The sequence below is a fragment of the Dama dama genome, chromosome 5, assembly GCF_033118175.1.
Source record: "Dama dama isolate Ldn47 chromosome 5, ASM3311817v1, whole genome shotgun sequence".
NCBI classification, from domain to species: Eukaryota; Metazoa; Chordata; class Mammalia; order Artiodactyla; family Cervidae; genus Dama; species Dama dama.
Window position 1 is genome coordinate 13,896,457 of NC_083685.1, and position 72,089 is coordinate 13,968,545.

A 72,089-nucleotide genomic window follows, 5' to 3' on the forward strand; every position below is an offset into this window, starting at 1 on the left:
GTGCCAAGCCAAGAAAAGGCCACCCAGCCCTGGACAGTAACAGCCCGAGGCGCCTGCTGGATGTCATGAGGGTGACTTCGATGGGCTCTGAATCCACTGCCACTTGAGGTGCTATCAGGGTGGCACCAGGCAAGTCGTGAGCTACAGATGAGAAGCCTCTGACCAGCAAAGGTGCAGCAAGGTGGCAGAGGGCGAACTGAGGCTTCTCTCCAAACAGAGGAGGGACAGATGTTTGCTGCTGGCTTTTCCCATCATTTTATGCGGAAGTGTCCTGTTCCAGTCATAGGGACCTGGAGCGTGTGAGGGTCCCCGTCAGCACCACCGAAAAGAAAAATAACACAAGACCCGTTTGTAATTTTCAATATTCTAGTAGCCACATTCAAAGGGAGGGAGCCTGGGAATGTTCATTTTATCAAGCATCTCTTCCCAGATGATTAAGATGCAAGTGGAGAAAAGATGCAAATCCCTCCCAACTTCATCAGGGATTAAGATGCTGTGTTGTTTGTTTTTTTTAACAGTGGTCTAAGGTAGCCCTTGCCCAATAGGAAGCCAATAGATTCTTCATTCATGCTAAAGACAGGCGGGGTCGTCCGTGACTTTCAATGTTCATGAATGCATAAGTGGCCTTGGCCACTAAGGTAAGAGGACGACCTCCACTTTTAACTGCAGGGGCTTCTGTTTCTTTTTTTTTTTTTTTCTTTCACAATGAGTATGAATTTACTTTTTAATAATTCCTTGATGTCCCTGGCCTTGATCATAAGCAAAACTCACCCGCGTCAAGCTCTTTCTGTGGCTCAAACACTAAACGAAGCACTTTTCATGCATTAGCTCACCTAATATTCACTCTCACCCTATATGGTGGGTACTACGGTGATGACCATTATATAGATGGGGAGGCTGAGGCTGGCAAAGGCTAATAAGCAGTTGTTAGAGGTCACAGAGCTAATAAACAAAGGAGACTGGACCAGGGCTCATATCAGTCGGCCTCTAAAGACCCAATTTTACCCTTTCTTTATTCATGTTTAGAGGTAAGAACACATGACACAAAAGTTTCTCAATAAAGATCCGTCTTACACGTTAGAATACAAGCACCCATGGATGCAAGAAGGGGAGGGGAGGGCGGGACGAACTGGGAGAGTAGGATTGATACACAAACACCACTGTGTGTAGAACAGATAGCTAGTGGGGAGCTGCGTATAACACTGGGAGCTCAGCTCAGGGTGGGGTGGTGGGAAGAGGGGGTAGGTGCAAGAGGGAGGGGATATATGTGTGTATATGTATTCACTTTATTGTCGAGCAGAAACTAACACAACGTTTAGTAAAGCAATTATACTTGAATTTTAAAATTAAAAAAAAAACATACAAGCTCCCATAGGAGTCTGGTTCATTACTGAAGATCCAACACCCACCACAGGGCCTGGCACAGAGGAACCCATCAAGCATTTGTTAAATGAGCGAATGAATGAATGAATGAATGAAATGTGCTCTCTAAGACTTGAGGAGACCCAGGTATATAAAACACCCACTTGAGGCCAACATCTAAAGCATTCCTCCCAACTTCATCAGGGATGTATCTTAACAGCTCAGACATGCTTTCCAGTTGAAAACATTCATTTAATTAGCAGGCATTTTCCAAAACGGATGTGCCTTTCTCAATCACTGTGTCTGCGGCGGACATTTGCTGAAAAGGTGCCCCCTTCTCCCGGACATCAAAGCTTCTGCTCGCAGACCTTTCTCCCCCAATTACTTCCATCGGAGAAGGACAGCCAGGCGGACGAGAAATCGGCCAGAACATGCAAGATGTTTTGCCTTTGTAGAAAAGATGTTTCTGGGGTAAGGTCCTTTTTGGGGGGAGGGGAAAAAAATCTACGCCTTGGTTTAATCTGTGTCTTTAGAAATGTTTCATTGACCAGCACAGGCTGCTCACTGTGACTGGCCCAAATTCATTTCTCTTTGAGATTACCTTCTCCTCCTCAAAATAGTATCAAGAACAATCTGTATTCCCTGGTGGCTCAGATGGTCAAAAAAATCTGCCTGCAATGCAGGAGACCTAGGTTAGATCCCTGGGTCGGGAAGATTCCAGAAAGGGGAATGGCAACCCCCTCTAGTATTCTTGCCTGGAGAATCCCATGGACAGGGGAGTCTGGCAGGCTATAGTCTGTGGGGTTGCAAAGAGTCAATACTAACAAGTTCATTGGATTTATTTCTTCCTAATTTTTGCAGTTACTTGGATGTGCGTTCTGGCTCTTGTATCAGCCTTGGTTTGACCATTATTACTCAGCTCGAATAGGAACACTATACCTTCTTCACTCCGGAGTCCCTGCATTCTAGAGCCTGTGGTGCCAGGGGTCATGGCGTGGAGATGGCAACCCTATTTGGGAAAGATGATGCTCCTTAAGAAAACATGATTCTCCAAACCCACTGAGCTATTGCTGGAGTTCAATGAATCAACCCCTTGCCCTAAACTTGTCCATAACTCCCCACTGCCACCTGGATAGTGAGCAGATGCCTCAGCATGACTCACACACCTCGATTCAGACCTCAGTTCTGCCTACTCTCGAACTCCTGGACTCCAGCCAGAAAAGTTATTTGCAGTTTCCAGAATCCTGCTTCCACACTTCTGCATCAGCCCTTTGGCATACACTCTTCCTGCTCCCCAAAACATCATCTCTGTCCCCCTTTATTCATGCTATTCAGCATCAGTCCTCAAATTTGATGTCACTTCCTCCAGGAAGTCTTCCCTGATTATTCCTTCTACCCGCCACTGGAAGAATTGAATCAAGCATGCTCCCCAACAGTATCACATCTCACCCCCTCCAGGACTGATGGCTGTATTATAAATGCCTATTTATTCCCCTATCACTCTCATCAGACCTGAATTCCTTAAGTGCAAGTCTCAGAATCTGGCATATATTAAACCCTCAATGAACAGCTATGTATAAATACATAAATTGGGGCAGGGCAGGGGAAGATGCATAGCATCCACGTAGAAAGATGTTGAATTTTCCTCATTAAAATGGTGGAGTTACAGAGAACTGTGCACGATCATGATGGCAGTCATACTCCAATCCTCTCCCCAACCCCAAGGGGCACAAGCACTAAATCTCTCCTACCACGGACCCTAAGAGGAAACCAACTTGGACCTACAAGATAATTCCAGCCAAACAGGTCTGCTTATGGTTCTCTGAGCAAGCTAACTTTGCCCCACAGCCTGACCCGGAGAATCTGGCTTCCCAGACAAGCCACTTGAAATGTGCCTTCAAGGTCACAGAGAAGGTTGGTTAAGAAGAAAAGGTAAGGACGGGAAGACAGAGATACTTGAACAGGAATGCTGTCTCTGCTTGGCTTTGAAGTTCTGGATAATTTCCTGTCCAGCAACAGCCAAAAAGCCAGGGCTCAATAATAAAGCTACAGTAGTGACTTCCCTGATGGTCCAGTGATTAAGCCTTCACGTTCCAATGCACAGGGTGTGGGTTCAATCCTGGATCGGGGAGCTAAGATTCCATGTGCTTTAGGGCCAAAAATCCAAACCATAAAACAGAAGCAATATCGTAACAAATTCAATAAAGACTTTTAAAAACACGGTCAACCTCAAAAAATGTCTTTAAAAAATATTAAAAAAGTAAAAAATACATAAAATTACAGTGGGAAATGGGTGTCAAAAAAAAAGATCTTAAAAACTGGAAGAGTCTTTTTGCCTCCAAATTTTGGAGTCTCGGGGAAAACTCCATTTTACCGTTGGCTTGCTCTGCCCCTCACAGTGCTTTAGGAGGTGAGTGGACTCTAGAATTCTTCTGCTCTAGAAGAATGGCAGTGCAGAGCTCAATGCTAAACAAGAATGACTGGGTTCTCTCACCCTCCACTGACACGGAATCTCTCTGGGACAGTCAGTTCACACTTCTGTTTCTCAGCACCTCCAATCTCTCTCTTCCCCGGGTCATCCCTTTAAGGAAAGGACAAGAGGACTCCAGGTGCAGTGGGGTTTCCTCTTGAACAGAAGAAACTTCTTACTGCAAAATGCATGCTTGAGCATACCACGTGGCTATCCACCTAGTGGCTCAGATGGTAAAGTGTCTGCCTGCAATGTGGGAGACCTGGGTTCAATCCCTGGGTTGGGAAGATTGCCTGGAGAAGGAAATGGCAACCCACTCCAGTACACCTGCCTGGAAGATCCCACGGATGGAGGAGCCTGATGGGCTACAGTCCATGTGGTCGCAGAGAGTCAGAAAAGACTGAGCAACCGCACTTTCACTTTCATCCTAACTTGATGCTCTCTCTCTCCCGGGCGTTGGCACCCCATCTTTGTGCCTTTGAGGCTGTGTGATCTTCGGCAAGTGACCTAACCCTTCTGAGACTTGCCTGTAAAGTAGGATGAGAACAGCGCTCTCTCACAAATGTTTGTGAAGATGTAATGTGACAGAAGCAAGCAAGCACGAAGCATGGCTCCTGGCTTCCACAAAGCTCCTACCACCAGCAGTTATCACTGCTGCATGGGGGTGCACTCCTTTATTGAATGATAACATGCCTTAGACCACTGTTTTTTTCCAACTGTGATTCTGTAATCCTAACAAAGTACATAGAAGAAACAAAACTACATGTAGAACCTTGGAGGGCTTCCCTGGTGGCTCGGTGGCAAAGAATCTGCCTGTCAATGCTGGCGATACATATTAGATCCCTGGTCTGGGAAGATACCCTGGAGGACGAAATAGCAACCCACTCTAGTATTCTTGCCTGGGAAATCCCATGGACAGAGGAGCCTGGTGGGCTACAGGCCGTGGGGTCAGAGTCGGACACGACTCAGTGACTAAACAAGAGCCTCGGAAAGTCCACACTAGACAAAGAGCTGGTCTGCTTTGACCCCAGGATGTATCATGAAGAAGTTTTGTTATTTCTGTTGTTAATACATTCCTAATAGCCACTTGTTTCCTGGTTACTTGCCTCTTCGGCTCCGACTGGCTGAGTTCCAGTTTCTTGAGGTTTTTACTGCATTTGGAAGCTATGTTATGAAAACCTTGAAGCCTCCATGAAAATGAAAACTTCCTTTTCTTCTCCTTTCTCCCCAGAGTGTGGTGGCCAAATACCCCTCAGAGTTGGAGGATGGTCCAACTTCCAATGCTCTGTAGCAATGATTCCGTAACTATCAGTTGTACCAGAAATTACAGCATCTTGGCATCTAAACTGTAATTCCCTGCCTTGCCTCTCACACTGAGAAGTGGTCAAGAAAAATTCTTTGCTGGTTTTGAGCATTCCCCATTTTAATTCAGATCATTTGATTCCATATCCATAATATATCTTATTTTTTCCTTCATCCAACCATCCTTTCCCATCATCCAATCATTATATTCACCTGTCAATCGCCTTCCCCATTCTTAACAATGTCACACACACAAACACAAATGTACATACACACACCCCCAAACACCATGCATGGTCAGCTCCCTTCTCTTCCTCTACCATGGGCATTCCTATCATTGTAATTTATGGTCAACGAAAATTTTGGTTAAAGGGTTTGAAAAAAAACAAAAATGCCTTTCATTACCCCAGGGTATGTGAAGGTGTTGTAACTACACCGCTAACCAAAGAATCCATTTTTTCCTGAATACCTAAAGGGATCTGGATAATCCTACAAAGTCAGGGTCTTGTTCTCTATTCAGTAGTGCCAGACCAAAATCCACCTACACCAAGACAAATGGGTCTTTTTCAGCTCCAGCAAGCTTCTCCAAACAAGACATCCCCACAATGTGCAAGTAGAACTCCTTGGCTTGGTCACTTTTCTCCTTCTCTTCATCTTTTGATGCCATTGTTGACTACCCAGAATCAGCCCCAAAGTGCCTGTCCACACTCTTGTCCCAAAGACCAAGAATAGCACTAAACTCAGGTCCAGCAGTAGTAACCAGGGGTGCAGTGCCATCTGCTGGCCATTTTTATAAGACAGCCTCTCAGCCCACACTAGGAAATGTTCCCCCGTTTCAAAGCTACTGAAAGAATCTGAAGGTCTGGTATGGGAACAAATGATTTTTACTGTACTAATATCCTATGATTGAGAATAGTCATTTAGAAATAAATGTCTTCTCTTTCACTACTTTTTTAGGTATGCAAAGGAAAAATCAGAAATCTGGGAGAGATCGACTCGGCTTATAATTCCTTTTTTTTATTGTTGTTGTTACAGTGTTATATTGGGGAATAATAATAATAAACTCTTAGAAAACTCAGTTTTACACACTCGTAATCAGGACTCTCTAAATCAGCATACACAGTTTGCAAAGGGATTTATAATCCACAGCAAGTTTACGAGACTTTAACACAACAAAGGCAAGAAAATAAAGGACAAGAAGAAAAATAAAGCTGAAATGAATGATCCCGTTTCCAAAGGAGCAAGGCTACAGCTAATGAACGTCTATTTTTGTGATGAGGCTCATTTGTCTCACGTGTGGATAAGCATTTTTATTTAAAATCTGATGAGTTTATTTCTTCCTTTCAGGCTACTGTATTTGTGTAGTCTCCTAAAAATCCGGAGAAAACACTTTTAAATCAGGTGCCTGTTCCAAGAGAGAAAACAGAAAATGCGTGTCAGTGTGCTTCTTTAGAGTTTACTCTGCTTCCAGTCTTTCTGCTTTCAACTTAGACAGTGAATTGACAAAATTGACCAGAGAGAAAGGAAGGGATGCCTTTCCTTTAAAGAACTTCTGACATGTTCTTATCTGTAATATTCACCAGGAAGCGTGGCAATAACATACAAAAGTCAGGCATTCTCTTTCCAGTTGCTCTCTCTGGAAGTTTTCCTAAATGATCATCTACATAAGTGTAGACAAACATATGGAAAATAGTGCAAATTGCACACACACACACACACACACAGGTCTGCCACGCTTGGAAATGCCCACTCTGAAGAAGGCTTGTCCTCTGGTTGAGTGCTTCTAAGTTTTCTACACCAAACAAGTCTTTGGGATCCTAAGCGTTCCTTTTGTTTGTTCTCTGCTCAGGCTTCCAGAGGCATCAACAAGCTACAGTCCTAACTGCAAGGGGAGGATTTGGTTAATAGTTCCTAGTATTTTCAGCCCTTTCGTTGATTTCCTTCCCTTCTAGTATTTTTAGTTCCTGAGATAAAACTCTCATTTATAATAAAGTCAGAATCCCTGGAAAACATTTCGTCAATGAAACATTCGACTTTGCTGTCCATTATTTTATTGAATGAAGGGGTTTCCCCCCCAACCTTAAAACCTGGCAACCCAGCTCTGATTATTTAAAGGCAGACACAAAGGCAGAACTGGGTGGAGTTTTTAAATATTTTAAGTAAAACTCTTATTAAAAATGTTTACTCTTTGCTGTAAAATTGCCTTTCCAAAAGCACAGGTTTGCTAGGACCAAATCATTCACTTTAGGAACTAGGGTATGTCAGCACCAGATTCAGTTCTGGCAAATTCTAATTAAATGTTTGTCTCAGCCTAAGTTTGTTTTTGTTTGTTTGTTTTTTATCACTGTTATTCACAGTCCCTGGTCAAAAATACTGAAATTTTGAGGCATGATCAAATAGTTTTAACTGAAACTAGTCCAATAAAAAGTTCTATTTCTTTCTTTTCCTTTTTAAAGAAGTGTTATTTCTTTACACGGTCCTTTCATTATTCCCCCAGAAATTTGGGGAGGTTTTTGCAATCATCATACATTTGAAATACCAGCTGCTAACTTCAACCCAATTTTCTGCCCTGTTTGAAAAGGATTTTTTGTTTGGGTTTAGTGGGGTTAGGATTGAGAGTGTGTGTGCGCGCGCATGTGTGCCCAGATAGATAGAGAAAAAAAGAGAAAAGCACACAAATAGTTTTGCTTTGAAGTTGCTACATAATTACTGTTAAGATCTACCAACATGTACTGCGAGACAGCGCTGCTTACTCAAATCTGGTGATTGAGCAGGCAAGCAGCGTCTGGGAAGACTTAAGGATGGATGAAATGGAAGCATCGGAAGAAATGCAACCAAGGTAGACGGAAAGATGTTTTCTGTTGTTCTCTTGTAGAGACGCATTAGGGAAAGAGAGGGCAAGGGGAGGAAGGGATACTGGGGGAAAAAAAGAAAAGAAAACATTTCTGGAGAAAGGACCAGAAAGATATAAGAATTGAGGGAGGGAGGGGGGGAAAAAAGGAGGGAAGGATGGAAAGAGGGAGGGAGGGGTGAGAGAGAAAGAAAGATACTAAGCTGTTTTATCTTCCTGCGCTTCCCTTTTCAAAGCCCTATGTCCTTGGTGGAGACATTAAACCTTACATATGGAATGCAGCAAATAAAAAAAGAGGGGGCAATATAGTGAGTTTCCCTTGTTCATTTCCTTTGTTGGAATACTGGCTTGGAACATCTGAAGAGAAAACAGTCGCAAAGTTGGAGAATTTCTTCTTTCAGCAGGCTCTTTCCGCAAAAGTTGTTTATGTCACAGTGCCCCCTGGAGTATGGCCGGGAAGGGACCCCTAATGTCCCCCCTCTAGCTCCCTACTCTTGACTTGTTTTTCTTACCATGGGGAGGGGAGGAAGGACTGGAAAATTTTGAAACAATCTCAGAAGCTTCTGAAGAGCTGCCACTGGCCAGGGGAGAGGAGGATTTCAAGAAATGACTTCCGATTTATTTCGGATAGTTAGGGGAAAGGGGAAGGAGGGAATAAAACCCTTCCTTCTCTTCATTTTTTTTTTTCCTTCCCCCTTACCCCCTTAATCCTATTTTAGTTGAGGTCTGACCTTGGAAATTTCCAAAAGACTTTAATCTCCTGTACTCCAAATTGCTAAAAGGAGCTCAAAGAGAGCGTGTGTGCGTGTGGGTGAAAGGCGGTTTTAAATTGTTTATTTATGAATGGGTTAGACTTTCCTGATAGTAAGAATGTTAACTAGTTCATTAGGTACTCTCGGTACATTTAAGTCTTTTTTAGTTTTTCTTTTTATTCCCTTCTCTCTCCCTCTCTCTCTCCTTTTTCAGACAAATACATTTAATCACCAAAACACAGCAGAGAAAAAAATGATCTTCAGTTCTGCCTTCTGCCTCTGGGCAGACCTGACCCACTTGAACGTTAATATTCTCAGATAACTAGGAAATGCCATTTAGTATTTTCTATAACTACATGGCTGTCCTCCACCCTCCAACTCTCCCAGAGAAAACAAATTACCTTCCTGTTGCAAGAAGGGTGGGGGGAGTTGGGGGGGGGGGGTTGCTGGAGGTGGAAAACCCAAGAGAAGAATCATTTCCATACATAGTTCCCAGATATAAAGGAAATCCAGGCTCTATGCTGATCTCAAATTTGGGGAGGTACAAACTCATTGAAATCATTCAGCATTTTATTTTTCAGATGAAAGGCCCTCCTTTTGCATTACTGGGGAGAGTTCTGATGTAATCTGAAGTGTCACATTGGAGGGGTCTTGGTGATTAAGTCTTTTCCATTTCTTTCATTAAAGGGCTGATTTTCCTGAGGTTGGTTATAACTTCATTCCAATCTGAAATTTCACCCACCCACCCTGCAAAAAGGTCTATATGTACAACTGATTTTTAGAAAGAATAACAAATCCAGTTGTATACTTATTTTTTAACTGCTTTTGATTTTATTGAACTACGAAACGCAGAAACCACTTTGCTGTCATTCTCAAAGGTCCATTCTAAATCACAAGCTACGTCAAGGTATAATTACTCACATTTAAAACATTCTGTAATTATAGGAGGAAAGAATAGAAAAATGGCTTTAAAGAAAGGAATTGTTGGAAGCAATTGACTCTCAAGAAATGTCTGTCTTTTATAAAGTTCATAATTTCCCAGTAAATTCTTTTAAGTTAATAAACATATTAAACATAAAGAACCTTTTAAAAGCACTCCCCCCCACCACCATCTGCCACCACACATACACACACAGGGAAAAAAAAAAAAACCTAAATTCTTTTAAAATGTGCGTTTTTTTAAAGACCTCAGAGACGGAAATATTTCTCAGGAAATGTCAAACATGAGCGTCTACATAATATCTACATGAAATAATAAATCAAACTCAGCTTTTTTTTATCTGACAAAACACAATAAACGGGTTTGGAACATTATTTTTGCGCATGCTTTTTAGCTCTCAAAAAAAAAAAACTCCAATAATAGATAATGCCTTATTGGGAAAGATAACGTGTTTTCTTATAACTTGGTGGGAAAAGCTTTTTTTTCTTTGCCCTTTGTAAAGGAAATTAGACATATATTTGGCGGGGCGGGGAGGGGGGCAGGCAGAATATAATGTTTCACTGTGATACAAGCCAACAAAAACCCAGGAAATTCGAAGTCCAACTGATGTTCAGCTAAAAATTCACACCATTGTGCCCCTTTACTGACTACAGATTTAAGAGTCCAGAATGTCTGGGGGAACATTTCCTGACTTTCAGCCTCTCATGTCTAAACAGTAAATTGTTATTTAAACTTCAGCCAGTCTTAGAAGAACTGCTCACCCATTCCTTTTTTTTTTTTTTTTTTTGCTTCTTATATTTCTCCATGTATATTTTATGTCTTTGCTGGTCCTTGTTTCACATCACCTGAAATGTATACATTATATTGCATTTTAATCCCAGTGACTGATAGGCTTTCTGGGGAAACTGGAATCTTTTTTCAATGAGAAGAGTATTTAAGAAGAGAGGAGAAGAATGAGAGAAGCGGGATTTCCAAACTGAGAGAAACCAAGGACATAGAGCAAATAGAAAGGGAAAGATAAATCAAATGAAAAGGTTGGCGAATGGGGGCGTAGGGGGACCCCAGATGTTGTCCATGGCCTTGTTTGGGGCTGTGCCTAGAAAAACGTTAACCGTCAGGGACTCATGCCTTTGTGTAGGTTTCAGTTACAAAATCAAATTATAGAACCTAACATGCTGTCAGGAGCCCTTGCTAAATATTTAAACCCTCAAGTTCCACACCATTTGTGAATTCCAGATCATTAATTTACTACTGGATTGTTAATTACAACGGAGTAATGGAAAACCGGGCTTGTCGATTTTATGGACACCGCTCCTGTACAAGTGCCTGTTGGTACTTCCAGAGGCTAAAAGCTTAAACTTTAACTACATTTTAAGTATTTGGGACTGGGGTGAAAGGGGGACCTGTGAGTAAATGCTTTGAGCAGGTAAGTAGTTAGTTATTAAAATGGGCTTTGAAGCCCTCTCTTGGTGTATGTCTGCATATTTTAAGGGTCCCAGCAAAAAAACAACTTTTTTTTTAAATGCACCTAATTTAGATTTCATTGAATTTTCTGCACGCACTGATGTTAGGATATTTTGGTGGGTTTAATTCCCCCAACCCTTCTGTAAGAAAGAAAAGAAACTCTTTCTCGAAGAGATTTAGCAAGGGAAGAGAAATCCTTTTTAAAAAGCTTAGAGAACAGGGAGGGGGTGGGGGAATAAGTGGTAAGAAGGCTTTAATTTCTAAAGCTTTAATCCCAAAGGAGAAGGACAATCTACGGAAGAACTGAAACTAATTTACCTGAATTCCTTTGTCACTGCCTGGCTCTCCACTATTAAATGATTCTTTTCACTAGCCAATAAAACCGAATCCAAAGCCTGTTTGGGATGGAAGGGTGGTACGAGACCTACCCACTCCAGCAAAATGGAAAGCCAGTTTTCTATGCTATTTGTTTTAGTTTCCCCAAAAGGATTTTCAGAGAGAGAGCTGGGAGTTCAGGCCACCCTACTTGGGTCTCACTTAGATAGGGAAACATGGGGAACGCGTTGGCTCTTGTTCCCAGAACTGAACGCTTCCTCAGTGTATTCCAGAAAAGAAAGAGAAAGTACCTGCATCTTAGGTCGACAAACCGGTAGCTGTTTTGTCTTTGTTTCCCTCTCATGGGCTGTTTTAGGATCTCTGCCAAGGCAAAGGGTTGTGGAAGTGATTGCTGCTCTTCAGAAAACAGTGCAGACTTTCTGCAACTTCATATCTCTACCTTTGTAAAACAACAGATAGAGCTACCGCCGACCATCTGGAAGATGTCACAGAAGATGTTTACGAAAGATTGGGGGGGGGGGTCCTTAAAAGCAAGTAGCTGTATAAAAATACTGAGTTTTTTTTTTTTTTAACATCACGACGCGACTTTCATTCTATTCCTGACATCCCGTCGGTCAGGATGGCAAAGAATATACGAGAGAAAGCATTAAAAGTGCCTAATCACGACTACTAACAAGGAAAAGTACCCAGCATGGAGTAAACACTCAATAGCTGTTATTTAATTTTAATAGAAGTAATAGCCTTTCAAACTCTTTTGTCCCCCTTTGAAACTAGAAAGGGCCCCTCCACCTTTTATTACAGGAAATCAAGCCGAGGAAGAAATGAAGATAAGATAAAACTGCTCAGTAATCACCGTTCCTGGGTTTTCCAACCTCGAGTGAGGTTTTGAGGCCTTGATTCCAAGTCTCTTTGCCCAGACAATGACAAGCACCCAATTGAAAAATGGATGAACTAAAGCTTTTCGCTGTTCTCCTGTCCAAATTGGATTGGTTACCCAATCTGACTGAGTGCTTAGAAATTAGTCAATAAGGCAACTAATTAATAATTTGACTGGGTGGGGGGTGGGGGTGGAGGAGAAGTCAATTTCTCAGCTGCACACAGATGTAAGTCAGGGGAAATCTTGAGGCCCCTTGCTACATAATTCTAGCAAAAGCTTGTTGTTTTGAAAATCTTGTAGGCTGATTTAAAACAGGAATTCTGGGTTTAGTTTACTTTGTATTAAGCCTTTTCGTCTCAATGAAATAATATAGTGGAGAGAGATCTCAATGAAATAATATAGTGGAGAGAGATGATATACAGAGAAAAAAAACAAAACTGTGAGAGTTAATACAAGATATAGTAAACATATATTCTCTATAATATGTATTTATAAACTATCTTGTGTAATAATATAGTCATTATAATCATAATGCAGAAGGTATTCACTATGTCCTAGGTATGTGCTGAGTAAGTGCTTTGCAAATGTTATCTTATTTAATCCTATGAGGGAGGTGCTATGATACTATGACCCCCAATTTACAGGTAAGAAAACTGAAGCCCAGAGAGGTCAGCCATTTAAAAACCAGGATCATATAACAGTCAAAAGAAACAGCAAGATTTTGAACCTAGGGTCACAGATTCCAAACACTGCTTTCCTATTCCTCTCCTCTAAGACCATGGAGAAAATTAACCAGTGATCTTGTTGCCAACTTTCTTCCTGCTTAAGGGAAAACTAAATGGCTTCAAAAACTGGCCCTAATTTGATGTTTGTCCATGGACAAAGCATGTCCCTCCGGACCTCAGTTTTCCCTGGACACAGTCAGAGAGATCCTGTAACAGCAGCTCCACAAAATCACCTTATCATGCCACACTTCAGGCTCTATCAAGAAATATGTTTTCAAAAACTTATCAGATCTTCTGTCTGTACCCACAGATGGCAAAACTTGAAAAGAGACTCGAAATTTTTGTTTGTTTGTTGCATTTTTAAAATTTTTATTTTATATTGGAATATAGATGATTTACAATGATGCATTAGTTTCTGGTGTACAGCGAAGTAATTTAGTTATACATACATAAACATATATCTATTGTTTTCAGATTCTTTTCCAGGTAGGTTATTAGAGGGTATTAAATAGAGTTCCCCATGCTACACAACAGGTCTTGTTGATTATCTATTTTTTAAAAATTTTTATATGGAACATAGTTGATTTACAATGCTAGATTCAAGTTTACAGCAAAGTGATTCAGTTATACATATACATGGATCTATTCTTTTGACACTAGGGTTTTTCAATCTGGACTAGACCTTAAGAGATTGTTTAGAGAGGCTTCATCAAGTTATTAAGAACAAGAGTAGTCTGGGTTTAATTCATACTCTACCACTCACTAGGAAAGTGGGTCTCAGTGGCCTCACTTGTAAAACTGGAACAATGGGATTAATAACACAGACATAAATACATATTCCATAGGGTTGTGAGGGTTAGATAAGAAAATGCTTTATATAGTGAGGGACACAGTGCTAGGAACATTGGGGATGCTCAGTATGCACTTTCTACAGTAAGGATGATGGCGGTGTTGGAGATGATGAAGACAGTGATAATGATGGTGGGTGACAATGGTGATGATGATGGTGGTGGTGATGATGATGGTGGTGGTGATGATGGTGGTGGTGGTGATGATGGTGATGGTGATGATGATGATGGTGATGATTCTGATCATGAAGGGAATGATGGTGACATTAAGTCATTCAGTTAACAGCTTAGGAACCTGAGACACACCCCCCCCCAAAAAAAATTATATGCTAATAAGCAGCCTAGCCAAAACTAGAAATCCATCTCCCTGGAGCTGGCCCACTGCCTCATGCTAAAAATAAGTGCAGCAGGATTTGGCTGAAGGAAGCTGGGAACAGCAAGTCAGGTCGTGGCTGAGAATCAGCATGGTTTTGGCTCCCCCTCCACCCCGAGCTCATTTTACAATGCCAGAGAAATCACTCTGTCCTCACCAGACCTCGTTCACTGCCTTTTATGGATGATGACACCTCCTGATGTTTAACTGAGAGGTAGGGGAAGAAGGTGAGGTCTAGCAAACTGCTTTTTAAACAGTAGCTCCCAGTGATCCTACTGCAGCTGGTCTCACACTGCATTCTGAGAAATTCTCCCACAGAGAGTTGACTTACTTTCTGGTTACTGCCCAAGAGACAAAATAACCTACTGAATTTGTCTATTTAATCTTCCAGATGGGGCTAAGTAGTCCCTCAAGGAGCTTGAGATCAAGCCAGTAAGAAATGAGATTTGAAAGAAAACAGGAGCATGAGAGAGGGGAGAAGTACATATATTTCATGCCAAGTAGTAACAGAATTGATATTTTGGGTCAGCACACATCCCCAAAGAGCACTGAGTCTTCCCAATAAGGAGAATAAAATTAGTTGTAAGATTTAAAGCAGCTCTACCTCAACGTACAGCCACCCCAGGAATTCAAAGCTAATACACAGGAATAGGTGATGCTATTTCCCTTAAGGTACCCATGGCAGACATTACTAACAGATACTGGCATCCTCCACTAAGCCCAAAACTGCCTCCCAAGGCTTCTCACAGAACTCTAGGCAGCCATGAGCAATCGATCAGAGTGGACACGCAGATGAAAATGATTTTCCACTTAGCACATGGGAGCAAGACCCCGTAAATGATTCATAGGGTCCTGAGCTGCTGAAAAAACCATTAAGTGACTAGGTCATGGGAGAGGTTACAGCCAGATTTAGCCCTCCCAGTATAATCCCATTCCAAACACTGTGGGTGATATTTCATTCATTCATTCACTCATCCATTCATCCATTCACTCATCCACACATTCATTCATTCATCCATTCATTCATTCATTCACTCATTTATTCATTATTCATTCATTTTCTTATTTATTCCTTCAATCACTCATTTTCCCATTCATTCACTCATTCCCTCTGTCATTCATTCTTTAACCAATATTTACTTATTCTGCATTCTATATGCCAAACTGTCCCACATGCTGAAGACCTAAAAGTGAACAAGACAGACTCAATCCTGTCTACAGGGAGATTATAAAAAGGGCATGGGGCGAGGTGGAGAGGTGAGTGGGAAAAAAAAGTGTTGTTTTTTTGGTCACAGAAAAAAAAATTAAATGTAACAATCACATAATTCATTATTTCTTTTTAATTGTGGTCACTGCAACAAAGAGTAATACTGCATGCTCTGAGAGCAGAAAGCAGGGACTCAGCTTAGCCTGGTGGGGAAAGGTGAGGAGGGGAATCAAAGTGTCCCAGAGGAAGAAACATTTGAGGTGAACACTGAAGGATGAGGAGTTAACTAGACATAGAGGGGAAAGGGCTTCCAGGCAGAAGGAATGGCTTCTGTAGAAGCCTGGAAGGATGGAAGCATTTTCATCACTGAAAATGAGAGGTCAGAGGGACCAAAGCCCAGGGAAGGCCTGAAGGCGTGAGCTAGATGATGCTACAGAGGTGAGCAGGGGGCAGTGTTCCCTCCCAAACATGAGTCCCGGTGTGACCCTCACCTGCTAAGAACCCTTCAGTGACTGCCCCCTGCCCTCACAATGAACTCCAAACCCCTCACCATGTTCTGGCTCCAATCACCTCTCCACCTCGCCCCATGCCAGCCTTTCTCACTGGACACTGAACCCAGATTAAACAGTTTCCAGAATGGGAAGCACTGCACTGCAAGCCCCATAGGAGCAGAAACAACGTGTGTTTTGTTTCCTGCTGTGTCCCCAGTGCCCAGGGTCCTGGCACCATGCCAGGCATAGAGATGAACTTGAGAAATACTGTAAATGTACGAATGAGTGATCCTTTGACCCCACCCTTGGCATAGTGCCTCGCACAACACACTGAAGGTATAAACGTTAGACAAGAGCAGGGACGAAAGAGGAACAGAGGGAGGAGGGGGAAGGAGGGTGGGAAGGAGGAAGGAAGGAGAGGGAAGGAGGCAAAAAGGAATGGGGGCTGAAAGGAAGGAGGAAGGACGGAAGCGAAACATCTTATGTGAGTATTGGGACAAGGTCATGCCATAACAGAGCGTTTCAAAGCTCTAATTCTCATCCTAAAAGACAGTGAATCTAAATATTTCAGAACAAATGATTTAAACAATGTTTTAAACAAACAAGTGTTTAAAAAAAAAAAAAAAAGATTCAGACTTACCAAGCTGGCAACACAGGGTCCGGTAGGGAGAAGGAGGCCTGACTGTATCAAGATGGGTGGGGCCCATTTGGACGCTTCCAGCCAAAAAGCATTTTTGTGGCCTCGTAATTTCTGAAAGCTCTTGGCGAGGCTAACTGACTCCAGGCTCAGTCTCCTGCAAAGACCTCAATCTCTGCCATCCCCTTAGTTCACCATCACGTAACCTAACCCAGGCCAGGCTGTCGGCTGGGCCTCAGTTTCCCCACCTATAAAAAGAAATCCTTGGGTTATATCATCTCTAATCCAGCCCTAACACTGTGAGTCTCTCTTAGGTTTTCTTCCTGGAATCCCTTCCTATCCATCCACCTCAGCTCTGAAAATATTAACAATCATAATTACTATAATAATAGTAATTATTCTTATACTAGCTACCACTTACTGAAGCACTTTGTTTTTCATCTTTGCAACTGTCACATAAGGTTGATCTATGATCTTCATTTTACAAGGAGGAAACTGAAATTCAGAGAAGTTATGTACCTTGCCCAAAGTAACACAGCCAAGTAAGTGAAAAGCAGGAATCTGATCTCAGACATGTTCAAACCCAAAGCCCATCCACCCCTTCCTTTATCCACAAATCTAACAGGCCCCAGCAGGACAGATGTTTACTGAACACAGACACAGATTCCCTAGTTAGCTTGTGAAGCAAGGGGGAAAACAGGCAAAGGAATATGTAAGTATGGTAGTAACATTATTATTGTTTGCCAGCCTCTCTTTTTCCTTTCTTTCTGGGGTGAGGGGTAAAATTGTCTTTCATATATACACAGATTATGGAGTTTTAGGGGCTAGTACCTCTGTCATCCTTTTAGTTCTAATGTAACCATGAAGCACACAACCCTGCCAATGGCAGCAGTCACGTGGGACCTAGGTCACATGACCCATCCTGCGCTATTATAGTACGATATTAACCATCACCCGGTCACAATGATTGGTGATTGGTTCAAGTACTGAGCATGTGACCCAAAACAGCCAATAACAGCCCTCCCCTGCTCCTAAGTTCTGAAGGAAAGGCTTTCTCTTTTCTCTAGAGCTGCTATGCTGATACGGAGAAGGCAATGGGAACCCACTCCAGTACTCTTGCCTGGAAAATCCCAGGGACGGCGGAGCCTGGTGGGCTGCCATCTATGGGGTCGCACGGAGTCGGACACGGCTGAAGCGACTTAGCAGCAGCAGCAGCAGCTATGCTGATGTGATAGAAGCTTCAAGTTTCCTGTGACCTTGCCCCCATGGCCACTCACCCACAGATGCCATGAAAGGGAAGCCCCCCTGTCAGAGGGAAGAATGTGGCCAATAGAGAAGATGAAATGAGAGTCAAGGAGAAAGGAGCCCTCACCCCATAGATGGGCTGCTGACACCAACTCCACACTTGTCCTTCCCAGTTACTGAGCCAGTGAGGGCCTGAGATGTGATTTAGCCACTTGCAATCAGGATTGCATAGTTGTGGTCATATCCCACCACATACACGAACACAATATGTCTGCTACCTAGAATTGGGCAAAAAGACCTGGAAAAGGGCATTGAGGAGAAAAAGAGGCAAGGAAGAAATATAGACAGAAAAGAAACCCCAAATTACCATTTCCTTCCCATCCAGTCTTGCCTCAATCTCTGACCCATGCTCATGCATTCATTATCATCTGGGCTTCAGTTTCCCCAGAAAATCATGTCTTCTCTTAACCAAACAGCTACCAAACAGCTTTTTTTTTTTTTCTATATTACCTCACTTATTCCTCACTAAAACCTGCAAAATAGAAAAGTTATATCCATTCTGCAGAGGAGAAAACTTAGCCACAGAACAATTAAATTACCACATAATTAAGTGGCAGAGCCTAAAGTTTTGAACCAAAATCATGTAACTTTAAAATCCATCCATTTAAAAAAACAACAAGAAAACTACTTCCAACAGTCTCCCCCATCAATGACACATTGGTTTGGATGCCAGCACTTTCGATGGAGTTATCCCTCTTCTCTTTCTGCTCTGATATGTCAAGGGTTGCCTGGGCCTGAAGGTCTGAAATTAACCAGGCACATCCTGATACAAGAGGATGTTTCTTTTCAGCAGCACAAGAGCTTACAGGTAGTTTGATCCTAAGAGGAAATATCCCCAGGGCAGTGGCTGGCAGCAAGTAGTAGGCTCCCTCCACTTCCAGAAGTCAGTGCCTGTGTGTGTGGAAGGCAATTAGGACAGCCCACTTGTTAATACAAAGGTGAAGATATGAACATCAGGATGTCTAGTGGGTATGGAATAAAGCCGGACAGAGGCTTTTGAAAGCAGACAAGATGAGGAAAGTGACGTATAATATTGTCACTTACACTGCTTTGAACCCCCAAACCAAAAGAACTTTTAAATCTATACTCAGTGTTACTTTTCATCCTAGGGAAGAAAGAGAGGGTCTGATGACCCATAGCAATCTGTACCTAGACTCTACTCAGCCAGAAATTATTGAGCACCTACTATATGCCAGCTACTGTTCTAGTTACTGAGGACACGGGGGTGAACAGGACAACTTTCCCCAAACCCTCCTTCTGAGCCATAGATCCAGTCGTGGCATACTCCCGGCCTAAAACCATCAGTGGCTCCCCATTGCCCACAGAATCAAGTTCAAATCCCTCAGTATGGTCTACAAAGTATTTCATTGTCCAGCCTCTTCAATTTCATCTCTTTCACACTGCTCACCATCCCCAATCCTTCCGATTCATGCTGTGGCTATACTGAAATTTTTCCAGTGTGCCCTGACTCCCAGGTTTTCAGACTTTTCTACCCCTCTCCCTTGGAGCACTATTCTAACACCACCAGTGTCCTCCTGCCCACTCCCTGGTCATCTCACTCTTACTTATCCCTCAGTATACATGTCACCTCTTCAGGAAGTTTTCTTGACCCCTTTTCCACATCAGTGTTAAGCATCTTTTTTTTAATTTAACTTTACATACATTATTGGTTTTATACATAAATAAAAAAGAAAAACTACAGTGCTTTGTCACAACTTAAAATTTTTTACAACTATTACATTTTGCTAGAGTATAACTTATATTTTACTCGTGGTAGAATGTATTCATTAAAAACTCCAACTCCATATATATATCAAAATGTAAAGCCCTTAGCTATCTTTCTGTTATTTTTATCAATTATTTTATCAATTATTATCACTATTAAATTTTATCATATAAAATCTTCCCTTAAGTTTGTTGCACTTTCTATATCAGCAGAATAATTTTATATCATATACAATTCAAAAAATGAATAGATACTAACATCAGTCATCAGATTTCTGGACCTTAATGTCAAAAATGAGATTATGTTCTCTGGTATGAATCTTTTCTTCTGTAAACTTTTTTAAACTTTTTATTTTATATTGGAGTATAGCTGATTAGGGCTTCCCTGGTGGCTCAGTGGTAAAGACTCTGCCTACAATGCAGGAGACACAGAAGATGCCGGTTCAATTCCTGGGCCAGAAAGTTCCCCTGGAGAAAGTCATAGCAACTCACTCCAGTATTCTTGCCTGGAGAAGCCCACAGGAGCCTGGTGGGCTACAGTCCATATGGTCCCAAAGAATCGGACACAACTGAAACTGCTTAGCACTCACACACACATAGCCAATTAACAATGTAGTGATAGCTCCAGGTGGACAGCAAAGGGACACAGCCATACATATATATGTATCCATTCTCCCCCAAACTTCCTTCCCATCCAGGAGTGTTAAGCATCTTTAAATGATAGTGTTGTTTTGTTAGCATCACATCTCTCTCTTCCTTCTCTAGTAACAGAAAATCCTTCCTCCTGTGGAGAATGCGTTCGAAGGCATTCAGTGGGCTATCCCATGCTCTTATCTTAGCCACAGATGACTTGAGCCAGGAATATCATCACCGAGCTATCACTGAGACCCCACTAAACACTAAATGCCACAAAAGAAGGACAGACCTATATATGTATAATTATGGCTGTGTTGCTTCCCAGATGGCGCTAGTGGTAAAGAATCCACCTGCCAGTGCAGGAGAGTAAGAGACACAGATTCAGTCCCTGGGTCAGGAAGATCCCCTGGAGGAGGGCATGGCAACCCACTCCAGTATTCTTGCCTGGAGAATCCCATGGACAGAGGAGCCTGGTGGGCTACAGTCCATGGGGTCACAAAGAGTGAGACCCGATTGAAGTGACTTAGCATGCACAGGAGAAAACAACACAACATTGTAAAGCAGTTTCCCTCCAATTAAAAAGCAAATTAGAGAGAGAGAAAAGGACAGGTTTGTTGGCTTCGCTGTCCTGACCTCAGCACCTAACACAGGTGGAGAATCCGCAGGTAGGTTATCAATAAATATATTTGAATAGATGAAGGAAGAAAACTTAATTTGCTTTTACATTTGATCAAGCTAAAAACAACTGAGGTTTTCTACCACCAAAACTTCATATTTTAGGTCACAGAGAACCAAATTTCAGTTTAAAGAACATGGGTGCAAATCCTAGCTTTGCCATTTAAGAACTCAGTGGCATTTGGCAGGGGGTTTAAACTCTTTAAGGTTCAGTTTTTCTCGCTTATAAAATGGGATTTAAAATGAACTTGCTGGGACTTCCCTGGTGGTCCAGTGGCTAAGACTCCATGTTCCAATGCAGGGGACCTGGGTTCAATCCCTGGTCAGGGAACTAGATCCCACATACCACAAATAAAGATCCCATGTGCCACAAGGAAGATCAAAGATCTCTCATGCCGCAACTAAGACCTTATACACCCAAATAAGTAAATAAAAATATTTTTAAATGAAATGAGCCTGCTTCATTGGGATATGATGAGGGATAAAAAAGACTGTATTTGCAAAATTCTTAGGGCAGGCATTGGTACTCGGTGGGAATCAGTAAACATTAGTAGTCTCTGAGACTATTTAAACTAAGGACTCTAAGCTGAATTTAAACTAAGCTCCAAGCATTAGAGATTCCTATTCAGAAGAGTTGCAACTAGACATCTGTTGACATCAGAAAGATCCATCCACACTGTCCCTTGACCAAGCAGATCTGCATTGGGAACTAAATAGTCAACAAAAGGCACATTTTACAGCCTCAACTAGTCAGGAGTTTCCCATGATGCCTTAAGGAGCATCAATTTGCCACATCCACTACCCTTGTCTACACCTCGGCATCAACCTGGATTGAAACGGCTACAATAAAAGACAGAGAAATGCCTGCTAGTTATTTCCATTTTGTGGGCTTTGAAATGCTTATCTTTGTCATACTTTTCTCATGGGATTTGATTTAGTGAAGTGTTTTAATTACCTAGAAACTCTGAAACGTTGGTGGTGTTTCCTTGGGTAAGCGTGGTTGTTCCTGAAAGGGATGACTAAAAATAAGGCTATTTTTAGGAGAGAAAACTGGCTCATTTCCTCTCTGTCAAATCCACTTAGCTTCTTTCACCTACCAAAACGTAGCACTGAATGTACCAGAACACCGTTGCTTGGTGCCCAGCTGCGGTCTGAAGCCCTGTTGGTAGTACTGCCTTGTGGGTAAAAGCATGAACTCTAGAAGCAGAAAGACAAGTGGAGTGACCTTGGGGAGGTTAGCTGAATTCACAGAGTTAGTTTTCAAATAGGGGAAATGGAGAGCCATAGTTGTGCTGGTTGATGTCCTAGTTCCAGCTGCCATCCTCCCAAAAGCAGACCCTACATCATGTACTTGTGTGCGGGTAACTTATTCAGAACATGATATCAAAAAGTAGGAGTGAACTAATGAGGAAGGAACAAGGATATTTTTAAAAGTGCATTATCAAGGTCTGTGGTATAGGCAACAGAGTCTTGATTTTGCACAGAGTATTTATTCAACAATCCATGGTTAGGTCCCTGCACTTCTAGACAGAACTTGGGTGCCACCTAGCAGGCTCTTAAAGCACCAAAGAAGGTCCTGGGACAGAAATGCAGAAATCCAGGGAACAGGTCCTTCAGACTGTCAACTGAGGTGTGTCTGAGTTCCCAGGGAACTGTCCACCACCGCTGAGGCTGAAATCAGAATTGGCTGGAGGAGATGCGGAACACGGGAGCCACAGCACCTGGGACCTCTACCTAGAACTCTTCGACAAAAGTGAAAATAGATGAGCATGGATCCTGGCGGATAATAAGCAACTCAGTGCACTCAATAAGTAAGGGCTGCAAGTAGGTGTGCTGAGTAACTTGTAACTCCACAAGTACTACATGGTCAACTCAAAATAACAGGTGAGTTTCCTCTCATGTGCCAACTCTGATCAAATGGAAGTGGCTGCCTTGAGCCCTGTTGAGACAAGGCTTCTGAGATACCATCTGAGCCCAGTGGGAAGGAGTGTGGTGATGGATTATTGATCTCTGCCACTAAAGTGGGGTACATATACTGCTAATCTTGTATGGCCAATACTTAAGGTTTATCGATTGTCTCCGTCTTCAATCGTTCCAATTCACACTTAGAGGTTAAGTGTCCAACCCATGTCAAATAAGGACAATACCTGTGCTTGACCTTCTTGACTCACAGGAAGACTTTGAAGTGGTAAATTTGAAAACGCTTTGGAAACACATAGGATGCACATAAATGTGAGAACTTCCCAGCCAGCTCCCTCCTCCCCATTTCATGGGGAGGAACCCTTGGGAATAAGGAGGTTCTCTGAGAAGATAAACCTGGTTTTCTTCTTGCTACTTAAACACACTACATGAGACTGATGGTTAGGGGACACTTGTTTGCACCCCAGTGTTCACAGCAGCACTATTCACAACAACCAAGATATGGAAGCAACCTAAATGTGCATCAACAGATGAATGGATAAAGAAGATTCATATTTTATTACTCAGAGAAAAGAATGAAGCAATATCATTTACAGCAGCACAGATGGACCTGGAGAGTGTCATAATTAGGTGAAATAGGTCAGACTGAGAAAGACAAATAGCATATGATAACACACATGCGTGGAATATTTAAAATGCTACAAATGAACTTATTTACAAAACAGAAAGAAACTCACAGGCATAGGAAACAAGCTTATGGTTACCAAAGGGGAAAGGTGGGGAGGAACAAATTAGAAGATACATACCAGTATATATATAAAATAGATAACCAAAAATGACCTACTGTTTAACACAGGGAACTATACTCAGTATCTTCTTCTAAAACTTTTCATTTTATATTTGAGTATAGCCAGTTAACAATATTGTAATAGTTTCAGGTGGGCAGCAAAGGGACTCAGTCATACATATACATGTATCCATTCTCCCCCCTCCCCCCTGAACTCAGTATCTTTTAATAACCTATAACGGAAAAGAATCAGAAAAAGAATATATATACACACACATCTTAAACTAATAAAACATTGTAAATCAACTATACTTCAGTAACAAAAAAATTTTTTTAAATTATATGACTTGCCTGATACCCCAAAGAAGGGCTAGCCCCACAGCTATTTCTCAGTACTTTCTCTGTTGCTCTAGCCATAAGTAGGTGCTAACCCTTGCTACCTAATTACCCTTCAGTCCGATCATCTTTCCCCCAGAGTTCCTATTCACCATCTCCCAGTGATGAGTGAAGGTAAGGTGGCTCCATCTCTGGAATTTAGACTGATGAATTCTCCCATTTCCTCCCTGACCCTCTAAAATTCCCACCTCTTTCCCCATTCTGGGTCTTGAGTCCCTGTAGAGGGCTCTGTCAGGGGCTCCCCAGGGAGCAGTGGTCCCCTACATTTAGGAGCCCAACCCCAGGAGACCAGAACACTTCCTGCCGGGAGATCACCCAGAGAGACCCAGGCCTTCACCTTTGCTCTGAGCTCATAGTCAGCAGAAAGCACCTGCAATTCTTCAGCTTCTCTTGCACGCATAGTCCTTCGCATGGGCTGGGCTCGCAGCTCCAGCTGATGGAAGCAAATCAGGGACTTGATAAGTGAGGAGACACAGATGGAAACCCCCACTGCCAGAGGGAGCAGAGGGGAGGGCTGACTTCACTTATTCCTAGCAGTCTCATGCCTGTTGTTCAAAAGAAAAAAAAGGGCATATCTTCATTTTCCCCCATAATATATCTGATGGATGTTCAAATTCCAATATAGGGAAAAGAAAAACGTTTCTTTGATCTCACTTCCCACAGGTATCTGTAGTTACCAGTTTAATGTGTCCTTCCAGACTTTAAAGACTTTTTCTTAGATAAAAAGATTATACCACATAATATCATCTTATAATTTATGTTTTTTCACTTAAGTGTAGGACATTAAGATTGTTTCCCATTTTTAATTGGTAATCTGTCCAAAAATGTAATTAATACTGAAAATTACCTGAAGAATGTTCATTTCGAATAATGGTAACACTGCAAACAAGGTTTCCTTTTTATCCTGTATTTTTTTCTCTCAATATAAAAACCATTTTATTGTCTCAAAAAATAAAATTAAGAATATTAAAAAGATAGTTTCCAATTTTTCAATATTATAAACAACATAGCAATGGATATCTTCATTCATACATCTTGCATGCTATTCCTGTTTGTTTGTTCTTTTATAGTCATTTCCTGGAAACGTGATTTCTTGGTCAAAGGGACTCGTGTTTAACATTCTTGATTCACATTTCTCAGTCCTCTAAGTCTATTTCTCAATTTGTCAAACCACCAGCAGGATGTGAAAATGCCAGGTTTTCTACATCCTTGGCTTACAAATAAAGATACAGCATCAGGATTATTTTTAAATTTTTATTTTTAAATAACTGCAGCCTTTACAGAAAAGTTGTAAAGTTGGCAGAGAGTTTTCATATGCCCTTCACCCAACTTTATTTTTTTGTTTGTTTGTTTCCGTTTTTTATTTTTATTTATTTTTTTTTTAATTTTTATTTTTTTTTTTATTAGTTGGAGGCTAATTACTTCACAACATTTCAGTGGGTTTTGTCATACATTGACATGAATCAGCCATGGAGTTACATGTGTTCCCCATCCGGATCCCCCCTCCCACCTCCCTCTCCACCCGATCTCTCTGGGTCTTCCCAGTGCACCAGGCCTGAGCACTTGTCTCATGCATCCCACCTGGGCTGGTGATCTGTTTCACTATAGATAATATACATGCTGTTCTTTCTAAACATCCCACCCTCACCTTCTCCCACAGAGTTCAAAAGTCTGTTCTATACTTCTGTGTCTCTTTTTCTGTTTTGCATATAGGGTTATCATTACCATCTTTCTAAATTTCATATATATGTGTTAGTATGCTGTAATGGTCTTTATCTTTCTGGCTTACTTCACTCTGTATAATGGGCTCCAGTTTCATCCATCTTATTAGAACTGATTCAAATGAATTCTTTTTAACGGCTGAGTAATATTCCATGGTGTATATGTACCACAGCTTCCTTATCCATTCATCTGCTGATGGGCATCTAGGTTGCTTCCATGTCCTGGCTATTATAAACAGTGCTGCGATGAACATTGGGGTGCACGTGTCTCTTTCAGATCTGGTTTCCTCAGTTTCACCCAACTTTAAATGTTAACATCTTATACAACCAAACTACGATGAGCCAAGCCAGAAAATAATACTGTTGCAATGCTATCAACTAATGCACAAACTTTATTTAGATTTTTATCAGTTTTTCACCGATGTCTTTCCTCTGTTCCAGAATCCAATCTGGGAATTGCACGTTACATTTAGTTATCATATCTTTTCAATCCACACCTTTAAAGCAGTCTGGCTACTTACTGGGTAGAAAGTCCCTTGATTTGGATTTGTTGATTTCTCCCATGATCGCATGGAGGTTCTGCATTAGAGGTAAGAAGGCTACAGAGACAATAGTGCGTCCTTCTCAGGACATTGTGTCAAGCGGTTTAAGATGCTGTGATGTCTAACTTACTGGTAATATGAACCTGGTTCACTTGGTTAATATGGGTGTCTGCCAGCTTTCTCTGCTATAAAGTTACTATTTATCCCTTTGTGATTAATAATATCTTGGAGGAGATAATGTCGTTGAGATTAGGCAAATATCCTCCTCAGACTTTGGCCCACTTGTCTTAGTACCCATCTGTGTGTCTTGTCAGATGCAGCATCTTTTAAAATAAAACTTAAAAGTAGACAAAGCATTCCTGATTAAATAAGCAGTAGCTAGTGAGATTGGTAAGTTAACTCAGAATCTATACCAGAGGAATGGGTGTGAGCATGTGTACACACCCTAGAGGATGTTTTCTTTATGATGAACACTGCAGCCTGACCTACCACAGGTGGACCAGTAATCTGCCAGTCTCATGCATGTGGGGCTTCCCTGGTGGCTCAGTGGTAAAGAATCTGCCTGTCAATGCAGCAGACAAGGATTCGATCCCTAGGTCAGGAAGATCCCCTAGAGATGGAAATGGCAACTCACGCCAGTATTCTTGCCTGGGAAATCCCATGGACAGAGGAGCTTGGCAGGCTACAGCCCATGGGGTCACAAAGAGTCAGACATGACTGAGCAACTACACAAGCCATGCACGTGGAAAATGGCTTGGAAGACAAAGCATTCCACCATCTCTCTTTCACTCACTCTCTTTTGCTCTCTCTTTCCCTTTCTTTCCCTTTCTTCCATTTGTTAGCAGGGTCGCCCTAGGCAAATTACTTTCTCCCACTCAGTACCTCAGTCTCACTATCTGTAAAATGGGGGTGATAGCAGTACCTACCTCATAGGGCTGTTGGTAGGATTCAGTGAGCTAATGATTGTACCATCTGGCACAGAATTAGTACTGAATGCACAATAGCAACCATTAGTATTGTGTAGCTTATCTGGTTGTTCCTGGCTGCTCTTAAGGAATTTCTCCTCTGCCTTCAGAGTGTCTCTGTCATATTACCGACCATCCAGCAAAACCCTCGTGTATCACAGAAGCGGAAACTGCTACCCCAAGAAGGTGAGTGATCGTGGGGAGATGATGAGTGATCGTGGGGAGATGATTAAAGGTGTAGGTTTCCTGGTTCACGTGTCATTACCTTTTCCAGTGATGAATACCAAATAGCAACACAATTCAAACAAGACACTTCACAGACCCCCACCTTCCATCTGCCTTAGGACTGTTTTTGTGGGATTGACAGAGACCCAACTCAACAAGCTTAAGCAAAAAGGGAGAAGACTCAATTTATTTAAACAATCTATAGGCAAGCAAGCTTCAGGCATGGTTACATCCAGAGGCTAAAGTGAAATAATTAGAGCTTGAGATCTTTCTTTTATATAGGATCTCTAATCTTACTTCCTCCCAGATCCAACTTCAGCAGACAGTTAGAACTTCTTTGCCAACAGTCCAATAAGTCCTGGAATGGAATCTGGGTAACCTGGCATGATAAGCTATGACCAGGCCTGCCTGCTGACAAGTCCCAAATGAAAATCTCCTAGGTCTACAGCAAAGATGCAGATAAGAGGATATTGCCCCATAGAACTTCAGAGCTTGACCATGTGGTTTCTGAGTCAGAGAAACTGCCTCATATATAATCAATACTGAGCCTAGGTGCTGACATGATGGAATATAAAAGACACAATTCAAACAAGATACTTCAAAAGACAATGACTCTCTATTCTTCCCACCTTTGACATAGCAGACATCCCGCTGTACGAGACAAACAAAGGTCACAGAGACCTCAATGAAATAATGACTCACATTCACTGCCTACAGGCCTCTAACCTTTATATCCTTCATATTTCTTATCAACTGCTTTATTAGTAAAACATAAAAAGTAAAAGCCACCAAGTCCAAAGGACTTACTGTTGCCCATCTTCAAACCTGGACTAAACCTTGTGGTCCAGTCTAACACACCTGGGTCATTTGCTGTCTTCTGAACCAGCTACTGAGGTCAGAGAGATGGAGTGCTCTGGTTGGTTACGTTTCTGCTTTTGAGCCAATCACTGAGGCCAAAGAGATGTAGTGTTCTGATTGATCATGTTTCTGCTCTTGAACCAATCACTGAGGCCAGAGGGATGAAATGTTCTGCTAACCCCCCAGACTAGGGAGATGGTGTCCATCCTACTTGAACCACTAGAACTAAGAGTGGGGTTTTCCCAAATAAAGCAAGGATGATGGATGCTGGAACAACAAAAAGTGACAGATTACAGCAATCCATTTGTGCTAAAAGAACCAATTTTGGGGGCTCATTCCTGTCTCCAATTCCACACTCAAGGAGGTTTTCTCTCTCAAAAGATCCTAATGATCATCCCCATTACATCCATCACCATTTCCAATACTTAGCTTGTAGAGGCATTCAGCTGGGTTGCTCAGAAACACATCTGCCACACAGATCCTCTGGCACTCAGGAGATCTGGACTGAGGCCAACTGTGCTGATGCAGACCAAACTAATTCTGATTAGTTATTGATGATCTATAGTGCTGTGTGTCCAGATCTGAGCTCAGAGTGGAAGAGTGTGATAGTTGATTAGTGATGTCTGTCCTGGGCATGAGCAAGAAGGATAGGAGCATGTTTGCAATGTGTATCTTATCATAAAATATCTCAATGACACTTTCCTGCTTGCATATGCTAAAATCCAGGTCAAGGCAATAAACTTTGGAGCACACATTTTGCATCCCTCAGAAGGAACATACAAAATAAAGCTTTGAATACAAACTTTGTCCTATCGAGGAGATTACTTCTAACTGGGAAGACTGGACATTTAGGAGAGCATTTGGACATCATAGACTCTCAGCCTTAGATATTCCCAGTGACGCCTGCTCACTTCTCCCAGGTCTTCAGTTGCAAGGAATATCTATAGCCCTGATTGAGAAGCTATCTCTGCTCTTGCCTATGGACTCAGGATCCCTTTATAGAGTGGTCCCCAACCTTTTTGTTACCAGGGACCAGTTTCATGGAAGACAATTTTTCCACATACTGGGTGGGGAGGGGTATGGGATGTTTCAAGCACATTACATTTATTGTGCACTTTATTTCTCTTCTTATTTTACCAGCTTTCCCTCAGATCATCAGGTAGTAAATCCTGGAAGCTGGGGACCCCACTTTATAAGGCATGCTGTGTGTGTGCTAAATCACTTCAGTCCTGTCTGACTTTTTGCGAACCTATGGACTGTAGCCCGCCAGGCATTAAGCCTTACAAAGCCCCAAATAGAGACTCCCTTCTTGATGTAATCAGAAGACAGAAGAGCACTGACAAAGAGAGAACACTGTGCATCCAGAACACAGTCCCCTTTGTGAATAAACCTTTAGGATGGGCACATTGAGCGCCTCCGTTGTTCATGCCAATGTCCAGAACAGGAGCTACTCATGGAGAAAGCCTCCTGAATGGTACCAACACATGCACACCAGTGGAGAAGAGCTTGTTGGGCAGCACTGATAACCCCACAATGCACAGGATTCACCTGGGGATCTTGTTCAACTGCCGAGCCTCATTCAAGAGATAGGGGGCGGGGCCAGAGATGCCGCAGTTCTAATAGGTTTCCAGTGGTCTTGGCTCCAGAGGTTTCCAGAGGATGCCAATGGTCTTGGCTCACTTTGGGGAGCAAGGGGCTGGGTAATGGACAGACTAGATGCTGTGGGAAGACAGAGAAGAGGGATAGGGAGAGGGGAAACTGCACTGTGTAGAACAAGAGTAGGAAAGGAAATGAATGATGTTCTCAATATCTGCATGAAAGCACCAGCCTAAAGCCTGATAGGTGGTCAAAAATTAAATTAAAATTTCCCATCTTCCTTCTCCCTTTAATCCTTCTACTTTAGAAGTAAGGTGAATTGTTGTTTCCAAAAATGACAACCCACTCCAGTATTCCTGCCGGGAGAGTCCCACGGACAGAAGAGCCTGGCGGGCTACAGTCCATAGGGGCGCAAAGAATCAAACATGGCTGAGCGACTGACACTTTCACTTTTCACCTCCCACCCAACCCAACCCACACACAGACACTTTCAAATGGGGCAACTGAGGGTTGGAAAGATAAGTAACTGGTCACAAGTTACACTCTGGGTAGATTCAAGCCAGAAACCCAGACACCGGCCCCTGCCTGCCTATACCCACTCCTCTGTGTTGTGACATGGAACCCAGAAAGGGACCTTGAGAAGATTCGGGGGCGTGCGCAGAACCAGCTTAAGGGCCGTCATCCAAAGGCCTCCAGTTTCTCAAATAATGAGGCCAGTTGGAAGCTGTTAACACAGATGGGAACCAGCCAGCAACAGGTGAAAGGCCGCCCAACCTAGCAGCACTGTTTTAAGCCGTAGCACACTGCTGGCTTCCTCTCTCCAATTTCCAGGGGCCCGATCCCCAGATGCACCTGCCAGCAAACAGGCAGCAGCCACAGGGGAGACCTGGGTCTGCCCCACTCTGCTCCGGCTTCCATGTCCTCCCATTTCCTGGAGCCTCTTGGGAGCACAGTTTCTCCAGGTTAATATATGGTGCTAATGAGGGGGAGCCGGCGGGGAAAGGCAAGGTCTATTTGATCCGGGGCTTGGAATGAAGCCAGGGTCCCTCTGGCCATAGAGTCTCTCTCCTTCCAGGTTAGTGGGAGATTAAGATGTATAGTCTGCAAATGGACTAACCTTTTCCAGGCCTCTTTAATGAGGCTTCCCATAATAGGGCCATTCCTCTTTCTTGCGTATGTGTACACATTCACACACATATATACACACACATTCCTTAACATAACCCATATGGAAATAAAAAATCTCTCCCTGGCTCTATTTTTTAAGTGGATGCTATAATGGGCAACACTTTTTTTTTCTTCAAATGAAAACCCAATGGTTCAACAACACGCCTTTCCAGTGACTCAAGAAGGTAGTTTCAGCCAACTAGTTAGGCCCCTCTTAGAGCTCAGCTTAATGGATAGTGAGCAATCAACTAGACCAACAGTTCCAATACTTTGGACACCTGATGTGAAAGAGTCGACTCATTGCAAAAGACCCTGATGCTGGGAAAGAGTGAAGGCGGGAGGAGAAGGGGGCGACAGAGGATGAGATGGTTGGATGGCATCATTGACCCAATGGACATGAGTTTGGGCGAACTCTGGGAGACAGTGGAGGACAGGGAAGCCTGGAGTGCTGCAGTCCATGGGGTCGCCAAGAGTGGGACAAAACTGAGGGGCCAGGGTGATCCCTGCACAAAGTATGGTAAAGTTCCCAAGAAACATACTCAGTCCTGGGACTCTCTCTGGATGAAGCAGCATGAGCAGCTTTTAACCCGAGGTCCCTACAGAAAAGGAACATTATTACGTTCTATATCATTCATTGAAGTTCCCTGGTGGCTCAGGCAGTAAAGAATCCGCCTGCAATGTGGGAGACCTGGGTTCAAACCCTGGGTCAGGAAGATCCCCCAGGGAAGGAGTGGCAACCCACCCCAGTACTCTTGCCCGCAGAATCCCATGGACAGAGGAGCCTGGCGGGCTAGAGTCCACAGGGTCGCAAGAGTCCAACAAGACGGAGCGACTAACACACACACATATCATTCATACCATCATCTACTGAAAAGGAGGAAATTCTAGCCTCTGATATTGCCAGGCACCTTTCAACCTTAAAACATACAGTGGTAGGGCAGGGATAAAGAAGCAGGGTTCTGAAGCTGCCTCTCAAACCCTTGACTTTTTAAAATAATTTTATTTATTTTGTGTATTTGTTCACTGTTGGCTATGGGGTGTCTTCATGGCTGTGTGGGCTTTTCTCTAGTTGTGGCAAGCAGGGGGCTACTCTCTAGCTGTGGTGTGTGGGCTTCCCATTGTGGTGGCTTCTCTTATTGCAGAGCATGGGCATGGGCCCCAGAGTGCGCGAGCTGGACAGTTGCAGCTCCTGGACTCTAGAGCACAGGCTCAGTAGTTGTGGTGCACAGGCTTGATGTGCATGGCACATATAGTTGATGTGCATGGCATGTGGAATCTTCCCAGACCAGGGATCCGAACCTGGGTCTCCTGCATTGGCAGGCAGATTCTTTGCCACTGAGCCACCAGGGATGCCTTGACTTTTTAACCACCATCACTATTATCCACACAGCTTCCCTGGTGACGCAGTGGTAAAGAATCCACCTGCCAATACAGGAGACACAGGTTCAATCCCTGGGCCGGGGAAGATCCCCTGGAGAAGGAAATGGAAGCCCACTCCAGTATTCTTGCCTGGAAAATGCCATGGACAGAGGAGCCTGGCAGGCTACAGTCCATGGGGTTGCAGAAGAGTCAGATATAACTTAGTGACTAAATAACACCAACTGTTATCCACATCAGGGCTGCGGGCAGGAACTCTCTGGAGAGTTTCAACTCCGTCTCAAATCAGAGGATCGTCTAACCTTAAGCTTCCCAGAGAGCAGGGGCATTCTCAGGCCTGTCTCAGACACATGAGCTTCTGAACTCAGACATCAAGCAGTGAGCAGCGGCGCAAAGTTGAATCGTCTGACCGCAAAGTAATAAAACTAGATATTACTTTATTTTTTAAAACCCTGGACACTTAAAAATTTAAAGGCACATCCCAAACAGCTTGAGACAAAGAGGAAATCAAACCCGACAATTACAGCAAAGGAAATAACAATAATGAGAATACTGTGTATTTTAAAAATCACACGGGAAATGCCCAAGGCTGTAATCAGAAGTGCAAGTCATAGTATTAAATGCTACTGTTATTGTATTTTAAAGGATACAAATAAATGAGCTGGCCATCAACTCAGGAAGTTAGAAAAGACCAAAGAACAATAGGGAAAAAATACAAGTAATTATTAAAAAAGAGAAAAGGAGAAATATGTGAGTTTAGAATTTTTTTAATCCAGAACAAAGATACAAAACTCTGAGGGGCTTAATCAAGAAAAATAAATAAGCAAGATACATATAATTAGGAGGAAGAGAGTTGGTGGAATAACCACAGTAATGGCAAAGATTAAAAACAGCAAAGCCTCTTGCTGCTGCTGCTGCTGCTGCTAAGTCGCGTCAGTCGTGTCCGACTCTGTGCGACCCCATAGACAGCAGCCCACCAGGCTCCCCCGTCCCTGGGGTTCTCCAGGCAAGAATACTGGAGTGGGTTGCCATTTCCTTCTCCAATGCATGAAAGTGAAAAGTGAAAGTGAAGTCTCTCAGTCGTGTCTGACTCTTAGCAACCCCATGGACTGCAGGCTACCAGGCTCCTCCGTCCATGGAATTTTCCAGACAAGAGTACTGGAGTGGGGTGCCATTGCCTTCTCTGAGCAAAGCCTCTTAGTCATGTGCAAAAATGTTTGCTGAAATATTTGCAGCATGTGCAAGGTTCATGTTTTATTTATTAAGATAGTTATTAATATTCCTATATAATATTAAAAATGAATTTTAAGACTTTATGATAGAAAAATAAGCAAAGGGCATGAATAGGCAGCTCAGAACAGAATGACTACATATAGGCAATGAACATACCAGAAAATGCCCAACCACACTGTAACTCAAAGAAGAAAACATGCAAACGACTGTGATGCCATCTTTCCTGCTATCAAATTAGCAAAGCTTTGTTTCTGAGGTGGTGCTTACTGTAAATGGCTACAATCAGTGAAAACAGAGATGAGCTGAGCCAGGTGGCCTCCCATCCAGGTAAGAGTAATGTAAATTACTGAAAGACTCCTTGGAAACATTCCAGGTGAGTGTTTGGCAATTTCCTTTAGACGGAAAGGTTTCAAACATAACTCTTCTTTACAAATGCTTACAAAGCAAGCCCTGATTCCTGCACATTTGGAGTTTCCAAGATACCAAAAGAGTCAAATTTGTGGTGCCCAAGGATGAGATCAACAGTGAAGAACTCACATGCCAATGCAGGAGACCTAAGAGATGCAAGTTCCATGCCTGGGTCAGGAAGATCCCCTGGAGAAGGAAATGGCAACCCACTCCTGTATTCTTTTTTTTTTTTTTAATTTATTTATTTATATATTTTTTCAGTGGGTTTTGTCATACATTGACATGAATCAGCCATGGAGTTACATGTATTTCCCATCCCGATCCCCCCTCCCACCTCCCTCTCCACCCGATTCCTCTGGGTCTTCCCAGTGCACCAGGCTCGAGCACTTGTCTCATGCATCCCACCTGGGCTGGTGACCTGTTTCACCATAGATAATATACATGCTGTTCTTTCGCAACATCCCACCCTCACCTTCTCCCACAGAGTTCAAAAGTATGTTCTGTACTTCTGTGTCTCTTTTTCTGTTTTGCATATAGGGTTGTCGTTACCATCTTTCTAAATTTCATATATATGTGTTAGTATGCTGTAATGTTCTTTATCTTTCTGGCTTACTTCACTCTGTATAATGGGCTCCAGTTTCATCCATCTCATTAGAACTGGTTCAAATGAATTCTTTTTAATGGCTGAGTAATATTCCATGGTGTATATGTACCACAGCTTCCTTATCCATTCATCTGCTGATGGGCATCTAGGTTGCTTCCATGTCCTGGCTATTATAAACAGTGCTGCGATGAACATTGGGGTGCACGTGTCTCTTTCAGATCTGGTTTCCTCAGTGTGTATGCCCAGAAGTGGGATTGCTGGGTCATATGGCAGTTCTATTTCCAGTTTTTTAAGAAATCTCCACACTGTTTTCCATAGTGGCTGTACTAGTTTGCATCCCCACCAACAGTGTAAGAGGGTTCCCTTTTCTCCACACCCTCTCCAGCATTTATTGCTTGTAGACTTTTGGATAGCAGCCATCCTGACTGGCGTGTAATGGTACCTCATTGTGGTTTTGATTTGCATTTCTCTGATAATGAGTGATGTTGAGCATCTTTTCATGTGTTTGTTAGCCATCTGTATGTCTTCTTTGGAGAAATGTCTGTTTAGTTCTTTGGCCCATTTTTTGATTGGGTCATTTATTTTTCTGGAATTGAGCTCCAAGGAGTTGCTTGTATATTTTTGAGATTAATCCTTTGTCTGTTTCTTCATTTGCTATTATTTTCTCCCAATCTGAGGGCTGTCTTTTCACCTTACTTATAGTTTCCTTTGTTGTGCAAAAGCTTTTAAGTTTCATTAGGTCCCATTTGTTTAGTTTTGCTTTTATTTCCAATATTCTGGGAGGTGGGTCATAGAGGATCTTGTTGTGATTTATGTCGGAGAGTGTTTTGCCTATGTTCTCCTCTAGGAGTTTTATAGTTTCTGGTCTTACATTTAGATCTTTAATCCATTTTGAGTTTATTTTTGTGTATGGTGTTAGAAAGTGTTCTAGTTTCATTCTTTTACAAGTGGTTGACCAGCTTTCCCAGCACCACTTGTTAAAGAGGTTGTCTTTTTTCCATTGTATATCCTTGCCTCCTTTGTCAAAGATAAGGTGTCCATAAGTTCGTGGATTTATCTCTGGGCTTTCTATTCTGTTCCATTGATCTATATTTCTGTCTTTGTGCCAGTACCATACTGTCTTGATGACTGTGGCTTTGTAGTATAGTCTGAAGTCAGGCAGGTTGATTCCTCCAGTTCCATTCTTCTTTCTCAAGATTACTTTGGCTATTCGAGGTTTTTTGTATTTCCATACAAATTGTGAAATTATTTGTTCTAGTTCTGTGAAAAATACCGTTGGTAGCTTGATAGGGATTGCATTGAATCTATAGATTGCTTTGGGTAGAATAGCCATTTTGACAATATTGATTCTTCCAATCCATGAACACGGTATGTTTCTCCATCTGTTTGTGTCCTCTTTGATTTCTTTCATCAGTGTTTTATAGTTTTCTATGTATAGGTCTTTTGTTTCTTTAGGTAGATATATTCCTAAGTATTTTATTCTTTTTGTTGCAATGGTGAATGGTATTGTTTCCTTAATTTCTCTTTCTGTTTTTTCATTGTTAGTATATAGGAATGCAAGGGACTTTTGTGTGTTAATTTTATATCCTGCAACTTTACTATATTCATTGATTAGCTCTAGTAATTTTCTGGAAGAGTCTTTAGGGTTTTCTATGTAGAGGATCATGTCATCTGCAAACAGCGAGAGTTTCACTTCTTCTTTTCCTATCTGGATTCCTTTTACTTCTTTTTCTGCTCTGATTGTTGTGGCCAAAACTTCCAACACTATGTTGAATAGTTGTGGTGAGAGTGGGCACCCTTGTCTTGTTCCTGATTTCAGGGGAAATGCTTTCAATTTTTCACCATTGAGGGTGATGCTTGCTGTGGGTTTGTCATATATAGCTTTTATTATGTTGAGGTATGTTCCTTCTATTCCTGCTTTCTGGAGAGTTTTAATCATGAATGGGTGTTGAATTTTGTCAAAGGCTTTCTCTGCATCTATTGAGATAATCATATGGTTTTTATCTTTCAATTTGTTAATGTGGTGTATTACATTGATTGATTTGTGGATATTAAAGAATCCTTGCATTCCTGGGATAAAGCCCACTTGGTCGTGGTGTATGATTTTTTTAATATGTTGTTGGATTCTGTTTGCTAGAATTTTGTTAAGGATTTTTGCATCTATGTTCATCAGTGATATTGGCCTGTAGTTTTCTTTTTTTGTGGCATCTTTGTCTGGTTTTGGAATTAGGGTGATGGTGGCCTCATAGAATGAGTTTGGAAGTTTACCTTCCTCTGCAATTTTCTGGAAGAGTTTGAGTAAGATAGGTGTTAGCTCTTCTCTAAATCTGGAGAATCCCATAGACAGAGGAGCCTGGCGGGCTATAGTCCCTGGGGTCGAAAAGAGTCAGACACGACTGAAGCGACTTAGCACACGTGCACACAAAAATGAGATCAAGCCAAGAAGAATGCCTGGCTCCAGGATCCTGTTCTGCCACCAGCGACCTAGATGACCTTGACAATTCTTTAATTTCTCCCAAACTCCACTTTATCACCTGAGTAATGCAGGAGCTAAATTTGACCTCTAAAAGCTTTCCCTCCCCCACTCGATGCTGACATATCGTTTCGTTCTCTTCTCAGCGCCAGGATGTTCCTGGTGTGTTTAAGATGCACATTTCTGCATAAGAGGCAAGAGAAAGAATGATGGAATGAGAGTCAAAAATGGACTTAAGTAAATTTTGTTTAAAAATTAATATAATATCTATAAGGGAACTATTTTATTATCAAAGTAAATGATTGTTCAGAATCATAAAACACATTTAATCAATAAAACTTTAGTTCTATATACATTTATAGAAAAAAAATTTTTTTAATTTGAATTTTAAAATATTTCCTCTATCAAATGTTTATAAAAGATTTGGTTACAAAGTTTAAATCTTTTAAATTTATGGGCGATGTAACTTACAGGCAAACAGAAATATAAAGTTGTCAAAGAGAAAAAAGAAAAATGGACTAACCATCAAATACAAGAGACAGTTTCTAACCTTTCCTCTGCTTCACTTCCTGCGTTTCTTAAATGGGCTATAATGCTTTTGTATGCTAAAGCTCTCAATAAATATTTGCTGAATCAAAAGATAGAATCAATAAATGATATAGAAGGCCTATTTCTGTAAGGTTTTTTTCTTACTGATCTCCAAATCACTGGAAGAATATAATAACATTTATATTTTGTTGTTGTTTTTCAGTTGCTAAGTCATGTCCAACTCTTTGCAACCCCATGGACTGCAGCACGCCAGGCTTACCTGTTCTTTACCACTTCCTAGAATTTGCTACAACTCGCGTCCATTGAATTGGTAATGCTATCTAACCATCTCATCCTCTGCCAACCCCTTCTCCTTTTGCCTTCAATCTTTCCCAGCATCAGGGTCTTTTCCAATGAGCTGGCTCTTCGCATCAGGTGGCTAAAGTACTGGAGCTTCAGCTTCAGCAACAGTCCTTTCAGAGGACTTCCAATGAATATTCAGAGTTGACTTCCTTTAGGACTGACTAGTTTGATCTCCTTGCAGTCCAAGTGACTCTCAAGAGTCTTCTCCAATACCACAGATCAAAAGCATCAATTCTTTGGCACTCAGCCTTCTTTACGTACATACCAATAAATTGATGAGGTCCCTCAGAAAGAAATTGTGAGTCAAGGAAGGACACACATGGACTCTATATACTTGCTCTGTTACTTAGCAGTGGCAAAAGCAGAAAAAACACCAGTCAACGTGGCCAGATAATCCAGAGCATTCCAGAGGGAAGAAAATCTAGCCATGCCAGTTGCAGGTGATTCTTCAAAGTTGAGAGTCACATGGCCAGTTGACTCAACCATGTCCATCCACTCCTCCACTGTCATCATCACCCTCGCGGTCAGGAGGGGAGGAACCAGCGTGGGCAAAGCCCCATTCCAGGTGTGGCCACTGCACAACTTGACTCTCTGTTAGGATATAGACTAAAGCCAAATCACAAAGCAGGCCAGCTCAAGTTGGATTCAGCCATCAGGACAACCCATCACATGCGTAGCACTACCCTCCATGCCTTCACCAACAACAGACATCATCAACCTTCCCTACTGTGCCCAGAAGGGACTTCAGAATCCTTCACAACACTGAACCTTCCAGGCCACCACAACTACCTGATAAGAGTCATCACACAAGAAAAAGTATATCTGTGATTTCTGGTTCAGCAAATATCTCATGTTTCAATAATGGGTACTGTGAGCTGGGTTGTGTCCTCCAAAAATTCATACGAGGTTTTCTAAATCCCCAATGGGTCACCCCAGAACACAACAGCATTTGAAGACAAAATCTTTGCGCAGGTGGTTAAGGTAAAATGAGGTCACCTGGATGAGTCCTAATCTCATATGACTGAATCATCTTAAGAAGAAATTTGGACACAGGTATACACAGAAGGAAGACTGTGTCCTCACACTGGGAGAAGACCGCCATCTACAAGCCAAGGAGACAGGCCTCATGAGAAACCAACCCTGTTGTCATCTTGATCTTGGATTTTTGGCCTCCAGCACCATAAGAAATGAGATGGTTGGATGGCATCGCCAATTTAATGGACATGAGTTTGAGTAAACTCCAGGAGTTGGTGATGGACAGGGAGGCCTGGTGTGCTGCAGTCTGTGGGGTCGCAAAGAGTCGAACATGACTGAGTGACTGAACTGACCTGAATCATAAGAAAATTAATTTCTGTTGTTTAAGCCACCCAGTGGGTGGTATTTCATCATGGCAGCCTCAACAAACTAATAGAGTGGATATGCTGACAATTTGTTAGGTGAAAAATTACATTACAAAAGAGGACATAAAATATCAGTTTTATGTAATCAAATGTACATCTGTGTGTATGCAAAAGAGAGAGTGTACACTCCAAGAGGAAAATGGAATGTTACAGACCAAAGAGTTCACAGTGATTCTAGATGGTGGTACTACAGGGGATTTGAGGGAGCAAAGATATGATTCCTTGCTCCTGCTAATCAGTGCTGCCTTTTCAGTGGCCATGTATTAACTGTAGCTTCCCTGGCAGCTCAGCAGTAAAGAATCTGCCTGCAATGCAGGACATGTGGATTCAATCCCTGGGTCGGGAAGATCCCCAGGAGAAGGAACTGAAAACCCACTCCAGTATTCTTGCCTGGGAAATCCCATGGACAGAGAGGAGACTGGCGGGCTACAGTCCACGGGGTCACAAAAGAGTCGGACACAACTTCGTGATTAAACAACAACGATGCAATATTTATACCAGTGTACACATATCCAATAGTTATAAAAGCTAACCCAGAGGTGATACTGTGTGTCAGGCACTTGCTGTTTTATTTATTTGAATTCATTTAATCCTCACAATCACCCCCACCGGGTAGGAACATTTTTTTATTTCCATTTTCCAGATGAGGAAACTGAGGCACAGAGATTAAGTGACTGCCCAAGATGATGAAGTTGGCACATGGCAGAGTCAGCCTCCAAACCAGGTGGTCTGGTTTCATATCTGTGACCTTAATCACAGAGTGCTCCAGCTTCCCCATCACTGGCCAACTCACTGCTTTCCTGAGAGTTTATCTGAACACAGTTTTGTTTAGTACAGCATGATTTGATACCAGCGTACATGAACACACACACACACACCAGTCAAGCACATTTAGCTGTGCTTCATGGCCCAGCAAATTACCTAAGTCCTTTCCATTTAAGGCGCACAATTCAGTTGGGTTCAAGACCCCATACCTGAGAGGGTACACCCCTCTTGTAAACCTCAGGAGGAAGACCGAAGAAGCTCCATAAGTTCTGGGGTTGGGCGGTGACCGTTATGCTCTTGGACAGAGGGTAGGGTAAGCAACCTATTCATATTTTATAAGTTTGTTTAATGGAGCCTTATTTTGGGGGGTTATGTATTTTTAAAGACCATACAGCTTAGACTGATGGAGAGAGCTGGAGGAAGCTCAGCTCTTCTGGGCCCAAGGAAGGACAGGGAATAGTCGCAAATGGATAAATGCTCATCAGAAGGAAATTGGTTAAATAAATTATGTTCATCCCCATAATGGAATTTATGCAGCTGTTAAAAAGAATGAGCTCAGGCTATAGGTCCTGTCAAGAAAGGGTGTTTGTGATATACAGCTAAGGAAAAAAGACAAGTTGCAAACCACTGGGGATAATATGATGCTATCTGGTGATAGGAAATTGTGATGGGTGTGTTGTGCGTGTGTAATAATAGCTAAGGATATGGACCCTGGTCAAACCAATTGGAGTTTACCTCCCAGTTCTATTACTTCCTAGCTGTGTGACCCTTGGTTTTCTTCACCTCTCTAAGCACCAGATCCTTTACCTGTAAAATAAAGAGAAACCGTACTACCCATCCAATCCATGATGTGGTGTGAGGGTGAAATGAGAGATGGATGGAAGGGATTTGCATTGGCTTAGCACACTAAGAACTCAGAAAGTGCTTCTAAGATTATGATGAAGATATTTAAAAGGTCCATAAGGAAACCTAGCAAATTTTTCATAGTGTTCACCTCTGGAAAACAGTATCAATGAGAGCAAGGCTCTTACTATTTACATCACAGTAATTTACATCACAGAACATTGTAATTCTATCATATTTGAATTTCTATCATGTATATATTTGACTTTCCTCACTAAAATACAATAAAGCAGAGTTTTGTTTATTAATGAATAAAGCTGATTGCTCTCCTGAAAGAAATCACAGGACTCCTGAAGTTTCTAATAGGCTCATTCCTGGTGAGCTGCTCGTGTTATGGCCACAGTCCTGGGACAAGTCTTTTCTGTGAGATAGAGAATAAGAGTGAGTCTTCCTGAATTGCTCAGGTGGGAATCAGCAAGGTCGTTTGCAAACTCCCAAGACATATACCTTGGCAGTAAAATCTGCCCTAACTTGATTGCTACAGTCCCCTTATTTCAGTTCAGTTCAAGCCCTCTAAACAGATAAAGCTGGGCCAAGTGAGCAAACCTACAAAAGTGCAGGGGCTTTGAGAAGAAATCAAATAGCAGCAATAATTTCTCAAATCCTTAAAAGTGTCAGGCATGATGCTAGATACTTCTGTACCATCTCATGTCATCTCTCATAGAAATCCTTTAAGGTAAGTACTGATTGATCCCGTTTTACAAATGACACAGGAAAGCCTCAGAGAGGTGAAGACACTTACTCAAGGACACACAGCTGAGAGCATCAAAGCCAGAATTTGATCTGATGCCTACCTGGCCACAAAATCTAAGCCTTCCATGGTCCACAACCTGTGTACTGTGTCAGAGGTAAAATGGATGGACTCCTACATGGTCAGTTAAGACCTAGACACCCTTTACTATATAAATAATACCAAAGATGAGTATAAAATATTTCACATTCACAAACTGTCTTGAAATTTTATACCGGCTCAAATTCATTGATTCTGGGATACCATTCTGTTTTGTTCTGTGTCATGGTAATAAGTGTTTTGTAAGAAAAGAGTTTGAAGTTCTAGTGATTTTACAAAGTTCTGTTGGTTTTGTTGAGCACGTTTCCTTACAGCAAGACTTGTCAAAATCTTGCCGTGCCAAGTACGTTTGATTACCCAAGAAGGCACGACTGAAATGATCCATGTCTCTCCTCATATATCATCCCTGTGCCTTCAAAATTACCCAAGATCCTTAGACATATATCTGAATATAAGAGAACTCCAAATGTAACATAACCCCACCTATAAGATGAGCCTATGCTTCTCCCAATGGGAAAATCTAAAACTAACTTTTAATTATATTAAAATTTAATTATTAAATTTTTAACAATTAAAATTTAATTATACCTTTAGCTTAATTGTATATATATATGGGCTTATATATATACATGTATGTATATATGTGTATATATATGTGTGTGTCTGTGTATATATATATATATGTATGTATGTATCTATGTGTGTGTGTGTATATCTATGGGCTTCCCAGGTGGCTCAGTGGGAAAGAATCCACCTACCAATGCAGGAGATGTAAGAGATGTGGGTTCAATCCCTGGGTCAGGAAGATCCCCTGAAGTAGGACATGGCAACCCAAGAAGTAGTATTAAAATCCCATCAACAGAGGAACCTGGCAGGACACAATCCATGGGGTCACAAGGAGTTGGACACAACTGAGAGATTGAGCATGCACACACACACACACACACACACATATGCTGCTTAGTTGCTTCAGTCGTGTCCAACTCTGTGTGACCCTTCGGACTGTAGCCCCGCAGGCTCCTCTGTCCATGGAATTCTCTAGGCAAGAATACTGGAGTAGGTTACCTTGCCCTCCTCCAGGAGATCTTCCCGACCCAGGGATCGAACCCGGGTCTCCTGCATTGGCAGGCAGATTCTTTACCACTGGGCCACCAGGGAGGCCCCCCCACACATATATATACACATATATGTATACATATATATACACACACACATACATAAACATATATATATAACTTGCCTTTACAACTTTTAAGGATTAGATGGAGTCAAACATTCATACTTATCATATGTAATTACTGAGTTTAACATATATTTTTTAATAACACGTAATGTCAAATAATATTGATGTAGATAATCTACTTTCTCCCACTCTCTCATACCATGAAACAATTTCATTCAAACTCTTTGCCTGCATCTTTGTCTTAAGAAAGTCCCTTTTAGGGCTTCCCTGGTGGCCCAGTGGTAAAGAATCCGCCTGCCAATGCAGGAGACACAGGTTCGATCCCTGGTCCGGAAAGATCCCACATGCGGCAGAGCAGCGAAGCCCAGGCACTACAGCTACTGAGCTTGTGCCCTAGAGTCCGGGAGCCACAAGTACTGATGCCTGCGTGCCCTAGAGCCTGTGCTCTGCCACAAGAGAAGCCAAAACCCTGAGAAGCTTGAGCACCACGACTTGAGAGTGATCCCCGCTTGCTGCAACGAGAGAAAAGCCTGTGCAGCAACAAAGACCCAGCACAGTGAAAAATAAACAAATCTATTTTTTTTTAAGTAACCATTCCCTTAAAAAAAAAAATAAAAGGAAGCCTCTTTGTGTACCATCTCACACGGCATCCAGCTAAGTCACATTCACTTCAGCCCAAGTCATTTAGAATCACAGCCGCTTTAAACCTGTGCAACGTGCCATCCCTGGAAATGTTACTCCAGACCTCAAGTACTGCCACAGATAACATGGTGACAGTCAGGACGGTTGTGTTTTCCCCTCGTTCATCCTCTAGGTGTCTCGACGTGACCTCTACGCCACCACTGCTTCCAGAGTTGTTTGTGAAGTCAGCTTTGGAAGTCTAGTTTACATGGACATCAAACACTGGCATTCCTGAGTCATAGCTCCTGGAATTGCTGTTACATCTCTTTGGTTCTGAGAGGTGAATGTTGGAATCTTCCAAAGACCCAGCCTTGGTGTCCAAGTCATTAAATAGGACTTTGCTAGTCTAAATAAAATCATTACAGGTGTGTCCCGTCATGTGACACACTTCGCAAGGACCCAAGTGTCTGCAGCATGTTCTCTCCTGTGGCATCGATACGGGAAGAACCTCTCATATTATAGTCGGGCAGGTGCAGTGGATATAAAGGGAAGTTGTTGTTTTAGTCACTAAGTCGTGTCTGACCCTCTGTGACTACATGGACTGTCTCCCACCAGGCACTTCTGTCCACTCTTGCCTCTGGGATTCCCCAGGCAAGAACACTGGAATGGGTTGCCATACCCTCCCTCAGGGGATCTTCCCAACCCAGGGACTGAACCTTCATCTGCTGCATTGGCAGGCGGATTCTTTACTGCTGAGCCTCCTGGGAAGCCCCAGGAAAGACCTGGGAAATACAGGAAAGACCTCCCCTCTAAACGGAAGGCTGCGCTCTGTCAGCCGTGAGTGGGTTAAGCACAAGCTATGCACCCCAGCTTGAGAGGGAGTCAGGCCAGATATGGCAGGACCAGGAAGACCTGGTCTTCCAGGAAGGACCTGGTCTTCCAGGACCAGGAAGAGTGAGGGCAAGAGAGGAAAAATTATTGACCTAGGTAGAGCATTCAATTGCAACCTCATGAGTAAATGGGCCATTTATCCCCCAGTCCGGAGCTCCTTGAAAAGGTGACCGTCCATCAATCCCTCGTCCAAGCTGCCTCTTGATGAGCTGTTCTATCAATGGGCTAATTTAGCTGATTACAGAGGAATTTGAGAGGAACGGGCCGCCAGAGCCTGGGTCTGGGCCAGCAGTGCATTAAGTCCACCAATGTCTCCATCAGCCCCCACTTGGGACCGATAGGGGCGTCTTATTCCTGAAAACATGTCCCATCTGATGGGCTTTCTTTAAACTCAGCTCCAGCTTATCAGGTGCTAGGTGGAAACCCTCCTGCTACAGTGCATGGATTGTTCTGTCCTCTAAGTCCTTGATGGGGTAGGACAGCCTCTGGGACCAATGCCAGGCTATTCTCGGCTGCTGGTCAGCAGCATGTCAACGCCCAGCTCCATAGGATGGGAGTGCAGGGAGAGATGCAGAGGCCTAGGCTGGACTGTCCTTGCTCCTTTACCCCTCTGACTTTTTACAGCACACAAGGTTTAGAAAATGCCCCCACCATCCTCCAACAGAGGGGGAACTAAACTCACATACAGGAGAAATAGGTGCACAACCATGCTGGGAATCTCTCCACTCCTTCCAAAAGGGATCACCTTCAATCACCTCTAACATTTCCTACCATTCCCATCTTTGAATTAAAGTATTGCCCCATCCAAATAATCCACTTAAAATATGGAGTTGTTAGCCATTTACACTTTAGTATGATTTAGTCCCTAATAGTTTCCCTAATGGCTCAGTTGGTAAAGAATCCACCTGCAATGCAGGAGACCCCAGTTCGATTCCTGGGTTGGGAAGATCAGCTGGAGAAGGAATAGGCTACCCACTCCAGTATTCTTGGGCTTCCCTGGTGGCTAAACTGGTAAAGAATCCGCCTGCAATGTGGGAGACCTGGGTTCGATCCCTGGGTTGGGAAGATCCCCTAGAGAAGAGAAAGGCTGCCCACTCCAGTACTCTGACCTGGAGAATTCCACGGACTCTATAGTCCATGGGGTCTCAAAGAGTCAGACACGACTGATTGACTTTCACTACACTATGATTTAATCTGCCCCCTCTTATTTAAGGTTCAGAGAACAGGACATACAAGGATATGTCCAGACGATAGGAATGTTAGATAGATGGAAATCTAGAAAGGAGGGCTGAGGGATGCTATATTTAATATTTATATTAAGGCATTTAATTCTCTGCACAGTTGAATCACAGCAGGTTTCAATAGGGGCGGGGGGGAGGGAGGTACTAAAAAAGGAGGAAAAAAGGACCCTGGCTCTTTGACTGAGAGGGATCCCAAATTCAGAAAAACATGAACCTTCCTGCCCAAACTTCTATTTAAAGGAATAAGAGCACAGGCTCACATAGGTAACTATAACGTGACTTAAATATCATTCATTTCTATTAGAAGGGTCTGAAACGACCCTCTCCCTTTCAATGGACCTTCCTATTAGGACTGTGTTGATACACAAGCAATCCCCCTTGTTTACTTCTCCAACTTAAAACCCGAGCCCTTTTGTATTATGCAGAAATCATTTTGTGGCAAGTGACAAAAATCAAATTGAAAAGTTTCAGTGTTAAATAAGATGGTCAGGGTGAGTCTCACTGAGAAGGTGATACCTGAGCAAAGACTTGAAGAAGGTGGGTGAGGGGGTGAGGAGGTGGGGAGAAGAGTGTTCCAGATGGGAGAGAGCAGCCAGTGCCAAGGTCCTGAGTGGGGAATGTGTCTGGTATAGTCAGACACGCCAAGGAACCCAGTGGAGAAGAGCAAGCAAGAAGCTGGACAGAAAAGAAACAAGGAGTCAGATCCCATAGGACCTTGTGACCATTCTGAGGACATAAGCACATGAAATGACGACCACAGCTTAGCCCATAGAAGATTCCAAGAAGTGGAAAGGTGGGGACAAAGACAGCGATCAAGATGCTGGCGCTGATGGCAAAGATGCCGATGCTAATGGTGAAGGTGCCGAGGTGGCGATGATGGCCGTGACGACCGTGACGTGATGTGATGTGGCACCCAGCCGTCCAGTGACAGCATCCTGGCTTAACACAGACATACTCTCACCTTTCTGAGCTGTTCTGAGGATTTCCAAATTAACACAGGCAATTTGCACTTTGAACCCATGCTGAGAAAATTGCTCTGTCAACACGGGGTGTTTCCTGCCACCACAAGTCTTTATCATGTGCCTGACACCATTATCACGGAGAGGTCACCAGGTGGCACCCATTAGCAGGGCTCACCCTTGCTCTGCTCGCACCTCTCTGTTCTTCATTTCCTCCTGATATCGGCAGGAATTCCCTGAATCCAGCTAACCGCCCCCATGGATATCGTGTGTTCCTCATGCATGGCCTTTTGCCCAAACCAAGTGGATCATATCACTGGGCAATATGTGGTATGTGGGTCCAAATTATCTGGATATTATTAACAACCACTGACAAGGCTCCAGGCTATCAGTATTGACATCATCTAACCGAGCGCCTGCCTCACCCTGACTCTTGACTCCTGGAAGCCATTGCAAAGTGTAACTAATCCTTCTCAGACACCCAGGGCCCCAGCAGAGTGGTACCGTAACACCGCTTCTTCAGAAAGGAGTTTTCCCAACACTTCCAGCACATGGACGCACACACATGTAAAGTTGTTGAGCTATCCTTTGAGAATGTCTCCTCTCCTTACCTCTGACCTGGCTAAGGGTGCTCCTTCCTGCACCTACACTCACTTCATGGGGACTTCCCTGGTGGTCCAGTGGTTAAGCGTTCACCTTCTAAGGCAGGGGGTGTGGGTTCGACTCCTGGTCTGGGAGCTAAGAACCCATATGCCTCACAGCAGAATAAACCAAATGATAAAACAGAAACAATATTGTCACAAATTCTAGAAAGACATTAAAAATGGTTCACTTTGGGGGAGGGGGAATACATATCTTTAAAAAAAATTTTTAAGAAATTCATGTCCCAAATCCGTTGTGGCAGAAAGTCCCTTTTTGAAATTTAAACATGGAATTATCAAACTATTTGGCTTCCCAGATGGCCTCAGCCTGCCGATGCAGGAGACGCAGGAGACATGAGTTGGATCCCTGGGTCAGGAAGATCCCCTGGAGGAGGAAATGGCAACCCGCTTCAGTATTCTTGCCTAGGAAATCCCATGGACAGAAGAGCCTGGCCGGCTACAGTCCAAAGGGTTGCAAAGAGTCAGACACAACTGAGCGACTGAGCACATACCTACATATCAAATTATTCAACATGTTCCAAACGCCTTTAGACTCCTTAGAACACTGGCAAGGCTCCCCGTGACTCGGCCTCTGCCTTCCTCTCCAGCTTCATCTCCCACCAGGCTGAGCATGCGAGATCTTCGGTACCTACACTTCCCCATTGTCCAGGCCATTCTGGTCTCACATGTCCTCCTCCTCCACAAATCCTCCGCAGAGCTCCTCAGCCTGGCAGGAGCCCCCGCCCCGTGTGCCTGGGTAACCAGTCCAGAATCCCACTGCGGCTCTTACCACCTGTCCTCTTGTGTTTTGAGGACACTTTCCCATCTGCCAGATGTCCTGTCTCATTCATCCGTGGGTCTCCATCTCTGGAAAAGGGGTCTACTCACAGCAGATGCTCTGTAACTGCCTGTTACTTGAACAGCAGAACCAGTGTTTAGTCACTTCCATCCTCACCTTGCCTTCTGAAGCACATGCAGATATACCATCCACAGTACACGGTAGCAGGCTGGTTTGGCAGACCTGGGTCCAGATCTCCACTCCACAACTTCTCAGCCATGACTTCGATGGCTGATAAGGTAAATCGATCTTTCTAGTCCCAGTTTCCCCATCTCTAAAAGGGAGGGGTAGCACTTCTTCCAGCTACACTGAGAATTTTTTTTTAATTTATTAGTTTTCTCTATTTATTTATTTTTCATTGTGCTTGGGTCTTTGTTGCTGAGTGGGCTTTTCTCTAGTTGCAGCAAGTAGGGAATACCCTTCCTAGTGGTACACAAGCTTCTCATTGCGGATCTTCTCTTGTTGCAGAGCACAAGCTCTAGGGTGCGTGGGTTTCAGTAGTTGCAGTTCCCAGGCTCCAGAGCACAGGCTCAACTGTTGTGGCACATGGACTTAGTTGTTCGTGGCATGTGGGAGCCTCCCAGGACAGGGATCAAACCTGTGTCTCCTGCACTGACAGGCAGATTCTTTACCACTGAGCCACCAGGGAAGCCCTACACTTAGGATTAAATAAGATATTCTACTAAGTGTTCTTCCCTGGAGGCTCAGACGGTAAAGCGTCTGACTATGATGTGGGAGACCCGGGTTCAATCCCTGGGTTGGGAAGATCTCCTGGAGAAGGAAATGGCAACCCACTCCAGTACTCTTGCCTGGAAAATCCCATGGATGGAGGAACTTGGTAGGCCACAGTCCACGGGGTCGCAAAGAGTCAGACACAACTGATCAACTTCACATTCACTTTCACTGAGTATTCAAGGAGTGCTAGTAAACACTATTATTATATTCTCCATAATCGATGACGTGGTCACCATATCCTCAAAGCTAGAGATTCTTGTCTATTTGTTCACTGATATACCCGAGGCGCCTACCATGGTACCTGACACACAGTAGGTATTCAACAAACACTTGTTGAATGAATAAACAAGCTAGTCTTGCTAGACTGAAGGAGAAATTCCCTGTATCCCTGGAATCTTTAGATTCACATATAGGATTCTCAGGGCTTCCCAAGTAACTCAGTGGGTAAAGAAGCTGCCCACAATGAAGGAGATGCATTCGATCCCTGGGTTGGGAAAATCCCCTGGAGGAGGGCATGGCAACCCACTCTAATATTCTTGCCTGGAGAATCCCAGGGACAGAGGAGCCTGTGAGGCTATAGTCCATGGGGTCACAAAGAGTCAGATACAACTGAAATGACTGACAGGCACAATTAGGGGTAGAATTCTCAATATGTCTTTTTCTTATTCCCAGAGGTTCTAGTTTGGCAGGGCATGGATGAGACCCGGAAACCCAAACTTGAATGGGTTCCTCGTGATCATCCCATTCTCCATCAGTTCAGGAACCTCAGAGCTACATGATTTAAGTCTCCATCACCTCCCCCTCTTTCTCAGTTCATCCCCTGTTCCTTTCCAATTGCAGTCATCTGACAGTCCACTCTTAGTCGCAATTATGATCATTGCGCTGGAGCTGATCTTACTTGCGTTGGACACAGAGACCCAGCAGAGGCTTTTAAGTGAATACTTGGTAACAGAACAATCAGGTTAAAAGAGCAGTGTGACGCAGAGCATGAAATAGGAAAGTCTCGTGGCCAATTGATTTGGACCACGCTTATGGGTTTGTGAAATGAATTTCATTTTCTGGACCAAATGGAAGCCCATCTTATAAATCACTGCTGCTCTCAGAGATTAATAAAGGAAACAGGCTTGATTAAGAATTCAGAGCATTGGTCCCATTGCAGATTTATAGACCCAGAGGTCTTGCCACAGGGATTTCCCACCTGTTGTCATTTAGGAAGATTAACCCTAGGGCTTCAGGCTAAAACCTTCAGGCCCAAGCCCTCCTGGGACAGTAAAGGTCGATTCTAGGAAACGCATTTCTCCATGTATTTCCAACCCTCCCCAGAAGTGAACTAGTTATGTGGCCTTTGACACAACGTTCTCTTGGATTTTTCCTAGATTCTGGACAGGTGGGGAATTTGATTTAAATGTTTTTCTGCATATCTGCTCAAACGTGGCAGAACAAGGTTGAGTCAAGATTTAAAAATAAAAGCAACAAGAGTAAAAGGTGTTTAGGGGAATCAACTAAATGCAAAATAATCCCCATCAGCCCCAGTGTTTGCACACCCTGCGTGTAGGAAGGTTTACAATGAGAGCCAAGGCTTTCAGCGTCCAAGACTATCTTTGGTATTCCTTATCTGTCAAAGCCTGTCTGTGTTATGTGCTCAAGTCATGTCTGATGCTCTGCGACCCCATGGACTGTAGCCTGCCAGGCTCCTCTGTCCGTGGGATTCTCCAGGGTTGTCATTTCCTTCTCCAGGGGATCTTCCCAATCCAGGGATCGAACCAGTGTCCCCTGCATCAGCAGGCGAATTCTTTACCACTGGAAGACTATCTACTCAAGACCAAAAAGAGTTGACCTCATGAAACTGATGTGAGGGGAGGGCACAGGACCACACACTAACAAGCTTTTGGGGACAGAATCAGCTCCTATTATTCTGGTGAAATGTCCTGGTTTGGGAACCAGTACTTGTGATAAGTATGCTCTGCACATAGGAAGTCACGCTAGTTTGACATACATTTTACTCTATAATATTTGGAGCCCTTCAGCGAAAGTTAGAAATCAGGAAGATGTTCATACCAGTGAAAAGGGAACACAAGGGAGTCTTTTGAGGTGCTGACAATGTTTCATTTCTTGATCTAGGTGTGTTGAGTTTGTGACTTTTTCTCAAGATGTACACTTAAGATGTTCACTTTTCTGATATTTTTATATTCAATAAAATGCTAAACATTTAAAAAGTAGCACAAGACTGTTGGAACCAGACGAGTATGTCTGATGCTTCTGCAGGGTTCTGACCCGTTACTTAAGTCAAAACAGCAATGAAGAATCCTTCTGTATAGTTTGTTTCATTCGATCACACATTCATGCACTCATTCATTCAATAGGTGCTATATGTCTACTCTGTTCATTCAACATGATTCTGTTTTACCTTCTTCAAGAAACTTGTCATTATCAAAAATTATCATATCATTTATTTGTTTCATTTACCGGTGTATCATCTGTCTCCGTTCCAATAGAATGCAACCTTGTGAGAGCAGGAACCGTTATCTTTCTTGTCAATGCAGTAACCCCAGAGCCTAGCAAGTGCCTGGCACATAGTACCCTCAATGAATATTGGATAGTTTCCCAAATGAGAGAATCAAAGTAGTGCCTTTAGCTCTGGAGTATCCAACTCAAATCGCTATGGTAGCACTAGATCACATGGTCATTTTAAGCCAGTGAAAATCGCTGCTCAGACCTCCCTGGTGATCCCGAGGCCAGGAAGATCCTACATGCCTCGGGGCATCTAAGCCTGGGTGCCACAACTACTCGGCCCCATGCAGCCAAAATACCTTAATTGTTTTCTAAAAAGGCATATATGTGTTTTAATTTTTAATTTAATTTTTTCTCGCTAAGTTGTGTCCAACTCTTTGCAACCCCGTGAACTGTAACCCACCAGGCTCCTCTGTCCATGGGATTTTCCAGGCAAGAATACTGGAGTGGGTTGTCATTCCCTTCTCCAAGGGATCTTCCTGAACCAGGGATCGAACCCAAGTCACCTGTGACTCCTGCATTGCAGGCATATTCTTTACCACTAGCACCAACTGGGAAACCCTGTGAGGCGGGGGGGGATGTATTTCTTTAAAAATTTTTTTTAAAAGACCACAATGAGATCTCACTTCATGGCTGATAGGGTGATTATCAACAAAAAGACAAAAGGTAACAAATGCAAGTAAGGATGTGGTGAAAAAGGAATCCTTTTGCACAGTTAGTGGGAATGTAAACTGATGTAGCCACTACAGAAGACAGTACAGAATTTTGTTAATATAATTAAAAATAGAACTACCAAATTCTGGGTATATATCCAAAGGAATTGAAATCAGGATCTCAAATAAATACCTGCATTCCTGTGTTCATCGCAGCATTAGTCAGAACAGCAAGACACAGAAGAACTTAATTATGTCCATCAGCAGATGACTGGATACAGAAAATATGGGATATACATGTGGCTGTTTAGTCACTAAGTTATGTCTGACTCTTGTGACCCCATGGACCATAGCATACCAGGCTCTTCTGTCTGTGGGATTTCCCAGGCAAGAATACTGGAGTGGGTTGCCATTTCCTTCTCCAGAGGATCTTCCCAACTCAGGGACTGAACCCACGTCTCCTGAATTGGCAGGTGGAGTCTTTACCACTGAGCTACTAGGGAAGCCCCAGCATATACAGACAATAGAATATTACCCAGCCTTTGAAAAGAAAGAAATCCATTCCGCCATTTTCAACAATGTGGATGAACCCAGAGGACATTATGGTAAGTGAAATAAGCTAGACACAGCAGAACAAATACTGCCTGATCTCACTTATATGTAGAATCTGAAGTAGTCAGACTCAGAAAAACAGAATGACGCTTACCAAGGCTGAGGGGAGGGGAAACAGGGAGGTGATAGTCAAATGATACAAAGCTTCAGTGATTATAGTTAACGACACTGTATTGTATAATTCAAATTTTGCTAAGAGGATAGATCCTATGTTGAGTGTTTGAAACTTCTGAAGATGATGGATATGATTATAGCATTGATTATGGGAATGGCTTCATAGATACCTAGTTATCTCCAGACTCATCAAGTTGTACAACAAAAATGTACAGCTTCATGTATGTTAATCAAACCCTGGATAAAGTGGTGGGGTTTCTTTGTTACTGTTTTTTTTATACTTCACCCCTTGCCATGTGGGATCCTATTTCCCCAACCCATGCCGCCTTCAGTGGAAGTGCAGAGTCTTACCCACTGGACTGCCAGGGAAGTCCCAAAGTAGTTTTAATAAAAGAAGTGAGATGGAAAAAAGTGGATGCTCACTGCACACGCTAGCTGTTACTTGGAATTTCCCAACGTGCTGCTTAAGTCTGGATGTTCACTGGCCCGATTTGGGGATGTATGTGCTGCCATTCTTCTCTGCTGTTTCTATTTCTCTTTTCTTCTCATGACTGTATATTGAAATCAAGTTAAATAATCTCTATTAAATATTAAAATAAGATGAAATCATTGTTAATGCTTTAAAAATAAAAACGGCCAAGTGACCTTCAGGGTAGAAGCTAGAATATAAAATCACAGACTAGCTTCTGAGGACCCTAGGGCCTCTTCCACCAAGAAGCCCTCCTGAATTCTCCTTATATTCCCAGAATAACTCCTTTTACCATACATTAGCCTAAGTCAGAATCTCTTCAAGCCAAGTGTTATTGACTGAATTTTTTCTCCCTGCCCCCCATTTCCTACTCAAAGCCTTAACCCCCAATTAAGGGAACTGGAAAGTGAAAGTATTAGTCACTCAGTTGTGTCCAACTCTTTGTGACCCCCATGGACTATAGCCCACCAGGCTCCTCTGTCCATGGATTTCTCCAGGCAAGAATACTGGAATGGGTATCCATTCCCTTTTCTGGTAGATCTACCCAACCCAGGGATCGAACCCAAGTTTCCTTCATTGTAGGCAAATTCTTTACTGTCTGAGCCACAAGCTTTTAAGGAAGGAATTAAGACTAAATGAGATCATAAGGGTGGGACCTTCACCCAGTAGAGCTGGTGTCTTTACAAGAAAAGGAAGAGACTGCAGTGCTCTCTCTCTGGCCGCACACACAGGGAAAAGGCCACAGGAGGACATAGGAGGCAGATGCCACCTGCAAACCAAGGAGAGGAGTCTCACTAGGAACACACGCTGCTGCTCTGGGCTTTGATCTTGGGCTCAAGCCTCCCAAACTATTTGAAAATAAATTTCTGTTTTTAAGCCACCATGACCGCAGTATCTTGTTACAGCAGTCCAAGCAGGCTAACATACCAAGTGACTCTGGTTTTGTGGCTTTCAATTATGCATATTAGTTGAGACTCCACTAATACCGATGTACCACAAAAAGTCTTCATGGGAGCAGACTTTATTGGCCCTTTAAGAGTAATTCAGGGACCTCCCTGGTAGTCCATTGGTTAAGAATCTGCCTGCCAATGCAGGGGACCTGGGTTCAATCCCTGGTCCAAGAACTAAGGTCCCACATGCCATGGGCAACTAGAGCCCACCCACTAGAACCACTAAGCCCATGAGCTCAGAGCCCTTGTGCTGCAAATGCTGAAGTCCATGCCACAACTAGAGAGGCCATGAGTCTCAGCCAAAGATCTCACCCCTCTTGACACAACTAAGATCAAATGCAGCAAATAAATCTTTCTCAAAAAAAGAGTAATTCACCATCAGTATATTAGCAGATGTCCCATAATCCTGCTAGGTATGATCAGAGGGGGTTACTAAAAGCAGCATAAACATTGTCCCTATTTACTTTCCTCTGGGTCATTCATTCATCCAACAAACATTTATTGAGCACCAACTGCATACCCAGGGCTTCCCTGGTGGCTCAATGGTAAAGAAGGCGCGCCCGCAATGCAAGAGACATGGGTTCCATCCCTGGGTAGGGAAGATCCCCTGGAGTAAGAAACGGCAAACCACTCCAGTATTCTTGTCTGAGAGATCCCATGGACAGAGGAGTCTGGCGGGCTACCGTCCATGGGGTCACAAAGAGTCAGATATGACTTAATGACTAAACAACACAACATGCCACAGAACTGCGTATCTAGTAGTGTGCTAGGCCCTAGAGACGCATCAGCAATGAAGAACAGCAGAGCCTGCTGTGAAGGGGCTGACGGTCTAGTGGACAGAGATAGAAAGTAAACAAGTGAATGAGACCATGTCCAGGAGCGATAAGGGCTCTGAAGGAAGCAAAATAGCGTGGCTCACGATGGGCTTGGAAGAACCACAGGGGCCAGTCAACAGGAAGACCTGAAGACGGAACATTTCAAAAAGAGGATACAGGGCCTTCCTGGAGGGCCCAGTGGCTAAGCCTTCACGCTCCTGATGCAGGGGCCTGTGTCAAATCCCTGGTCAGAGAACGAGATCCCGACCTGCTACTCCGGAGCCCGCAACTAAAGAAAGATCGCACGTGCCACACCTAAGACCCAGTGCAGTCAAATAAATAAATATTAAAAAAAAAAAAAAAAAGAATCTCCTTACTTTAAAAAAAAAAAAAAAAAGGGTGGGGGTGTTGAGTATAACGTCCTGAGACAGAAATAAGGACATGTGAAACCTCTCCAGCCAAAACTTAAAATTATCACTGGGTTTGAAAGAAGAAGTCAGTGCTCAGTACCTATTTGTTGCTTGAACAGAAGAGCCATTCACCTGTTTAGTCCTATGCCATCCTCACTTTCCCCACCCAAGCCAATGAAGATATACCAGAAGTCCCTAGAGCACTGTAGCAGGCTGGTCCAGCAGACTTGGGTTTGAGATCCTACCCTATTTCTTGAGTTTCCCTGGTGGCTCAGTGGTAAAGAATTTGCCTGCAGTGCAGGAGACTTGGGTTTGATCTCTGGGTTGGGAAGATCCCCTGGAGAAGGGAATGACTACCCACTTCAGTATTCGTGTCTGGAGAATCCCATGGACAGAGGAGCACGGCAGGCTACAGTCCATGGGTTTGCCAAGAATTGGACACAACTGAGCAACTAACACTTTTGCTTTCACTTTTCCATTTCTTAGGGTCTAGTATACTTGCAAAAGTGGAGTGGACAATGTTTATCTAGATGGATGCCTTTTATTCCACCCCTACCCAACCTTGATATTCAAAGTCCTCAGACCAGCAGCACCAGCATTATGTGGGAGTTTATTAGAAGTGTAGCATCCCTGGTCCCACTCAGATGTACAGAGTCAGAACCTGCTTTTTTTAAAACAGATCTGCATGACCATTATAGGTTGAGACTCATTGCTCTATGAAACACTGTGTACCCATCATTTAATCCCATCCTTGGAAGAAAGACATTAAAAGATATGGACCCACAGGCGAAATATGACTACATCATCCTCCCCCTCATCTTTGACTCACTGTAATTTCTTTTAATAGCCCAGGAGAAATATTAAATGACCATGTGGACTGCAGAGGCACAACTCAGGAGAAAGACATGAATCTGAAAAGGGCTTGGAAGGAAGGAAACTCAGAAATGTTTGATCTTTGTTTTCTGTTCAGTTTATTCCTGAAATCAGAGTCAAAAGGGGACAATCAAAGGAAATCAGAGTCAAATTCCCCTGAGAACAGCCAAAACCAAACATCCACGCTGAGTCATGACTAGCATGGGTTACACAGCTTCAGCATCTCCAGGCCTGCAGGACCAGAGGCCTGTCTTCCCTGAGGAAGCAGGTTGGGATACCTATGAATCAGTGTTATCTTTGGTGGGGAAGAAGCCCTGGAATTTGATTAGACACAGCTGGTGCAGCCAGGGGTCATTTACCCAGAAAATTAGGGCTGTCTTGCTTACACAGCCCTAAGTGGGGAAAGTGCAGGGTCAGTTGAAATGGCTTCAGCATCCATGGGACAAATTAAAAGGCAAAGAGAAGAATATAATCTATAATTCACGAGGCCAACCAGAGCAGGAGAACTACAACAGAAGGATAAGTACCCACACATGCGGATGGGCTCCGTTGCCCAAACATCTTTGGGGAAATGATTATGATTGTTTTGTATGAGAAGGAAAAATGTTTCCAAGAATCAGTGAAGATTCTTATTCAGAAATGTCCATAAGCTGGCGTAAGAGATGGGACAGGAAGGATCTGAGTATCTATTTTACAGAGCGTTTAAAGGTGCTGATGGTATGATCAATTACTCAGACAGTTTTCTAATTTGATGAGCATCATGCACAAGGCAGATACTTCCATGCCCACTCCTCGATTCCCTCCTCCCAAGTCAGTTGATTCTGCTCACCCTCCAGCAGCAGATCAGGAGACAAAGGGGGTGAACCCTGCCTTAGAGTTGCTCACAGAAATTCAAAGGCCACCCTTGCCCACCCTCCCTCCCCATCACTGCATTGAGATGGGAAGCAACCAGGGAGGAACATACATACCCTACCCCCAAGGTCACAGGAGTAGAAAACCAAACCCTAAACAGTACAGATTCCCATACAGATTTAACTGAGAGTCCTCTAGACCAGGGGTCAGCAAACATTTTCTGTAAAGGCCCAGACAGTAAATATTTAAGACTCTGCAAATCATAACGTCTCTGTAGCAACCACTCAACTCTGCTAAGGGTGGCATGAAAGCAGCCGTATATGATGTTTAAAGAAATGAGTGTGGGCTGATCCAATGAAACTTTATTGACAAAAACAAGTAGTGGGCCAGATTGGACCCATGGGCCAGAGTTTACCAACCCATGATCTAGTACAATTTGGTCCTGTCTTCTTATTTTACAGATGGAAAAACCAAGGCTCAAGGGGGAAATGACTTGCCCAAAGCCACACACCTAGATCAAGACAGAGCATAAGCTGAAAGCTTAAAATGTTAACTGCACCTTTTAAAACTCTCTCCACTGTACTGGATGGTCCCTTCCTCCCTTCCCTCCTGCCTTCTTCCTTTTATTATGTGCAAAATAACCAAGGATATGGTACACAAATACACAGTCCATGCATTCCTACCTTCAGCCTAGTGTTACACTGAGAAACCAGTTTAAAAATAAGCTTACTTTCAGAAGTAGCCTTAAGTGCATACCGATTTGTAAATATTAATATTCTAAAACCACTGCAATTAAATTATCAGAATAGTGCTGACCTAGAGCATGCAAAGCATTAAAAGGTGATTGCTCCTCAGAAGAAAAACTATGACCAACCTAGACAGCATACTAAAAAGCAGAGACATTACTTTGCCAACAAAAGTCCATCTAGTGAAAGCTATGGTTTTTCCAGTAGTCATGTATGGATGTGAAAGTCAGACTATAAAGAAAGCTGAGCGCCTAAGAATTGCGATGCTTTTGAACTGTGCTGTTGGAGAAGACGCTTGAGAGTCCCTTGGACTGCAAGGAAATCCAACCAGTCCATCCTAAAGGAAATCAGTCCTGAATATTCATTGGAAGGACTGATGCTGAAGCTGAAACTCCAATACTTTGGCCACCTGAGGGGAAGATCTGACTCATTTAAAAAAGACCCTGATGCTGGGAAAGATTGAAGGCAGGAGGGAAAGGGGACGACAGAGGATGAGCTGGTTGGAAGGCATCACCGACTCAATGGACATGAGTTTGAGCAAGCTCCGGGAGTTGGTGATGGACAGGGAGGTCTGGCATGCTGCAGTCCATGGAGTCACAAAGAGTTGGACACGACTGAGAGACTGAACTGAACTGGAGCATGCAATACTCTTAGAAATGTATTTTCTCTTTTCACAGGTGTGTTTGCTGCTTAGAAAACTAATCATGCTCATTGAAGGGGAAAAAAACTCTTTAATGTAAATAACAGATGGAAGGAGAAATTGCCCATTATCTTGTTATTCACAGATATCTACATTAGCAATTTGATGTATATTCTACTTTTCTATATAGACGTGGATATATATGTGTGTGTATATACATGAGGAGCTTCCCAGGTGGCACTAGTGAACCTGCCTGCAAAATGCAAGAGACATAATTGACACAGGTTCAATCCCTGGGTTGGGAAGATCCCCTGGAGAAGGGCATGGCAATCCACTCTAGTATTCTTGCCTGGAGAATCCCATGGACAGAGGAGCCTAGCAGGCTACAATCAATAGAGTCACAAAGAGTCAGACATGACTGAAGTGACTTAACATGCAGGTGCGCGCGCACACACACACACACACACACACACACACATATGTGGGTATGTGTGTATATGCATATAAGAGGGGTTAGGAGGGTGGTAACAGAAATGAGATCTTTCTAACGGTACCACTCTGCACAGATGTAATATTGCTTTGCTTCTATGGTAAAATGCCTATTCATTTCCATCCGCTGAGTTACCGTAAATTTTTGAAACACAGCCCTTGCATGAACTGGCCTTTATTTAAATCTCTCAAAAGCTTGTGGGGCCTCAGGTGGAATGGTGGTGATGATGGTGGATGGAAAGAGGCAGGAAGACCCAGAGATGCTCACCATCTTAGGAAAGGTGAAAGGTGAAGGTAGTAGGCTAATCCTTGAGTGTTTAATTTTTTAACAAGTTGCCTAGTGACCTCACTGTTTAGGGTGACTTTGATGGTCCAGAAATAAGCGTGCCGCCATTAGCAGAGGGTAACTTTTACAAAAATCCAGACCAAAGAGCATCTAAGATAAACAATTCATGGCAGGGAAATATTTGGCTTGGGCCTCCAGGGAATGTACTGAGGGTTTTTTGTTTTTTTTTAACCTTCTCCATCTCAGATTTATGAATCTGACAAGCAAGTAAAACGTGAGACCCTCTTAGGCTAGGGGACATAGGGTTGTGACATATAAAACCCCATGAGCTCAGAGGTTCCCTCCTCTTTGAATGGTGCCTCAGGTCAACATAAATCATCCAAGTCCTGACCCAATTCAAACACAACCATTTTCTGAAGCTGGCAAGGGGAGAGCTTCATGATCCATGTTGATTAATTCCATGTATCTATTTTGGAGCCCTGACTCTACATAAGAGGAGTCATTTAGGGTTTTCTCAGTTGTAAGTATGCCTGCATGCTCAGTCATTAAGTCATGTCTGACTCTTAGTGACCCCGTGGACTGTAGCCCACCAGGCTCCTCTGTCTTTGGGGTTTCCCAGGGAAGAATACTGGAGTGGGTTGTCATTTCCTTCTCCAGGGGATCTTCCTGACCCAGGGACTGAACCTGCGTCTCCTGCATTGGCAGGCAGATTCTTTACCACTGAGCCACCAGGGAAGCCCTCAGCTATAAGGAACAGATGCCAACTCTGGATTCTGTAACCAAAGCAGGACCTTCTTAGAAGATTACTGGATAGCTCACAAAGCCTAAAGATAGGACTCAGGAAAGACAAGAAGCAGAGACTATGTCCCAAAGCAGGAAATAATGATGACACTCCTCAAGGCATCACAGTTTGGATGAATCAGCTCCAACCATTTCTACTCCTTGCATCATTCCACTCAAGACTTCAATTTTCTGGAGATCACAGCTGATCCTCCTGGTTCTCATGCTAACCCTGTGACTCAGGTAAGATGGAACTTTGATTGACATGCCCACCATTGGGAGAGGTGTAGCTTCCCCAAAGCAAAATCAGACAGATATTACTGGAGAGAAAGGTGAATGAATGACAAGTCAGTGGAATTCACAGATTTCTGCCCCTGTAGGGGATATGCCAGGGCTCACAGCTGAAATGGACACCATCAGAGGAGCTCACAGTGCATGTGGTTGATTGTCCCTGCATATCCTAGTCTATGATAGCGTGATCACCCATCTAGAGCCAGATATCCTGGAATGCAAAGTCAAGTAGGCCTTAGGAAGCATCACTATGAACAAAGCTAGGGGAGGTGATGGAATTCCAGTTGAGCTATTTCAAATCTTAAAAGATGATGTTGTAAAAGTGCTGCACTCAATATGCCAGTAAATTTGGAAAACTCAGCAGTGACCACAGGACTGGAAAAGGTCAGTTTTCATTCCAATCCCAAAGAAAGGCAATGCCAAAGAATGTCCAAACTACCGCGCAATTGCACTCATTTCACACGCTAGCAAAGTAATGCTCAAAATTCTCCAAGCCAGGCTTCAACAGTATGTGAACCAAGAACTTCCAGATGTTCAAGCTGGATTTAGAAAAGGCAGAGGAACCAGAGATCAAACTGCCAACATCTGTTGGATCATCAAAAAAGCAAGAGTTCCACAAAAACATCTATTTCTGCTTTATTGACTCAGCCAAAGCCTTTGACTGTGTGGATCACAACAAACTGTGGAAAACTCTTCAAGAGATGGAAATACCAGACCACCTTACCTGCCTCCTGAGAAATCTGTATGCAGGTCAAGAAGCAACAGTTAAAACTGGACATGGAACAATAGACGGATTCCAAATCGGGAAAGGAGTACATCAAGGCTGTATATTGTCACCCTGCTTATTTAACTTATATGCAGAGTACATCATGAGAAATGCCAGGCTGGATGAAGCACAAGCTGGAATCAAGATTGCCAAGAGAAATATCAATAACCTCATATGCAGGTGACACCACCCTTATGGCAGAAAGTGAAAGAGAACTAAAGAGCCTCTTGATTAAAATGAAAGAGGAGAGTGAAAAAGCTGGCTTAAAACTCAACATTCAGAAAGCTAAGCTCATGGCATCCGGTCCCATCACTTCATGGCAAATAGATGGGGAAACAACGAAAACAGTGAGAGACTTTATTTGGGGGGGCTCCAAAATCACTGTAGATGGTGACTTCAGCCATGAAATTAAAATATGCTTGCTCCTTGGAAGAAAAAGCTTCCAAACTAGACAGCGTATTAAAAAGCAGAGACATTACTTTGCCAACAAAGGTCCATCTAGTCAAAGCTATGGTTTTTCCAGTAGTCATATATGGATGTAAGAATTGGACTATAAAGGAAGCTGAGCGCTGAAGAACTGATACTTTTGAATTGTGGTGTTGAAGAAGACTCTTGAGAGTCCCTTGGACAGCAAGGAGATCCAACCAGTCAATCCTAAAGGAAAACAGTCCTGAATATTCACTGGAAGGACTGATGCTAAAGCTGAAACTCCAATACTTTGGTCACCTGATGTGAAGAATTGACTCATTGGAAAAGACCCTGATGCTGGGAAAGATTGAAGGCGGGAGGAAAAAGAGACGACAGAGAATGAGATGGTCGGATGGCATCACCAACTTGACAGACATAAGTTTGAGTAGGCTCCGGGAGTTGGTGATGGACAGGGAAGCCTGGCATGCTGCAGTCCGTGGGGTCACAAAGAGCCAGACACCACTGATCAACTGAACCAAACTGAACTGAATCCTAGTCTACCCTTCTTCCTCAGGCACATGTTGCCTAGGGGTAGGGGAGGAGGGAATGACTTGAAAGTGGCCTTTTAAGAAGAGCAATTAAGGGACTTTCCTGGAGATCCAGTGGTTAAGAATCCATCTTCCAGTGTAGGGGACACAGTTTCAATCCCTGGTCAGGGAACTAGATCCCACATACTGCAACTAAGACCTGGCTCAGCCACATAAATGAATAAATAAAATATATTTTTTAATGTCACTTAGAGACATTTTAAGACAGAATACAGTCAGTCTTTGATTACCCAGCCTAATTAGCTCCCCCACCTCTACCCCTATACTCATTATACCACCTGTTCAATGTAAAATGTACATTTTAAAACATTAGGAGGCAGTCGGTCTTCTCTGATTCCCCAAGCTATGTAGCCCCTCCACCCCCATACTCATTATACACGTGCCTTCCCTTTGTAGCACTTCAAAGCTCAAATCAATGATCTGTTTTATGTTTATCTCCCACCACCAGCTTAAGTCCCATGGTGTAGGGACTGTACCACCTCCTTTATATATCATTTCTGGTGATCAGCACATATTACGATCTCCATCCACATTTGTTCAATGAATGAACCAGTCACAAACTAGTCACAAACCGTGTTGTATAAGGTTTACAGGCTCAGGTTTCAGAGGCAGACTCACCAGGTATGAATCCCACCTCTACTCCTTCCCAGAGGAATGCTCTCAGTCCACGACTCAGTCTTCCCCTCTGTAAAATAGGAATAATAACATTACCTCCTTCCTTAGGGTGTCCAGCAAGTTAATACACACGGAAAATGTACAACTTGCCCAGTGCAGGGCAATAACACAATAACATTAGTCCTGGAAACACCAAAATAAGCATAGGAATGATTTTGCAGTGACAAAAACCATGTTGCTTTTACTAACTTTCAAGGCAACGCTCTCTCACATCTCACAAGGTCATGGGCCCTGGTCTCCTTTCATCCCTGCGTTTTGTATTTCTGGTTGGTTTGGCCATGCTTCTCCCTGGAATGCAATTTCACACAGTTTGGGAAGAGATGATGTTCCTTGAAACTTCCGCCCCGTGGCCGTCCCGAGAGGGCTCAGAGATAGAAAGACAGATTTGGCTCTGTTCAAAACCTGTTTTGAACATTTGTTGCACATACTTCAAAAACCCTGGTCCCTTGGACTTCTCACCCATTTACTCTTGGCAGAAAGCAGTTTCCTGCTTCTGCGACGTTAAGGCTTTCAAGCTTAGGGGGAAAAGCTTTTTGGACAACAAACAGCCCTTTAAAAAACAATATTTTGATGAGTTAAGTGTAAATGAATCAGAAACACATGGATTAAGCTTCTCTTGATGTACACATGGGTTTAATAATTATCGGAGGTGGGGGAGAAGGGAAATGGGGCTGGAAAAGCCGTGTCTTGGGTTTTATCAAATCTAAAATGTTTGAGAAGTAATTCAAGACATTCTGCACACCCCCAAATGTAGCCAGATTTTCCGATTCCACTTCCAAGGAGCCACACCGGATCTTTCTAGTAACGATCTGAGTGTTCCAAAGCACCGAGTTTTTGTGGCTCTGATTGGCCGGGCATGAAGCTATGATTTATGAGACCATGCAAAGATTTATATATTGCCATTATAAAAAATCCCTTCCAAACTGAACGGTACCCAAATGCAGCTTTATAAATATCTTTCCTGTTAGAAGCCTCCTTTCTGTTCACAAAACTCTCCTTCTTTGCTTTTTTTTCCCCCAGCCCCCCTTAAGCCACAGATTCCCCCATGAGGTCTCAGGCCAATGAAGAGAGAGGGAATTAATTTTACCACGGCTGAAACGTGTTTCGCTTTGGATTGAGTTTTAAATGACTTGGGTCCATATAAGCTGCGGGTCATAAGAAGGTTATAGCTAAAGGGCTCATAAGTTAGGTGAAGGGTGGAAGGGCTGGAATTTTATAAATGCTTATTGCTTTCATAAAAAGAAAAGCGAAGTTGTGTTCGTGACGAACACAGCCAAACACTCAATACATCAGGGCCCGCCGTTTCCTAGAGGAAATGTCCTTTGCTGGTTTGGCGGGCTTCTGTCATCCTCCATTTCAATGACGTCATTAGTGTTGGGTGAGTAACTTCTTCCACATGGCACCCTCCATGGGTCCTTCCCCCAAATAAATTTTGAGTTACTCACAGCTCAGAGGTACTCTGAATTGCACGGCTTACTGGGCAGCAGGAAGATGGGTGAAAGGTGGTGGGGGGGGGGGGGAGGACTTTCTGATTTTCTAATTCAATATCCCATAGGTCTTGTTTCCAATGATAGGTTCACAAGCCCAATCCACCATGAAGTACAGAAGTTATCAAGAAAAGAAATAACAGAGTCAAATCAGCGTGGGTGTCAGAAGCAGGCATGTGATTGGAAAATTGGCAGAGGTGGCTGATTTATCAAATACAATATATAGGGGCCACTGACCCAATAGTGCTGCATAGGAGAGCCGTTGCTCAAGTAACCTAAGCCACCTGTGTTAGTCAGCCATGCCACAGCAGTGCTGCATAACAAAATATCCCAAAATTCAGTAGATGGTAAGGACAATCAGGTATTCCTATGTTTTCAGATTAGTGAGTTGAACACAGTCAGCAGAGATAATATAGACTTCAGCCTCCAGATTCTGACTATGGGCTCCAGGCTGTGTGGCCATATATGCTTTGTCATGTCCATCTCTTTGTGACCCCATGGACTGTAGGCTGCCAGGCACCCCTGTCCTTGGGATTCTCCAGGCAAGAATACTGAAGTGGGTTGCCATTTCCTTCTCCAGGGGATCTTCCCAACCCAGGGATCAAACCCACATCTCTTGCATCTCCTGCATTAGCAGGTGGATTCTTTACCACCGAGCCACGAGCCTGTAAACTGAGATCAAATCTGTTTCAAGTGTCTTTCATCTTCCTTATACCAGTGGTCACTCATATCATGTGGCCTTCTCCACATGTCACATTCCAGAGCTCAGATCTGTAATTCCTTCTCAAATATAGTATTCTTCAGATATTCTTTTGTCTATAATCCATGGTTTTCCTCTCCTGCAAGAGAGAGTAATCTGATCTCCCCTGTTCCCCTCAGATGGTTGTCACCTGAAGTCCAAATGAGCAAACAGTTGGGAAAGCATGTATACTTCATGAAGGCAGATTTTGATTCTTTATTTATGCTGTATCTGCAATCCCTAGAACAGAACCTAACACATAGTAGATGCTAATACATATTTGTATAATAATAATGAATTTGAAACCCAAGCCATGTCTTCTAGAATGCCACTGGAGTGGATTGATAGCCCCATCTACCCAATAATGGGGTGGATTGTACAAACTGAAACTTTTTTGAGGTTATAGCCATTAGGTCTGCCTTATTAATAGACTATGCATTCAGGATTAGTCGTTTCATAAACTGAGTCATGATGGTGATGGTGAGTGCCAGTAACAGAATCATATCTTCCTCTAGAAAGAATAGAAACCCAACTCTAGCTCCACCAAAAAGGGGTGGGGAAGATTGGGATTGACATATATAGACTATTGATACTAGATATAAAATAGATAACTAATGAGAACCTACTGTATTGCACAAGAAACTCTACTCAGTGCTCTGTGGTGACCTAAACAGGAAGGAAATCCAAAAACGAGGTGACATATGTATGTATACATATAGCTGATTCACTTTGCTGTACAGTAGGAACTAACACAATATTGCAAAGCAACTGTACTCCAATAAATGTTTTTAAATAAATGATTTTTTTTAATGAGATGAGGGATGTATTGTTCCACCTAACCAAAAATTCCATGTCAGGTCAGGCAAATTAAAACAAGGACCCAGGAATTAAAACAAGCACTCAGCTACTCTCCATCTTTCCATTCTGTCTTGGAAAGTGACAACTTAAGATAGTGTTAGTTCACTGCTGGACTTCTGAGCAAGACCCTGTGATGCTCAAAGAGCATGACTGCCAATGGCTCATTCTGAGGAAGTAAGAGGGTCTCCACTGGGCATCCCTGCAGAAGGGGAAGGAAGCCTAATTATCAGAAACCCAATCAGATGACTTCCCGCACTTCACATGCTCTGATTGGTTAGATATTCAACCCTGAGCCAATGACTGCAGTGTGGACAGAGATCTGCTCATTGCTTGCACAAGCTGGACCTGGGAGCTGGGCATCAGGGCCATCCCACCTGTGCTCAGTCGCATAGTCATATCCGACTCTTTGCAACCCCATGGACTGTAGCCCACCAAGCTCCTCTGTCCACGGGATTTCCCAGGCAAGAATACTGGAGTGGGTTGCCATTTCCCTTTCCAGGGGATCTACCTGACCCAGGGATTGTGCCTCCTGCATCTCGTGTATTACAGGCAGATTCTTTACCATTGAGCCATCAGAGAAGCCCTTCCACCAAAACCTTGTGGCTGAGAGGGATTGATACCTGCAGGGAGAAACTCTAGGCAGTGCTAGTGGGGAAAGAGTGGACTCAATCCTGGTATATCCCCTAGATGTCACCACTCCACAGCCAGGTTACCTTTTCATAATTTCAAAAGTTCTTTCCCACACATGTTCCCTAAGGAACCCTACAAAGGCTCTGTAAGGGACATAATAAACTTTTTTGGCTCTGGCATTCCCCACAATGCTCCGCAAGAGGGCATCCATCTCTTCCCAACCCTGCATTTGTCAACATAACATCGGGCATCAGTATTAGCCATGGTGGGATATTTACCTGGAAATGGGTAAAAGCTACAAATCATGACCTTTTTTATTTTTTCATACCCACCAAGAGGGTTAGAGAAGGATCTCTTTAGCATCCCCAATCAATCCTCCACTCTACCTCTACAACAGGCTTCAGAAGACACAAATCTGATTAGGCATTCCATATCAATCCTTAGTTAATTTGCCTTTGAATAATCTTTCCAGATTCATTTCCTTATTTATCCTTTGAGCTCTGCCCATAACAAGTCATTCCCTGTTCCTTAAAATACCAGATGCTCTCTCAGCTCTATGATTTTGCACGTTGCTCCCTCTGTCAGAACACCTTTGTCACCATTCTTCACCTGGCAGACTCCTACTCCTCCATCAAGACCCAACTCAGATACTCTTATACTTTGCAAGCTCCAAGCAGAGCTGGTCAATTGTTCTCTGGAGTCCCACTTCACCTCTACTCCGAGACTTGTCATTGCAAACTTAATTACTCATTGACACATTTGTCACCCTCCTAAAAGACTGCCTATTTTGGTTCACTGTTGTCTTCCAAAGTCTTGCACAGAGCCTTACATACAGTAGGTTGTTCAAAAATAATTCTCAAATTAACAATAGATAAAACACATATGTATTTATCAGCCATTATGTGGCTCAGACTCTAGAGTTTTTGACAGTGATCAAACATGGTCCCTGACCTCAAAAAGCTCAGATGAGGCAAATAAGCAAATAAGATAGAGACCTAGCCTAATCATCATGACATCCCTCCCACCTAGCCTCTATTATGTGCTGAACATCTGTTTGTGGTAAGAATGACAAGTCAAACTCTTTTTTTGGCTGACTGAAGCCAGTGGGAGAGCATTCTTGACTCAGCTGTCATGTGTAATACACCAGCGTCACCCAACACTATTAAGCATCCTTGCAATATAAATACAAAACAGGTTACAGAGACACAGACCTTGATGTCTGGGAGCCAGCATGAAACGAATGACATCAACCCTCAGCAAATAGGAAAGAACAAACAGGCAGAGAAAGAGCTGCATGCTTCTCGGGGAGAACAGAATGGGTGGCACCGACTCAGGATGGGATCAGAGAACAGGGACACAGAGTACCCGGAACTCGGGCCAGCTGCCCTATTTGGGTGGGAGAAACGGCATGAGTCACCACCCCAGTCACACTCGAAACTCTAAGGAGTGTCTTGAGTAAGAGGTGTGTAAGGCACGGAGATGATAATCAGCCATAGCCAACATTTTTTTTTTTTTTTTTTTTGGAGCCCTGTTGTATGCACCAGGCATTGTTCTGAGCATTCTCTCTACCAGGTCACTGAATATCCACAGTAAGCCTGATGTGAATATTCACTTGATACAGATTAAAAAGTTGAGCCTCAGAAGTGTTAAGTCATATGCCTAAGATTGCCCAGCCAGTAAACTAGAGGGCTGGGTTTCCAACTCAGATTCTGTTGATTACTGAACCCAATTTTTCACCGTAGCTTCATGTGAACTAATTCAGAGACATTAGCCAAGAATACAAGACAAGAGTTGACCCTCATTTTCCAAGAGTGATCAAGTCTGGGCCAAGTGTGTGTAAAAGTTTGTGAATCAGTCAACTTTCAATTTATTCTTGACTGTGAAGACTCTCTGCTTCGCCTTTCACACGCTCCTGTTCCTCTTCTTTGCTGATTTTTTTTTTCTCCTTTATTTCTGGGCTATTAAGAGGGTAGATACAAGAAAATATTCTAAGATCCTAAAGGGAGAAAAATCTATAATATAAATCCATAGCCTGAACAGATGGCTGGGGTAAACTACCTCGTCTGCCTCTTTGCTCAGAGCCCCTCCATCTGAGTTGCTGAGAGGGTTATTTACAAAGGTTTAGCAGATCAGGGAGAATCTACGAGGGACAATGTAGTACCCAGGGGCTGGCCACCACTGGGAGCCATTACTACCCTGGTTCTCAAGAGGCAAGGGTGAAAAGGGTTACTAGAACCTGAAAGAAAACTGTAGATGAGGCAGCCTTGATTAAGAACAGAGCGTTGGTGGAGGGCCATGATCAACCTGGCAGGAGGAGCCTGGATTATAAACACTCTGAGCTCCACCTCTCCAAAACCAACCCCACATCTCATGCTGGTTACTCCCAACAGCTGAATTCAGTCCAGAATGCAGATAACCCTGCGGATACAATCCAGCTGGGACAGCTTCCCAGGAAGAGAATGTGGATCTGGAAGGACTAATGGAAAAAAACAAACAACAAAAAAGGCACACCCACTTTATGAAGTCAGTCTTCTAGAGGTGGAGCCTAAAACTCACTTCCCTAGCTTCCCTTGCAGCTAGAACCTGATCATGTGGCCCAGCCTTTCAATCAGATGTGTTCAGGTGTGACTTCCATGGGGCTGAAAGGGGATGGCCTGGAATGCATTCTGACATTGTGGCCTCCAGAGCGACCAGTGACAGCTGTCTTCGTGGTGGTGTTTTCAGTAGTGTTAGTGGGACACGTTGCCCAGGTCTGGTGTAGCAACCCAGGAGTACAATCCAAGTGGTATAGGCTTTGAGCTTTATTTTCTGTCCTGGAAATTCAGTGAACTTTCCGATATCCTCAACACAATCCTTTTCTGCCTAAACTCACTAAAGTGGATGCTGTTGCTGGCAACCATGAGCTCTGACTGATGCACTTCAATTCTCCAGAATGTTCTATGGCTCCCTCTTGCCCTTGAAGTGCTAAACCCCTTCACAGGATTCTCCAGAACTCAGATCAAATTACAAGCCTGAATAAAATCCTCTCCACAATCCCACCTTCCCCTCAAGTGCCTTGCTCTCCAGTCACGAAGTCCCCAAGCTCTTTATCACCTCGGTGCCTCCATAAAGGGCCACTCCCTGCCTGCCTACATCACCATTTTCCCTCCTCCTTATCTAAAAAATTCAGTCTTTGAGAAGGCAGCACAGTCACCTCCTCCATGAAGCCTTCCCATCCAGCCTCTAGGAGGATTTTGTGATCCTTTCTCTGTGCTCCTTTAGGGCCAGACTGACATGTCTACTGACATTCTTGTTAAACTTTCATGTGTCAATCTGCTCCCAGTGAGGATGGGAAAAGGGTCTGTGTCTTAGAGTCTGTCATAATTTCCCAGGGCTGTCAAAACAAATCACCACAAACTGGGTGGCTTAACAGAAATCAGATATTCTCTCATGGTTCTAGAGGCCAGAAGGCAGAAGTCAAGGTGTCTACAGGGTCGGTTCCTTCCAGAGGCTCAGTAAATGCTTGGACAGGGTGACTGAGGGAATGGAGTACATGGAAATTTTCCTTGTGGATCAAAACTCACTGTCTCCTACCAACATTCCCTTTCTTTCATCCATGCCCTTGTCCCACTTCTCCACCAGGGACCAGTCAAGTGTATAGCGCATCTGTCAGAAGAGAAGGCAGCTGCACGTCTATTTCTCCTGCCCCCACCTCCAACACCCTCCCCCACCAACTCTTTTCTTATATTGTTATTGTTGTTCAGTAGCTCAGTCATGTCCAACTCTTTGTGACTCCATGGACTGCAGCAGGCCAGGCTTCCCTGTCCTTCACCATCTCCCGGAGCTTGCTCAAACTCATGTCCATTGAGTCGGTGATGCCATCCAACCATCTCATCCTCTGTCTTCCCCTTCTCCTCCTACACTCAATCTCACCCAGCATCAGAGTGTTTTCCAGTGAATCGGTTCTTCACATCAGGTGGCCAAAGTATAGGAGCCTCAGCATCAGTCCTTCCAATGAATATTCAGGGTTGATTTCCTTTAGGCTTGACTGGTTTGATCTCCTTGCTGTCCAAGGAACTCTCAAGAGTTAACTTTATTTTTTTTAATTTATTTTTGACGGCACTGGGTCCTCGTTGCTGTGCATGGGCGGCGAGTAGGGGCTACTCTCTAGTTGCGGTGCATGGACTTCCTACTGCAGTGGCTTCTCTTCCTGCGGGGCACAGGCTCTAGGGTGCGACGGCTTCTGCAGCTGAGGCTCCCAGGCTCTAGAGAGCAGTCTCAGTAGTTGTGGTGCTCTGGCTTAGTCACCCCTTGGCATGTGGGATCTTCCTGGACCAGGAATCGAACTAGTGTCCCCTGCATTGGCAGACAGATTCTTAACCACTGAACCACCAGGGAAGTCCCCCTTCACCAACTCTTAAAGTCAAATGTTTTTATCGTTGATGAATCCAGTCAGGCAAACAGGGTTGGCAGAAATTTGCCTTTCATTCCTAGACTATCTAATCTCCATGTTTCCCAGCTTTACTGAGGCATAATTGACACATAAAAATTATATATATGTAAGGTGTAAAATATGATGTTTAGATACATGAATATGTTATATCATATAATCACCATAGATTCCTGTATATGTTATGAAATAATCACAATTAAGATATCCATCACTTTACTCACCTAGTTATTATTTTCTTTCACTTTTGTGTTGTGTGAGGAGCACACTCAAGATCTACAGATTTATTCTCTTAGCAAATTTCAAGTATATAGTACATTCCTGTCAATTCTAATCATCAGGTGGTACATTAGGTCTTCAGAACATTTTCATCTTGCATAACTGAAATTTTAGAGTGGGAGAAAGTATTTGCAAACCATCTATCTGATAAGGGGTTAGAATCCAAAATATATAAGAAATACAAATAACCCCAAAACAAAAACACACACAAAAATCATCATCATTATCTGATTAAAGAAGCAGGCAAAGAAATGGAATAGACATCTCCCCAAACAAGATGTGCAAATGGCCAACAAGTATATGGTAAGGTGCTCAACGTCACTTACCATCAGGAAAATGCAAATCAAACCACAAGACATCATCTCACATCTGTTAGGATGGCTACTATCTAAAAGACAGGAGATAAGTGTTGGTAAGGGTGTGGAGAAAGGGAACCCTTGTGCACCGTCAGTGGGATTGTGAAGTGGTATAACCACTGTGGAGAACAGCACAGCAGTTCTTTTGCCCTCCGGGCAAGCGATTGCCTTGTTGTAAATAGAACGTTCTCATGAGAGGTAATCTCAGCACTTCCCTTCCCCACTCTTCTGTTCCAGCCTAAAATGCCACCATAATG

General features: G+C 43.1%; 1 long non-coding RNA gene across 2 annotated transcripts; it reads left to right on the top strand.

The window, feature by feature from the left end:
* The first annotated feature begins 7,897 nt into the window (after positions 1 to 7,897).
* On the top strand, positions 7,898 to 38,246 carry LOC133055723 (uncharacterized). 2 transcript variants are annotated; one of them, XR_009692693.1, is made up of 5 exons: positions 7,898 to 7,973; positions 22,625 to 22,860; positions 26,242 to 26,390; positions 27,418 to 27,493; positions 38,000 to 38,246. It is a non-coding gene; the product is annotated as an uncharacterized LOC133055723 (long non-coding RNA). The 2 variants fall into 2 exon arrangements; XR_009692692.1 differs by lacking the exon at positions 7,898 to 7,973 and having other exon boundaries at positions 22,535 to 22,860.
* Positions 38,247 to 72,089: the final 33,843 nt, after the last annotated feature.